Below are 72089 nucleotides of genomic sequence, written 5' to 3'. Positions count from 1 at the left end.
TGAGCCTTTTCCCTGGTAGCGCTGTCTGCTTCTAGAACCTCTCCTCCTCTGGGTCGTAAAGCCATAAGACTCACTCTTTAATGAGTACTATTATATTTCCGCTGATTACTACTTAATGTGTGCCATAAGCAAAAGTCCTCTGCCCTCACCACTCTTGTTTTTAATTTCGAGTCTTTCTCTAATTTACTTCATTTAGCAAATAATTTTTGAGCCTTTGGGTATAATGAGGCTGTGCTGATAAACAAGACCCTCCTCTTTGAGGATTTACGGGAGGCAGTTTTCTCTGGAAAGGGGAGGCTAGGTCCATCTGCCTCCAAAACATGGAGCCCTATCTTTTCCTGCTTCAAAGATCTCTCTTAGTTCGGAGATGAGTGAGAACTGAAAGCACTCACTTATAGGCCTTCCTTAGTATTTATCTTATCCATACCACTGTCCCCGTAAGAAGTCCCTAACTTCCCCCCCCCGCCCCCCACTGATCCTTTATGCTTCCCATAGGATTTTAAAAAAATGATCCCAAACTGCTTACTGTATCAGAGCTTATGTGATCTGGCCCTGTCTGCCTTTCCAGCCTGGTCTCTTCCCACCCTTTTGCTGCCCAGCCTCTAGCCTCTTGGCTATTCCCTTGGTTTGGTATATCCTGCCTTCAGCTCTTCCGTGGCTGACTCCTCATCCTTTAACATTTAGCTCCAATATCACCTCCTGACCCTTTGTGTCTTTCACATCCTGAACTGTCTGAAATGACCTTTTTTATTTTTTGCCATCTTACTTCCTGCCTGTCTTCTCGCACTAAGCTGAGAGCATCAGATGGGCTGTGGAATCCCCAGCATCTAGCACAGGGCTTGGTGTACAATGGGTGCCCAAATCTTTATTGAATCATGCATTTACCTGCCCTCTGTCCTGAGTGAATCACTTGCCTGTACAAGTTTATTTCAGGGGTCCACCTGCTACCCAGCCTTCAGGTTAAACTCGTTGGTTTGGCATTCAAGGGCTGTCAGCCTCGCACCTGGGCCTTGGGCTAGCCACACTTCTCCTGTGTCAGCACCATAGTGTTTCTTTCTTAGTTTCCTCTTTCTAATGCAGAGCCTGCCCACTCCTGTTCAGTCAACAATTATAGAGCACACGTGATGTGCCAGCCATTGGGCATATAGTGGTGAGCAAGGTGACACATTCTCTGCCCTCCTGGCATGGTGGAAGAGATTGCCATTAAAACATCACCAGACAAATGCATGATTACAGACTGTCATAAGTGACATGAAGGAAAAGCCCAGCATGCTATGATCGTTTAGTGAAAGGCTCTATGGGGTCTGAGAAGGCTTCCTGAGGCTTCAGACATCCTTTTAAATGCCACTTTCTTAAGAAAACCTTTTGCAATCCTAAACACGTGTGAGCGAACACTACTTAAAACCCTCCTTTTGCCCTCCAGGCTTTGCCCAGGATGGTTCCTTCTGGAATGTCTATTCCCCTCCTTCCCTCCCTGAAGCTCTTTGTCAGGGACAAAGGTAGGATCCCTCCCCTTCCGTCTTCTCCACTGGATGCCTGTGTCGTATTCATCTGTGACCACCAGGTACTACCACAGAGCTGGAGCTGAGGAAGGTTTGTTGAGCTAAACTTCTAACACTTGCATTCTTCTTAACACTTTGTCTGAAAGCCATTTGTGTATTCTTCACAGACACTTGATTCTGTATGGGGGAGTTGTATCTTTCAAAGGGGTTAGATTCTAAACATGAAAGTCCTTAGCAGTCAGATTTATCAAACTCTTAGAAACCCCTTACCTCACTCAAAATACACCACAGGCACCACTCCCTCTGGCTTTAGATCTCTTTCTTGGGTTGAGCTTCAGAAAGTAGTGGTTGGAATTGTATCACAGGTGTATTGAATCAACTTAGCCAAAAACGAAAGAAAATAAGTCCTTAGTGCAGGTTGCCGTTCTCAAACATGACCCTGGGGAGTCAGCATCCATGGGAGACAATAAACTGCTTCCTCTGCAGGACACAGGGGCATTCCTTCTGGGGTGGATGAGCTGAGAGATTCTGGTGTATAAAAATCCTCCCCTTTCATGGGGGAAATCAAACTACTCATCCAAGGGATTTTTTGGTCTCACTCACTTAATGGTGATAACCATTCTGTCTTCCTGCTTTCTGCTGGGACTGGGTGACAGAGCAGGAGTAGCGTCATCTCGGACAAACACTGGCACTTTAAGTTCCAGCTCCCTTTCTAGCCTCATGCATTTCAAGGAAGTCACTTCTCTTCTAACTACAAGCAGCCAGAAAGAGCAGACAGTAAAACACAGACAAGACAGCTGGGACACAGAGGGAGGTGGGGGGAAAGTCTCTTGGGTGACTGCCAAACTTCACCCTCATACAATGGGCCCCAGTAAAACTGTGGGCCTTAATAAGCACATTCCTTTCCCTTCAGGTGTACTAAGATAGGGAAGCTAAAAGCAGTCTTGGGGGGATATGCCTGCAGCTGCAGAAAGATGTATGGAAAGAGACACACGAGTCTGCCTCCCAGATAAGCACAACAAAGAGACACAGGAGCAGTCCAAGCCTCTGATAAGCTCTCCCACCCTGAATCCTTAAAAACTCTTAGTCTGTAAGAGAGTGTGGCTCTGACCTAACTCAGCCAGCAGCCCCTCTCAGGTTTGTTTAAAATAAACCTGTCCCTGTTGACTGAAAAGCCACCCTTCGTGTTTCTCTCCTCTTTAATTCTTACACTGGGGTCTTCAAGCCCTAATCCAGAGTTGTTTCTCCATTCATTTTTTTCAACAAATATTGAACACCCACTTTGTCCTTGGCACTATTCTGGGCTCTCAGGATACTGCAATGAACAGAATAGACAAAAATTGCTGCCTCTGAGGAGCTGACATTCCAGTGGGGGCATCAAGTGGTAAACATACATAGTATGTTGGGTGAGGAAAAGCACTTTGGAGAAAGATAAAGCGGGATAAGGGAGATGGGCAGTGGTCAGGGATGGTGGCATCTAAGCAGGAGGTGAAAGCAGGGAGAAATCGCTGTGAGGGTACCTGAGGGAAGGGAAGGTGCTCCTGGAGGACAGAACACCCTGTGCAAAGGCCAGAGGTAGGCATGTGCTCAGCACATTCAAGTAAAAGCAGAGGCCAGCGTGGCTGGAGTGGAGGGAGTGATGGTGGGAGATGGGGTCGAAGAGGTGAGGGATGCAGCTCTTTCTGGATGTATTTGAAGATCGAGCCATTCTAATTTGCTGTTGGAGATGTGAGAGAAAGACGGGTTGGGGTGGCTCTACCGAGAGTAAAACTAAACAGCTGGGGGTGGAAGGTGTCTTGTATCTGACTGCTCACTCAGTTCTGTTCTCAGCCCCACCCTGAAGTCCTGCACGCAGAGTAACCCCTCGGGCCTCCAGTTCCCCACTCTGACCGAGGTTCTGGGGTGGGGACTGAGTTGATTCTGGGTGACCTCCTCCTTGTGCACTTTGAATTCAGCTTTCTTCACTGGTTAAGTCAGAGAGCACTCGACCATCAGCTCTCTCATTTCCAAAACATTATTGACATCTCTGAGCCTGTGATTGTCTCTTTTCCTGGCCATGCTATCCTTGATGCCCTTTAAAAATTGCTGTCAAGTGGGATTCCAGCTGACAGCAGAAACTCATTTCACCTCCCCAACCACGTGAGGTAGGTAGGTGGAGCTGGTGGTAAGGCCTGGTTTCTGAGGCCCAGATGGTACCTGAGCTCATGCAGTGGGAAGTGCTTAAGCCCAGATTTGAACTCCAGTTCTCAGACTCTCTGTGATATTGAAATATTGAAGCCACTGTGCACCAGAGGGTTTAAGGTAGTTTTCCACCTCCTTCAGAACATGCATATTCAACTGCTTTTAAAGCTTATCTTAGAAATAAAAACACAAGCACTTTTAAATTTTATTTCTCTAGAGAAATTGCTGACAAATGTCATGAGAACTACTAGTCTAGCTGATTGTCCCACTAGTTTGCATCTTATGACTAGTCTGACCAGTCCTTTCTTTCACAGTTAGGTCTGTTAGGAATAGGTAAGCCTTGTCCTTGCATCAGTCCTTGAATCGACTTTTAAACGTTCCAGAAAGCAAAGGCCCTCTAGGACAGGCATGCAATGGACAGTTTGTAGGGGACATACTCCGGATCTTTCAGACCAGAGTTCCTGTTCCTGTTCTGCCTTCATTTACTGCATGTCTTTTGGTCTGTTTCTCAGATCCTGTGGTCTCTGTAAAATGGAGATAAAGTAATACCCACCAGTGAACTCACAGATGTAATAAAACACATTGCATGGGACAAAAATGTGTAAAAGATACAGCTGTTACTGTTCTACTTTCGATCCAGTGTGAACTGTGCTACAAGGGAAAATGTCCAGGAAGGCACATGTGAGGACTTGGCCCAGTGGGAGGGACCTGGAATTCTCAGTGGGATTGTGCTAGGCTGGTGTTTCCTAACCTGGCTGTGTATCACAGTCACCTGTGAAGCCCGTGAGCTGCACGGACATGGCAGAGAGCTCGATTCAGCTTTTCTTGGGTGAGGCCTGGTCTCTCTATGTATGGCAAACCCCAGGAGGGCCTCATACTTTACCACGTTTGGACCCTTTGCTTTCTGTGCCTGTGACTGGGTCTCACCGTTGGGCTGCGCTGAGCTGCCATCTCGGTAAACAAAACTGCCAGAGCTGAGTTGCGAAATTTGCATCAGCTCATTCTGCTTAGCGTTCAACATTTTTACAGATTGCTTTTGAGTATTTTGGAAACTGGCCAGAATAGTAGAACCAAGGTTACTAGGTACTTTAACAAGCCCTGGCTGCCTGGTCCAAAAGCTTTCCTAAGTCAGCCACAGGGGAAAAGCAGTCTCCTGTTGGATGACATGCAAGGTATTGAGGCAGAGACCAGCTCTGGGAGCAAAAGCCTCCAGTGGGTTGGGGGTCCTGGCCCCGTGTGCTGAGGGTTTTTTGTTGTTACTCTGTTCTAGTATAAGAGACCCTGTGCAGTGTGGGCATGGTGTAAGGCACCAAAGTGCCCTCCCTCTGTCCCCTGAACTGTCCTTCTCACTGGAGATGTCGCTCGGTTTTTGTTGTCACCGCCCCCTGCCTTCCAGAAGCCTCTTCCTTAATTACTTCAGCCCAAGCATGGGCCCAAACCTTTTTCCTTGCTTTCCCCTCAGCATAGCTGTGACTGAACTTTTCTAAATATAAACAAAAAGTATAAAGTGATCAGAGATGCCCGCAGCTTTCACAGGGCCACGTTTCTGCAGGTCAGGCCTCTGCGCCCACAGTGGCCACTCACTCAGAGCCATGCACTGTGGCTCTCTGCCAGGCACTTTTGGCCATACCTGAAGAAGTCTTCTTAAATGCTTGGCACCTCCTATCCCCTTCCAGATGAGGGTCCCAGTACCCCAGATCTCCTGGGATCAGAATGCATGGTCAGCTGGTCTGTAGAATTTGTCATTCACCTTCACCAGGAAAGCACAAGAAAGATCTTGTTTGTTTACTTGGCAAACATTTCACTTGATTCTAAGCTTTTTGGGGCAGAGGTTGGGTCGGAATTTATTGTATTTATTCATTGCCCAAGGTGCACAAGCTCTCAGGCAGTGCCCAGTCATGCTAAGTGCTCAGTGTCAGCTGTCGATTATTCTTGTGCAAATGTTGGTGCGGGGCAGTATGGGTGTGTAGAAAGGATCTCCAACAGTGTAGACTTCAGAGAATCCTGTCCTGTGTGGCCCAGCAAGTTACTACTCACAGCCTCAGGCTCACCACCATTAAAAGGGGATGCTGCTACCTCCCTCTCAGGGTGGCGATAGGATGGAGGAATGAGCTCACACGGAGGACCAAAAGATGGACTGGCTCTGTCTGTTCTCTGGGGACAGCTGGAGAAACTGATGACCCACCGTGCAGCATGGGGTACTGAGGACAAGGTGCTCCTTGCCCACAATGGGAATATCTGACACATACCTGTGGTGTGGTTAGCTGATGGCCAAAGTTTTTAGGAAGGTGAGGTAAAGTGTTGACAGCTACAAGGTGTAGCAGAGAGGGCTGTAAGGACCTCCCTACTGCTTAACTCAGCCTTGGTTTTCTGTTGTACTCGATGGGGGCTGAGGGTGATAATACTTCATAGGGGGTCACTGTAAGGCAGTGAATGCACCCACCCTGGTTTGGCCAGGACTGATGTGCTTTTCTGTGCTCACCCAGCCTCCAATGAGGAGAAGCTCCTAATATAAAATGCATTTGACTCTCACTGGTCTGTTTTCCTGGAGCCCTCAGACCTTCCGGCAGCCAGGCCCCAGGGTGAGGGCTCTGGTTGTGAACAAGGTGCTCTGCACTTTAGGCCTGCTGGCTTTCCCATGCTGGTCCTCACAGGACCACAGTCCTGACCCTAACCACTGTTGGGTTTGTCCTAAAAAAATAAACTGCAGATGGTCACAGTTAAAAAGATCTGAGAAGTGCTCCTCCCACTGCCCCCCTCCAGTTATTATACTTGTTGGGAAATGGTCCCCCGGCCTCTTGGACTGTGGGGAATGGAATGGCTGCAGTGTTCCTCACCTTATGACCCTTCCTTCTTCCGGCCACGATTAGGAGCCCAGAGGCCTAGTGGGGGGTGCTGGCTGTGGTCACTCTCAGACCACCTGTGTCCTCAGCCTTTCAGAGGCAGGGGCCTGTGGCCGCATCAGCTATGTGGGCTGCAGTGATCTGTAGGCTGAGGACCCACATCACTGCACACTCACTTTGCCAATGTGCTCAGTCTTCCTTCAACTTTTTATGCTTTCTGAACCCTGTGGGTCAACCCCAGGACACTCTTTTTCTTCAGTGCTTTTTTTCCTGCCCTGCCCCTTATCCATCCCCTTTAGTTTCCTACCCCTAGCATATGAGAGCAGTTTGATGGTCACCTCACATAGGGATGGCATATGGGAGAGTCTTCAAACTTGGTTTGTGTGGTGGCTGCTTTGGGTTTAAAGCTGATTCACTGCTCTTGAATGAAATATTTCTTCCTCTGTTCTCCAAACACTAGGGAAGGATCGAATCATATTTGTAACCAAAGAAGATCATGAAACTCCAAGCAGTGCAGAATTGGTGGCTGATGACCCCAACGATCCATACGAGGAGCATGGTGAGTGACATATGGCCTCCCAGGGACCCACATCAGGGCACTGGGGAGAAGCTCAGTGTTCTTAATTCCTTTCCCATGTTTTCCTAGCCAAGGCCGAGTTTTCAGGTATCTATTCTCAGCCATAGACTATCTCTGAGGGCAGTGGTTTATCTTCCTCGGAGGTTTGAGGGACTGTGCTTTCCAGCCGTGTTCTGATGTACTTCCCTGGCACAACAGCTAAGTTTTGGGAGAGGGTATTAGTAGATTCCAGCAGTTATAGGTAGGTTAAGGTGAAAGGGTTTTTGCTCAGACAAGTTGCCAGACTGAATTCTGCCACATCTACCAACTTTATTAGCAAGTAGACAGTCATTCACCTTGTTCTGTAAGGTTGGTGAAGTCCCTGCTGTCTCTAACTGCTCCAGCAAGCACCTTACATGAAAAGGTCACTTGCCACAGACAGCTTTCCAGCAGCAGGATTCAGCTAACCTAGTCAGAGCTGTTGCACACTCCTTGGTTAATGGCTGAATATAACAGTGGTGGCTTAGGCCTAGGACATTGTTCCAAAGGATTTGGGCTGCTAAACTCACTAGATACTTACTACTGCAGACCGTGTGAGGTGGATGTGTGTGTGCAGTGTCCATGAACAATCTACGTATTGTACAGTAGTCACTTCACCAATCAAAAACCACTTCTGATGTCCATGATGACAACTAATCTTCTAGTGCTAACTGGTAATTGAAGAGCTTGAAGCAGCCGCCTCGAGAATATGGGCTCCTGAATGGAATTTCTCAAATGCTAACTGATGTGTGTCTATTCCTTGTAGGACCCTTCACTTGTTGCCCTGACTGCTCCTAGGGGTTAAAGCATAAAATACATATCCAGCACCCAGTGGGAGCAGTGGGAAATGCAGACGTTATACAAAGTGTTAGCATTCTGAGAAAGACAGCTGCAAGGGTAATCTTGATCAGGGCTTACATGTCAATTCTAGTACCTTGCTTATCTTTAGATCCATATTAAGCACATTTCATTAATTGATCAAGACTGTGGAGGCCTGCAGGACAAATCGGGCCTTGTTTTGTTTGCCTCACAGTGTTATTAAAAGCAGTATGTATCTGCCTTTAGACTGGTCTGCCCCCTCCAGATCCCACCATTCTTTACTGTCCCTGTTGTTTTTTTACCTGCTTCTGTCACTTGCAATGTATCTGCTTGGATAGTAGGTATACCATATGATGCATTTGGCTTTACAGCCCCTTATAGTGAATACTTTGTAAAAAGAAGCCTATAAAACGCAAAGAACTCTGGGACCCAAGTTTCAAGCTCTTAAACTGCAAAATTAGTAAGTGGACCAAGTAAGCCACCATTTTATGCCATCTACCTGCCTTCCAGCATCCAGCTCTGCAGCTGAGATGGTGCTTGGAATAGCTAAGAGTACCAAGAAAAAAAGGTGGCAGAATTAATTTTCCTAGAATCAAAACATCAAGAGGGCCTTAAAGATCATCTGATCCAATGAGAAAACTGGGGGCCTGGGCGGGGGCGGAGACTGACTCAGCCAGAGACTGGAACTTCAGGCCTTAGACTGCATGTTTGACAACACGCTGCATCTGAGCTTTATGTAACATGCCAAAGGTACCCTCTGTGTGGATTTATATTGTGTCCCTGAAATGCAAATTGGCACCATGTGCTTTGTGAGGAGGTATCTCATTCCAGCTCACCTGCCCCTAAGAAATAATGAAACAAGGACTCCTGGAGACCTAGGTTATAAATTTTTTGTTATGATTTTTTTTAATCAACCACCCGGTCAATTTGTACTGGGTTGTAATTTTTAAATGTCAGTATCACCTCTTTTGGAAACTGGTTGTGCAGGTTTGTGAGCAGATTTGAAGCTCCAGGGGGCAGCATTTGCAAATGTTTCTCCAGCACTGAGGTCCCTTTCAAGAAGTGGTGAGATGTAGGGGAGGGGGCATGGACTCTGGGAATCCTGTCAGCCCAGTCTGCAGTCCTCACTTGGACCATGAACCCCAGAGACTGCATGAGTAAACTGGGGTTAGTAGCACCCACTGCAGAAGGTTGTCAGAAGGCTTAAGTGAGTTACCAAACGTAGCTTAATGCAGGAGAACTTGATCTGCAACTGCTGATGGTCCTGGGGGTCTGCGCCTGCTAAGGGGGCAGCACTGGTTGGCATCGTCCTTGCTATCCCCATTTTACAAGTAAGGAACAGGAATAGCTACAGCAGATCCATTGATCAGTGGAGCTTCCCAAGCTGGAATTGAGAGGCAGGCGGGGTTTTGCTTAGGACTTTGGACGTTAGTGCAGAGTGCCAGGCTTGGGTACTGCCCTGGAGTGAAGAATCATGTGTAATTTCACAGGACCTTTTAGAGGCTCTCTTAGAAAGTACTTTCAGTCTCTTAATAAGAATCATGTAAGAAACTTCTATATGAATCATGTCTTCACAAAGCTGAAAATGAAGCCATCATTTTGAGAGCATTTTGGAAAACCAAGAAATACTATTTAGATGTGAATAAAGTTCAATGATAAGAAAAGGTATAAAAGTCAAAAGTAAGAAGCCATCAATATAGTGAAAATGAAAACCCATCTATAACCTTGCTTCCTGCCCAACACATATGTGCAGTTTAACAGGTTTGGTTGATTTTTACAAGAATGCACTCGCACTAATGGTATGCCACCAGCTTCTCATTGTGCAGCACGTCTTGGACATCTTTCTTCGTCAGTACATAAGGAGCAACCTCCTCCTTTTCACCAGTCCCCAGGCTATGCTGAGCTTCTGAGAGCAGCTGCAGGGCAAGAGGGGCTCGGGGCAGGGGGCAGGGAGCATGGGGGTGGGGTGGTCCTGATCATCCATATGGGGAGGGGGATTGGAAAGAGGAGATCAATACCTCAGTTCCTTAAAGTGTTTGGGCTTTCAAAAAGCTCCTCACTAACCATCCAAGTGATCTCCTCTTCTTTGGGTTAAATGGGTCCCGGTATTTAATTCTTGGAGCACAGCCTCAGAGCACTGAGAGGTGGCTTAGAATAAATTAGTGTCACACATGGAGAAATATGTCATTGGTGGCTTCTCTCCCAGGTGGGCCAAGGAATGCTGGGTATGTGCTAGGCTTTAAACCTAATCCAAATCGAGGTGTGGGTCCATAGGCAACAATAGTTCCTGTTCTGCACCCCCTCAGTAGCCTGTGAGGACTGGACTAGTTTTGTATTTTCTGAAACTTTAGAGAACATCTCTCTATCTTCCTGTTCTAGGATTGATACTGCCAAATGGAAACATTAACTGGAACTGCCCATGCCTTGGGGGAATGGCCAGCGGTCCCTGTGGAGAACAGTTCAAGTCAGCCTTTTCCTGCTTCCACTATAGCACGGAGGAGATCAAGGGGTCAGACTGTGTAGACCAGTTCCGGGCCATGCAGGAATGCATGCAGAAATACCCAGACCTCTATCCCCAAGAGGATGAGGATGAGGAAGAGGAAAGAGAGAAGAAGCCAGCAGAACAAGCAGAAGAAACAGCTCCCACTGAGGCCACTGCAACCAAAGAAGAGGAGGGATCAAGTTAATGAAGGCCACAAGGCACTGGGCACCAGTCCTTTTGGAGTGGACCTTTTGCAAAAGGCCTTGTCATCACCTTCCAAGAAAGTTTCCCTCTGTTGTCCTGTGCATTATAATATACAAAATAACTTATTTTGATGATCAGGGGTCTTGACCTCTTGACATATACACTGAAAAAAATGGGGGTTGTATGTATGTGTGTCCTACCCAAACCTGTGGCCGCCACTTTTGAATTCTCAGATTGCCCTGAATTTTGCCACTTTTAAATAACGTGCTGAATAAGCTCAGCAACTAAAAACCATTACCCAGGAAGGTTTCTTGTGAGTGAGCTGATTTATTCTGATTCATTATATTCCTTTTAGTAGATATTATGCCCCTTGGGGAAATAATACAAGTAATAGAAACAAAAACATCTTCTCTTAAAAATGCTGGGATGGGGCCATATCTACTAGCAGAGGCCAGATGGTCAGATATGATTTCTGCAAACCCGTCTTGACCTTGAGTATGTGAAGGGGTACTGTACTTCATTCCTGATACATTTTGGTTTCCATGTAGGTGTTGAGCTCCTGGTTTTCTGTGTTTGGACGATGAAGATTTGGACCCTTCCATTCATAATCCCTTTCTAAGTGAAGGGAGAGGCTGGCTTGGCTGTTCCTTGTTATTCCGAAAGCCCTGGTTTGGGGCCCATGTTCACACTGGCTCTCAGTCTAGTCAGGTGCAATGTTCTTGAGAGGTGGGGACCTAATTATTACCAGAGTAGCAGCAAGAGAGGAAACGTTGTGAATTAAGTATTCAATTAAAAGGAAACATGATTTCTACCTGATTTTGAATGTGTCCTTTGTTTTCACTAGTTAAAAATGTTTTCTATATAAAAAAGTATAAATTATGAACAATTCAATTGAAATTCCTCTTGAAAGATATTGGTAAACCAATTTGAGTCCGTTAAAATTTTCTGTGTTGAGTTCAAAGGAAGCTCATTTATTTTATATGTGAGCAGATGCCTTCACACAGACATTGCAGTTAGTCTATGAGGTGGAGAAGGCTCTTCCTGTTTGAAAATAGATTAACATGCCTAAGGTAACTGCTAGACAGTTTTCAGGCTGTGGCATAGTAATGCCTCATTTGTCTCAAATGTGTTAAGTTATTTATGTAAAAAATTGCCTTAAAACTTAATAGCTTGAAACGAGGAATCTGGGCATGGCTTACCTGGGTTCTCTGGCTCAGTGTCTCATGAGGCTATGATACTTGTAGTCATCTCAAGGTGGGACAGGCCTTTCAAGATCGCTCGAAGTGGTTTCTGGGAGGGTTCGGTGGGTTGAATCTTGTGGGTTGTGGATTGAGGGCCTCAGTGCCTTACTGGCTGTTGGCCAGACACCTCCTTCAGTTCCTTGCCACATGGCCTTTGCCTTAAAGGGTCAGCTCACAACATGGGAGGTGGCTTCCATCAGAGCAAGCGAGAGAGCAAGATGGATGCCAGAGCCTTTTCATCACCTAATCTCAAAACGGACATTCCATAACTTTACCATAGTCTATTTGTTTGTTAGAAGTGAGACACAGCCCACACTCAAGGAGAGGGACACAAGAATACGAGTAACAGGAAGCTGCCTGCCACACTGGAGAATGAGGCGCCACCATGTTAAAGCTTGAAGGCATGGTTAAAATGCAAGGATTTGTGGTTGGGAGGTGTATGGAGGTAGAGAACTGCTTTCTATATCCAGAGCTTTTTTAAACCTTGCTTGATTAGGAGCTAAGAACCTGGAGCTGGCCAAGCATGGAAGGCGTGACAGACCCTAACGACTTCTTTTAACAGAGTTTTGCACATTTAAAAACCATATTTCTTTTGTTAAAATTTTGGTCACAATCAAGGTGTTACTGTTTTGTGACCATGTCATGTACCCCATTTATTTGATGCATTCATGGAATCTACAGTTCCAAGCCCTAGGGACATAGAGTGATTCATTCATGGTACTGCCCATGAAGCTACAATCTAGCCAGGAAGTCAACATTTACTAGAAAGCAGAAAGGAATGGATGAGTGTTACACAATGGTGCTGGATTTTCAGGGCTGGGTTCTTCCAGCCATGGTAACTTACAGCAGAGATTCTCAAACTGTCTGCCCAACTCGACTTGGGTTAGGCAAAGGGTTCCATCCTTTTCCACTTATCACTGGAAAAACAAATTGGTGATAAGGAATTGGCACCGTATAAGCAATTGGAAGTGGGTGGAGATTATGCTTTACTACAAGGGGTTTGGATAATTCATATTTAAGTTGCTGTGTATCTTTAAATGTAAGAACACCAATAGATCAAAGAGTTAATGATTCAGATAAATGCAAGTTGATAATTTTTAAAGAACAGCAATAATTGAAACAAAGTCTGCTCAAAATAACACTGATTTGGAAATGCAATTACCAACACAATGTTTTATGTCTGTTTTGTTTTGTTTTGTTGTGTTGTGTTTTAAGAGAGTTTCGCTCTGTTGTCCAGGCTGGAGTGCAGTGGCATAATCATGGCTCACTGCAGGCTCAACCTCCTGGGCTCAAGCGATCCTCCTGCCTTAGCCTACCAAAGCGCTGGAATGCTCAGCCTGTTTTGTATTTTTGTGATATAGGCAAGTGCAGCATATCAGCCAAGCTTCTTAATAGAACACTACATTCTAGTCCTTAGTTCTAGGACTGTACAGATTTTAACATGTATTTATTTTAGAAACAGGGTCTCACTCTGTTGCCTAGGCTGGAGTGCAGTGGCACAATCATAGCTCACTGCAGCCCTGGACTCCTGGGCTCAAACGATTCTCCCACCTCAGCCTCCCAAGTAGCTGAGACTATAGGCGTGCTCCACCATGACTGGCTAAGTTTTTATTTTTGTAGAGATGGGGTCTCACTATGTTGCCCAGGCTAGTCTCAAACTTCCGGCCTCAAGCAATTCTCCTGCCTCAGCCTCCCAAAACACTGGGATTACAGGTGTAAGCCATCATGCCCAGCAGAGACTCATTTTCACATAACGGCTGCTTTCTTGTAGTTTTGAGACATTATGAGTTACTAAAATATTATGAAGTTAAAATCTGAAGTCTGATATAAAATGGCATAGTAATTGCACATGAACAGGCTGGCTACAGCTAAAAGCAGCTCTTAGATTTTCACAGTGGAGCCAGAAAAGCAGAAATTTCATTCCTTGCCTTTTTCATGAAATAACTAGCCCAAGGTTATATTGTTAATGGATATATCTCAGGAAAATGCGAGCATTGAACACTTAATATATCGAATACTGTTAAATTTTCAGTTATGGTAATGCCACTGTGATTATGTTTAAAAAGGAAAATCCCTACATTTGATAGAAATATATTGACTTTTGTTGATGAAGTTATATTACTAATGGGATTTGTTTCAACATAAGATGGAGAAGTCGTAGGTGTAGAAAAAAGAAGATTGGCCATAAGTTCATGACTTTTGAAGCAGGGTAATGAATGCAAAGCTAATATTATACTATCCTTTCTGTTTTTGTGTGTATTTCAAGTTTTTCTATAATAAAAAGTTTAAACCTTGGAAAAAGATACCATAAACAGGGTAAAAAACAGTTGCAAACCCAGAGAAGGTATTTGTAGCACATATGATTGGCAAAAAATTAATATATAGAATATCTAACGGACTCCTAATAATAAAACTACAGATAACCCAATAGGAAAATGGGCAAAAGACATGAACAGACTATTCACAGAAAATGAAACAAGAATGTCTAACGTTCATTTGGAAATATATTTATCCTCATTATTCATCAAGGAAATACAAAATAGAAAATAAAACAAGTTACAATTTCAAACTTACCAAATTAAGGAAAATGAAAAACATTGATCACAGTGTTGGCTAAGAGGAAAACTCTTACACATTACTGGTATGGGAGGTAAATTTATAAAACTATTTGGAAAACAATTTAGCATAAATGAATGTAAATAAACACAGGCATAATTTAGAAACAAGCAAATTCTGTGGTATGGACCATAGAGGAAATATGGCACATATGACCAGGAAATATCTTTTTAAAAAAAAAAAAAAGTCCCCAAAACATTTATTCACCAAACTTCCTAACTCAATTTTAAGCAAAATGTAACAATGAATTAATAATCTGTGCAAGTGCTGACAGGCATGCAGACTGGTGTGACCTCTATGAAAGGGATTTTGAGACTATCTAACAACAACTACAGATGCGCATTTACCTTTTGAGTAGGTAAGCCCACTGCTCGGAATTTACCCTGAATCCACATCTCCACAAATAAAAAACAAGATATGCACAAGGTTATTCATTGCAGCATTAGATGTAATAATACAAGACTGCAAACATCCTAAATGCCTATCTACAGGAGACTGGTTGAATAACCATGGTACATTACACAATTGAGTACTATGTAGCCATAAACAAGAATAAACATCTCCATGAACTAATATAAACCAACTTGCAGGCAATGTTAAGTGAAAAAGTAGATATGGTATGTCCACTCAACAGGCCTACAAGTTACAGCACTCAGTAAAATTAAGTATGCCTATAGTCCAGATCTTGGTTTCCAAAAACCAATCTCTCATTAAAAGGGCTCCTTGGAAAAATGGCTGATTCCAGGTCAAAGGCAGGGGAAATGCAAGATGAGCCTGGAACATCTTTTTGTGCCAGAAAGTAAGAAAATGCTCAAAGATGAATGGGGGCATGTCAGAAGGACACAGCTATAACTGTTAATAGTATAGTACCCAGAATACATAAAGAACTCTTACAACCCAATTATAAAAAGTCAAATAGGCTGGGTGTGGTGGCTCACATCTGTAATCCCAACACTTTGGGAGGCTGAGGCAGGAAGACACTTGGGAGCCTGGGAAGCCGGGGCTGCAATAAGCCATGACCATGCCACTGCACTCCAGCCTGGACAACAAAGTGAGACTCTGTTTCAAAAACAAACACAAAAAACACAAAAGGCAAATAACCTAATTTAAAAATGAGCACAGAATTTGAATAGACATTTCTCCAAAGATACATAAATGGCCAGTAAGCACATCATAAGATGCTCCTTAACATCATTAGTCACTGGGATACCTACCACCTTCATACTCACGATGATAGCTGTAATGTGAAGAAACTCAAAAAAACAAAAAGCCAGGCTGTGTGTGGTCCTCACACCTATAAGTCCAGCACTTCAGGAGGCCAAGGCGGGAGAACTATTTGAGGCCAGGAGTTTAAGACCAGCCTCGGCAACTCCTGTCTCCAAAAAGTAAAATAAAAAATAAATATGGCTTTACAATGTTATTCTTTCCAGAATTTCTGATAATTTCAAGTGAGAGAGGTAAACATTTTTAGTTACATGATCAGATACCCCATACGATTCGCAGACAATTTAATCTATCTCCAGTCAGATGATTTACCATAAAGAAAGCCACCAAAAATTGTAAGCAGTCTGGATTCGTGTTTATTGAAACCAGTAATTAGAGACATCTTTTTTTCCCCAGCACTAGAAAGCAAGGTTCCACATAACTGCATACTGCACCTGCATAGAGCCACATCCCTGGACTAAGGCTGTGGGGGATAATCTGCAGTCATAACTTTAAGTTAGAAGCACCCATAAATTTAGTATATAGACGACGGTGAACTTTCACTTATAGTATCAACATTGTTAAGGTCATGATGTACAGAGCAGTCACTTTCAAATTCATTAAATTGATAAAACATGACAACGTCTTCAGTTTAAATACTGATTTTAAAATGCCCATAAAAAAAGTGCAAAGAACGTAATCTAGCAGCCTATCTGTTGCATTTTTAGGAATGACCAATTCATGGTCTTTATCTTGGCCATGTATTCAAAGTTGGGCTTTTCTTTCATTTTTTTATTTTAAAGACAAATAGCAGATGTAGCCATTATACTGTGTATAAATGTCATAAAATTGTCGTTCACAGTCTACCATACAAGTGTATGCTGCAAATAAAATGAATTTTACTTTAAAATGTAAAGGCTGTTTATTATTTGGCCTTTGGTTTCAATGCTTGAAAACCCCAAAATAACAAAACTCATCTCCCTTCCTCCCACCTCCCAAAAAGAACCCTGCAGCTCCACAGACTAAGTGACCCCACCTTTAGTGTGACCATAAGCTCTTTGGCATCTATTGATGACCAGGAAACATCTAAAACAATATTCAAAGGAGCCTTGTTTACATGTTCCTAAAAGATTGGGTAAAGATATTTTGTTTGATTCATGCAATGTCATTCTATAAGAAGTGCTGATGAACTACAGCTTCACATGTCAACAAGAATTATTCTCAAAACAGAAGGCTTAGTATAGAAAACAACTTTCCAGGAATGAATCCAGAATGATTCCATATATATATATAAGCTGTGAAATTAACAAAAATCTTAAGATATATTTGTATAATATATAGCAAAAACTTTAAAATGAAAAGATAAATAACAACACGTGATTTATTTAGGAGATTTTTGGTTCCATGCATTCAGAAAAAGATACATAGTGGCTTCAAATACATCAATAAACTCCCATTTTGTATAAGCTAAGTGGTGGCTTTGGTAAGGTTAATTCTTTTTAATATAATAATTATTATTCTTTAACATCAATTTCTCAAAAGATAATAAGGAGAAATATAACTTCAGAGATCCCTTGGAATATTTTGGGGGCATTTGCAAAGTAGGAGTCTTTTTTGTTTTTCCATGTGGATAGCCAATTGTCCCACCATATTTGATAATTGACTTAAAGTGCCACCTCTGTCAACACTAAGTTTACACATATGGGTGGATTAGTTTCTCGACATTCTGATTCATTGGTCTAATTGTATAAACCTACATGAACACCACATGGTTTTATTTACTGTAACTTGAAATTATACTTGATATCTAACAAGCCAAGCTTTCTGTCCTTTATTTCTCCTCTTATTTTTATCCTCTCCCTTCCCTACTTCCTTTCTCTTCTCTTTTCTTCTTCTGTCTCCAATGTTTATTGTTATTCTGGCTGCTTGTTCTCTAATATTAATTTTAAGATCGGATTGTAAATTTCTAATGTAATCCTTTTGAATTTTGATTGTTTATTAATTTGGGGGCTAATTGTTATACAGGGGATTCTGTGTCTTCCTATGCATGACTATAGCATAACTCTTATTTGGGCCTTCATTTGTGTTTTTATTAAGTTTTCCATTTAAGTTTTTATATATTTGTCCTAGGTACCATGAAATATGAATGGTATTCTTTTTAAAAATTGCATTTACTATTATGTATTTGCTAGGGAATGAGAATACTGTTGATTGAATATGGATTCTATATATAGCCATCTTGCTGAAGTAACTCCTTATTTCTACAGGTTTCTCATTCTTACTGTTGAATATTACATTTTGAAAATCGTATGATGTGAAAAAGGTGATTTTCCTTTCCAATAGACTTAATTTTTTTCCTTTAGAGCATCCCTTACAATACTGAATAGCAGAATTTCACATCAGCACCATGGACATACTAATGACTCTAAAAGGAATGTTTCTACTTCCTTATCTTTAAAAATGTTTTCCGGCCGGGCACGGTGGCTCACGCCTGTAATCCCAGCACTTTGGGAGGCCGAGGCCAGCGAATCACAAGGTCAGGAGATCGAGACCATCCTGGCTAACACGGTGAAACCCCATCTCTACTAAAAATACAAAAAATTAGCTGGGCGTGGCAGTGTGCGCCTATAGTCCCAGCTACTCGGGAGGCTGAGGCAGGAGAATGGTGTGAACCCGGGAGGTGGAGCTTGCAGTGAGCCGAGATCACACCACTGCACTCCAGCCTGGGCAACACAGCAAGAGTCCATCTCAAAAAAAAAAAAAAAAAAGTTTTCCAAAGATATGCTCGTAGACCATTTAAAGAAGTTGTCTTCTCATTTGGATTGCTAAAATATTTTATTGTGAATGAATACCAAACTTTCTAGATTATATTCTTCTGCATATATAGATATGATCATATTTTTCCTTTAATATAATAATGTGGTCATTTACTTGGACAGATTTTGTGATACTGAACTCACCTTGCATTATTGAGATAATATTTTATTATGTAGTCTTATGGTTAAATCATTGCTGAATTTTATTTTCTGACATTTATTTATGAAAAGTCCATCAGTGTGCACAATACAATTGGTATATAATTTTCTCTTATTTAGCTCTGTTTACTCTGTTTTGGTCTTAAGGTTATTCCAGTCTGATAAAATGAGTTGAGTATCTTTCCATATTTTAAAATTATTTTAATTTTATTTATATTTTTATATTTTATTATTTAAGGATTATACATTTACAACATTAAAAAAATTCCTACAATCCTATTTTTTGGTTCAGAGGGATTTTTACTAATGATTCAGTTGCTTTAATGACTTGATTTATTCAGACTTTTTTCTTTAGTTACTTCAGAAATGAATTATATAATTTAAAAGTTTGAACAAATGAACATATATAACACTGTATCTCATAAAAAGAGATTGCACATTTTTTCTGGCACCCAAAGAATATTTCAATAATGACCATAAATTAGACTAACCAATTAGTAAATTATGTCAAATCGATATATAATAGGCCATGATCTCTATCCTCATTATAATTAAGCAAATTATAATACAAGATATAAAATATAAGGTATTAACAACAAAAGGATAGTCGATAAAAATTGCCTATCTACTTAGAGCATGTTAAACTCCAACCTAAATGACTTTGGGACAGTGAAAGATATCAAAACTGAAGTTTGGGACAGGAACAAATTTTCTGTGAAGGAAGTATTAAGGATACATATCTTGAGTTCAGTTCCTGAACTGTAGGAACTACTAGCTTTATACACCCTGGATATAAATAATTCAATTTATACAAATATCTTTTTTGTTAAAACGGGGACAGCAAGTCCTAATATTATGAAGCACAGAAAGTAAAGTATTCAATTTTTGAATTAGAAACACAGCATAAAACATAAGAAACATTAAAAAAAAAGCATAAAATGCTTATTATAATAACAGAAGGAGCATTGGACATCACAAAATCAGTATTTCTCATGAGACTCTGTGGCCTAACATAAACGTCTTAGACACTTTTCTCTTAAATGTACAGTAGTGGTTTTTCTGCTGACATAACAGACTAGAGACACAGAAGGACCTTCTGTTACAAATATGTAATAAGTCATTAATAGGGTTGCTCCTAAAAAAAAAAGAATATGTTATAAGCCATGTATAAAGTAACTTTTTAAATGTGTAACTGACTTTATAAAATACTATGGGAAATTCTCAGGGGATTAAAATGAAGAAGAATCTGGAACTAGGAAACCAGGTTCCCCTTAGGTTTTTGGGGTTTTTTTGTTTTGTTTTGTTTTGTTTTTAAGTAATTTTAACTTTTAGATTCAGGGGATAGATATGCAGGTCTTTGTTACATGAGTATATTGTGTGATGCTGAGGTTCGGGGATATGAACGATCCTGTCACCCAGGTAGTCAGCATAGTACCCAATAGGTGGTTTTCCATTAAGTCCTTGCCCCCATCTCCCTCTCTCCTCTAGTAGTCCCCAGTGCCTATTGTTCCCATCTTTATGTCCCTAAGTACCCAATGTTTAAGTTTCCACTTATAATGAGAACATGCAGTATTTGGTTTTCTGTTCCTGTGTTAATTCACTTGGGAGAATGTCCTCCAGCTGCAACCATATTGCTGCAAAGGACACGATTTCATTCTCTTTTGTGACTGAATAGTATTCCACGGGCTATACGTACCAAATTTTCTTTATCCCGTCCACCACTGATGGGCACCTAGGTTGATTCCATGTCTTTGCTATTGTGAACAGTGCTGCAATGAACATAGAAGTGGTTGTGTCCTTTTTGTAGACTAATTTCTTTTCCTTTGGGCATACCCCCAGTAATGGGATTGCTGAGTCACATGGTAGTTTTGTTTTTAGTTCTCTGAGGAATCTCCAAACAGCTTTCCACAGTGGCTGAACTAATTTACATTGCCACCAATAGTATGTAAGTTTTCCGTTTTCTCTGCAGCCTCACTGGCATTGTTATTTTTTGTCTTTTTAATAACAGCCATTCTGACTGGTGGGAGATGATACCTAATTGTGGTTCTGACTTGCATTTCTCTAATGATTAGTGATATTGACCATTTTTTCATATTTGGCCATTTGTATGCCATCCTTTGAGAACTGTCTATGTCCTTTGCCCACTTTTTAATGGGGTTGCTTTTTTTTCTTATAAATTTGTTGAAATTCCTTAGAGATGCTGGACATTAGACTTTGTCAATTGCATAGTTTGCAAATTTTTCTTCCATTCTCTGGGTGTCCATTTACTCTGTTGATAGTTTCTTTTGCTGTGCAAGAGCGCTTTAGTTTAATTAGGTCCTACTTGTCAATTTTTGTTTTTGTTGTAGTTGCTTTTGGGAACTTAGCCACAAATTATTTGCCAAGGCTGATATCCAGAATGGTATTTCCTAGGTTTTCTTCTAGGAATTTTATAGTTAGAGGTCTTACATTTAAATCTTAATTCATCTTAATTTTTGTATATGGTGATAGGTAGGGGTCCAGTTTCATTCTTCTGCATCTGGCTAGCCAGTTATCCCAGTACCATTTATTGAATATGAAGTCCTTTCCCCATTGCTTATTTTTGTTGACTCTGTCAAAGATCAGATGGTTGTAGGTGTGCAGCTTTATTTCTGGGTTCTCTATTCTGTTCCAATGATCTATGTGTCTGTTTTTGCAACAGTACCATCCTGTTTTGGTTACTATAGCCTTATAGTATGGTTTGAAGTTGGATAATGGGATGCCTCTGGCTTTGTTCTTCTTGCTTAGGATTGCTTTGGCTATTTGGGCTCTTTTTCGTTTTCATATGAATTTTAGAATAGTTTTTTCTACTTCTGTGCAAAATGAAGTTAGTAGTTTCATAGGAATAATGTTAAATCTGTAGATTGCTTTGGGCAATTTAAATGATATTAATTCTTCCAATCCAGGAGCATGGAATGTTTTTAAATTTGTGTCATCTGTGAATTCTTTCAGCAGGGTTTTGTAGTTCTCCTTACAGAGATCTTTCACATCCTTGATTAGATGAATTCTTAGGTATTTTATTTGTTTTGTGGCTATTGTAAATGGGATTGCCTTCCCAATTTGGAAACCCAACTGGTTTCCCAGTTCCAGATTCTTCTTCATTTTAATCCCCTGAGAATTTCCCATACTATTTTATAAACTCAGTTACACATTTAAAAGGTTACTTTATACATGGCTTATAACACATTCTTTTTTTTTTAGGAGCAACCCTATTAACCGAATGACTTATTACGTATTTGTAACAGCTTGAATGTTACTAATGTATAGAAATGCTACTGATTTTTTTCCTTTCCTATTTCGATGCATTTTATTTCTTTCTCTTGCCTGGTTGCTATGGCTAGGACTTCTAGTACTATGTTGAATAGGAGTGGTGAGAGTGGGCATCATTGTCTTGTTCCAAGTCTTTTTTTTTTTTTTTTTTTTGAGACAGAGTCTCGGTCTGTCGCCCAGGCTGGAGTGCAGTGGCGCAATCTCGGCTCACTGCAAGCTCCACCTCCCGGGTCCACGCCATTCTCCTGCCTCAGCCTCCCAAGTAGCTGGGACTACAGGCGCCTGCCACCACGCCCGGCTAATTTTTTGTATTTTTAGTAGAGACGGGGTTTTACCGTGTTAGCCAGGATGGTCTTGATCTCCTGACCTCATGATCCGCCCACCTTGGCCTCCCAAAGTGCTGAGATTACAGGCGTTGAGCCACCGTGCCTGGCCTTGTTCCAAGTCTTAAGAGGAATGCCATTTGGTATCATGTTGGCTGTGGGGTTGTCACAGACAGCTCTTATTTTGAGGTATGTTCCTTTGATGCTTAGTTTGTGGATGGTTTTTTACTATGAAGGGATGTTGGATTTTATCCAAACCTTTTTCTGTGCCTATTGAGATGATCATATGGTTTTTGGTTTTAATTTCATTTCTGTGGTGAATCACATTTATTGATTTGTATATGTTGAACCAACCTTGCATCCCAGGAATAAAGCCTACTTCATCATAGCGAATCAACTTCTTAATGTGCTGTTAGATGTGGTTTGCTCATATTTTCTTGAAGATTTCTGCTTCTATGTTCATCAGGGAAATTGGCCTGAAGTTTTCTTTTTTCTTTCTGTCTCTGCCAGATTTTGATATCAGGATGATGCTGGCTTTGTAGAATGAGTGAAGGAGTCCCTTCTCCTTGATTTTTTGGAGTAGTTTCAGTAGGATCTGTGCCAGTTCTTCTGGGAGATACTTTAAAAGCCCTAAGTAAATAGATGTCCTCTGTTCAGTATAGGAAGTCACAAAGTTTCTGAGATTTCAATTCTCAGAAACATATCAGTTTAAACATTCATTGCAAACTCAATCATAATCTCAGCCGCATTTTCTATAGAACTTGATAAACTTAATGTAAACTGTATTGGAAAGGCAAATATTTCATTATCCAAAACAATCCTGAAAAAGAATGAAGCTGGAGGACTTATACCATTTCACTTCCAGTCTTATTACACAGAGACTCTAATTAGAACAGTGTGGTATTGTCAGAAGGACAGATACATATATTAATGGAATCAAATAGATACCAAAGAGATATACCTTCTGTGTATATGGCCAACTGTTTTCTGACAAAGGTACAAACCAATCCCACGAAAAGGAAAGTTTTTCAACAAATGATGTTGAAATAACTGGATATCCACATGAGAAAAATGAACCTTGATTAGCACCTCACAGTATACACAAAGTTTAACTCAAGACAGATAATACATTTACCTACAGAAGCTAAGAATATAAAGATTTTAGCAGAAAAAATACGATACTATCTTTACAATTTAAATTCTTTATTTTTATTGTGATGTATCAAATTAATTGATTTTCATATGTTGAACTACTCTTGCGTCTCAGGAATAAACCCCACGTGGTCATGGTGTATGATTCTTTTAATTTGATATTAAATTCTGTTTGCTACTATAAAAAAATTTTTAAAAATAAGCAGAGATTTCTAAAGACACAAAAAGCAATAGCCATAACAAAAAACAATAAATTAGGTTTCATAAAAATCACATTCATCAAGTCACACTTTAAAATATTAATAAGAGCCATATGCTGAGAAAATATTCAGAAAGCACTTACCTGCTTTATTTAGATTTGTATCTACATTATACAAAGAACCCCTTAAACTCTAGTATAAAAAGACATAAACAGAGACTTTACAAAACAAGACAAATAGGTAGCCAATAAATGAAAAATTGCTCACTACCAAAAGTCCTTAGAGAAATGCAATAAATATGCCAATGAGATTTCATTAGACATTCACTAGAATATCTAAGATGAAAAAGGCTGAAACAACAAAAATATTGGCAAGAATGTGAGTCAACCATCATCTCACATATTGCTGGTGGGAATGTAAAATGATACAATGACTTTGGGAAAAGTTTTAGCAGTTTAATTGAGTCAAATATACACTTGCCTTCTTGTTTTTTGTTTTTTGTTTTTTTTTAATTTAGACAGGGTCTCCCTCTGTCACCCAGGCTGGAGTGCAGTGGCCCAATCTCGGCTCATTGCAACCTCTGCCTCTTGGGTTCAAGCAATTCTCGTGCCCCAGCCTCCCAAGTAGCTGAGACTCCAGGTGTGTGCCACCACACCCAGCTACTTTTTGTATTTTTAAAAAACATTTTCTAATTTTATTTTTATTTTATTTATTTATTTTTGAAACAGAGTTTTGCTCTTGTCCAGGCTGGAGTGCAATGGCACGATCTTGGCTCACTGCAACCTCCGCCTCGTGAGTAGCTGGGATTACGGCCGCCCACCACCATGCCCAGCTAATTTTTGTATTTTTAGTAGAGACAGGGTTTCGCCATGTTGGACAGGCTGGTCTCGAACTCCTGGCCTCAAGTGATCCACCCTCTTTGGTCTCCCAAAGTGCTAGGATTACAGGTGTGAGCCACCACACCCAGACTTACACTTACCTTTTTATTCAACAATTGCACACTAATATATTTACCCAAGTGAACTGAAAACATCACCGTAAAAAAGACTTGTACATGAATTTTCAAAGTAGCATTCATGATAGCCAAAAATTGGAAAGAACCCAAATGTTCTTCATGTTAAGAAGCAAGTGAATGAGCAAATTGTGGTATTTTAATTCAATCGAACACTACTCTAAAATAAAAGCAAAAATAACACTCAAACACATGGTAACATGGATTAATTTCTCAGACATTATTAGACACAAAAGAGTAAATAGTGCCATATTTCAGTTCTATGTCCTAGAAAACTAAAAAATAATCTAAGGAGAAAAGGATCAGAATGGTGGTACCTCTAGAGTGGGAGGACTTGACTGGCAAGGGATATGAGTGAACTTTCTGAGTCAATGGAAATGTTTTATATTGTAATAGGCATGTGAATTGCACAAGTGCTTCAATTATCAAAATTGTATGGCTAAGGTTTGTATATTTAAATAAAGTAGATTTTGATTCTACACTGAATTATAAAATGATAATGATGAGGAGGAGAATGAAGATGATTAACAAAGGGATTATAGCCAGTGGGTGGAGATATAGATGATAAAAGAATGGAGAATTAATACATAAGGAACTCATATAGCCCAATTGAAAAAAAAAAAAACAAACAACCTGACTTAAAAATGGGCAAAGGACCTGAACAGACATTTTTCCAGAGAAGGCACACAAATGGCCAACAGGAATATGAAAAGGTGCTCAACATCACTAATATTGGGGAAATGCGAATCAAAACCACATGAGACATCAAAAAGACAAAAGCTAACAAGTGCTGGTGAAGACATGGAGAAAAGGAAAACCTTGTAGCCTGTTGGTGAGAATGTAAATTAGTACAGCCGTTCTGGAAAACAGTATGGAGCTTCCTCAAAAAGTTAAACCTAGAACTACCATATGAGCCAGCGATCCCAGTTTTGGATACATATCTAAAGAAAATAGTATCTTCAGGATATATCTGCACCCCCATATTTACTGCAGCATTATTCACAATAGCCAATATATGGAATCATCCTAGGTGTCCATCAGCAGATGAATGGATAAAGAAACTGTGGTATACTGTATATATACAACAGAATGCTATTCAGCCATAAAAAATGAAGGAAATTCTGCCATTTGCAGCAACATGGATGAACCTGGAGGGCATTATGCTAAGTGAAATAAGCCAGACACAGAAAGACAAATATTGTATGATCTCACTTATATGTGGAATCTACAAAAGTTAGACTCGTAGAAGCAGAGAGTAGAATGGTGGTTCCCAGGAACTGAGGGATGGAGAAATTGGGGAGATGTTAGTCAAAGGGTACAAACGTTCAGCTATAAGATGAGCAGGTTCTGGGGCCCTTGTGTAGAGCATGGTGACAATAGTTAATAGTGTATTGCGTGCTTGAAATTTGCTAGAAGAGTAGATCTTAAGGGTTCTGTCTACAACAAGGAAAAGATAACTACCTGAGGTGAGGGATGTTTTAAGTGGCTCAATTGTGGTCATCATTTCACAAAGTATATGTATATCAAATCATGTTATATACCTTAAATATATACAATTTTTGTCAATTATACCTCAATAAAGCTAAAAAAAGTGGCAGAAAGTTTATAATTGCTGAAGCTTGCAAATGAATACATATTCACTAAGTTATTCTGTATATTTTCTATGTTTAAAAAAATTCTACATTGCAAGAAGAAAAAAGAAAAACCAATAATGATTTTTTTTCATGTCCAATGCACACCTTTAGAATGGTGTTGCTTAATTGTAGAAAGTGATAAAGAAAATTTCTTTTCAAACCTGGGAACGTAGGCGTAACTAGCAGCTCTGATGACTTTCTTACTTGCTTACAGATTGCTGCTTGAAGAAGAGCTGAACTTAGCTGGCTGCTGTGTCTGCTAGATGGGGCCTCTCTGCTGCCCACTGTAGGAGACAAACTTTGTTGCTTGGCATGTGTGGTTACCACCCTTTATGCCCATCCACCTACTGCTCAGCCTGTCTGGTTGGCAGCCACAGATCAAGTGCTCCAGATTTCTGATGAGGGGCAGCAAGGGCTGACCTGGGCAGTAGACCCCACATGCCATGGACTGGGTCAGCTCATATTACCTACAGACAAGTGATGGCTTATGGCACTTTTTATTAAGCCAATAACCTCGGTGGTCTGTATTTTGCCTAGCAAGGTACATATTAAAGTATTTGCCTCAGCATTTTACTTTCTCCTCTTTCAACCTCCTTGAATGGGGAGAATTTTTGGCCCCTTTCTTGCTTTCTTCCTAACTAATTTTTTAAAAATTGAGAGTTATTCAAGATCAAGTCGTATAACATTTTCCCTTCCACAGAATGATCACATTTGAAGCCTGGGGGTTCCTCTACTGCCAGAGAACCTTTTGTTCACACCACACTGGTCCGTCATAATGTACTTCTCCTTTGCTGCCCTGGAAGTCGCAGGGATTGGGTTTCTCAGTACCTCAACCTCTCAGTGCAAAGCTTCCCACCCCTCAGTGTGTGTTCTCCATCTCCTGAAGGGTCTGGGCCACCAATAAGCAGGGCCGGGCTGCACATTTATGTCACTTTTAGGGCCACTTTAGGGATTCCTGGAAAGTGGGAAAAAATAGACTCCAAAGGGATTTCCTCCCTTCCCCCATGGCCATAAGAGGTATTCTACATTTTATTTAATCTGAGAGAAATCTGGGAACCTGAACTGAGAGAATGGAAGTCATGGGATACATGACCAGTACCACCTGGAAGCCACGTGCTCCCTGTGAGAGCAGCCCCAGGGATGAGGGTGCCTCACACACTGCGGGGAGAGGACACGCAGAGCCCCTTTTGAACTCGCGGGAGGTGGCAGGAACCTCTCATTCCAGAGTAGAGGCATTACAAAGTGCGAGGTGGCATTGGACTAATTTGATTTTGGGATTGAAATTAGAGAATTTGTATTGTCTACATGACTTCAACACTTCCAGTCCCTCCATGCGATGTGACAAGGGAGCTTAGAGCAAGTTTTGAGCACAGCTCTTCCCAGATTTTATTTTTTTTGAGACAGAGTCTCGCTCTGTCGCCCAGCCTGGAGTGCAGTGTCGCAATCTCAGCTCACTGCAAGCTCCGCCTCCTGGGTTCAAGCGATTCTTCTGCCTTGGCCTCCCAAGCAGCTGGGACTATAGGCACACACCACCACACCCAGCTAATTTTTCTATTTTTAGTAGAGACGGGGTTTCACCATGCTGGCCAGGCTGGTCTCAAATTCCTGACCTCAGGTGATCTGCCCACCTTGGCCTCCCAAAGTGCTGGGATTACAGGATTAAGCCACTGCATCTGGCCACCCAGATTGTTATTATCTTGGAGAGAATCCAGTAAAATTAAGAGGCAGGTACATTTTCTTGTTACTAAAATACAAAGAATGTGATGTGATGATAAATCGAAGTGGAAGCTGTTTAACAAGAAAATCACACTTTTATTTCATAATTGGGTTGATCAGGGAAACTGATTCTCACACAGGACTGTTTGGGTTAGTATTTGTTGTGTCTTTGGTTCAGTATTTGTGATGAAGCACCTCTGCATTTCCCTGTTTCCTTACCTCGGAATAATAATTTCCCTGCCCTTCTTTTTTCTCAAAATACACATAAAATATTGATCCTACAAATAGCCAAGTGTAAGTGAAGTATACAATCTTTTCAATTTGCAAAAGCAATATGTAATTCTCACCCACAGTTATTCAGGGAAACAGCTCCCATTCATACAACCAAATATTTTTCAAGTTTTTCTTCTTCTATCCTGGAATTCATGTTTTCACAGCATCTCTGTACTGGCATCTAGTTGGTGATTTTGCCTTCCCTGACTGTGTCAGCCATTTCTCTACAGTTCTCTATAATTCTCAGCTCAAATTGTGCCACAAGGTAGAGCATTTTGCTCTGTATACACATGGTTCCAAATGTACTTGCATGGTGCATTGTAAATACCACCTCTCAGAGCCCTTTTGTGTTGACAGTAAAGGCGAATTTGGCATGTATGATAATGACAAACCAAAGTATGCTCTTTCATGTATCTAAGGTACCTTCCTAAGTGCTGGATGTGAATCGTAGTATTTGCACATCATCTCAACCCTGAGAGATGTGCATGATTACACTGATGCTGCAGATAGAGAACACAGATGTGCCCTCCCTTCCTTGCTTTCCCCTGTGACCTGTATACCACAAGGGCATTAGTACCGAGCTTGGACTGAGGTCTACTGGGGGGTTTCCTCCTTCCCTTACTGTCTCCGCTGCTCTCCTGACCACTGGCTCAAGAGCAGTGATCTGAGGCTTCTTCATGCGTGTGTGGCGTGTTTGATGACATCATGTATCACAGGACTGCCCATGAGTTCAATAAATGACAGGATGATACAGTGTCTAGAGTGGTGCTTCTTTGATCGGGGTAGTAAAGGGGGTCCTACCTGTGTTACCTTTCTCCTGAAGGAACCTCACACTTCACTATCCACTTTGGGAGATTCTGGTGGTGACTTTTCAAAGCAATGCTCAGATTTCTACTGACACCTCTTACTCCATTTATGTTTTTTTTTTCCTATTCTGTCCACTTAGCTTTTCCTTCTTCTAGTAAGCCTTCTCAAATATGACCTCTTTCAGAATTTGTTCCATGTTATATTTCCTGAGATCTATGTCATTACATCCAGAGCTTCAGGAGTGGCTTGTTTCCTTCAGTGTGTAAAATGTGATTTCTGTGCTTGGCACATCACTCAAGCCAGGTGCTGTCTCAGCATCTATGACTCCTAAGGGCTGAATTTGAGGTGGGCCTTCTAGCTCAGCTTCCTGATGGACAGGGCTTCATTCTGTTTCCTGTTATCCTAAACCATGCTGTCAGGTGTGAGTCAGGTGTGAGTGTCATGAGGCCCAGCTGAGAGAGGACACACTAAGAGGATTTCTTTCAGCTTGTTTAATGAAGGGTTCATCATAGTCACCAGAATGCTTTCTCATAAAAACAATCTAGTAGCACAGAAATAGCTACATACCTTTATATTATTCACATATTGTATAATATTGATATAAATTTAAGCTCTTTATATTCGATGTGTATGTTTCACTGATACAGTTGCATGTGATCTCACAAGCTGGAGACAGTTGAGTGATTAGAGTTTTATTTTCTGTTGTCTTTCCTGGCACTCCATGGGAGCAAATAAAAGTAAATGCTTGGAAATGCATCAAATTATGTCACTTTCTTTAGTTGATATTCTGGGAAAGGGAGATCAAGTTTTCTAGCTCTACCTGGGGAATTTCTGCTACAGAAAAAAAATAAGACTTTCCAGTATTTTTGAAGCAATAATCTACCTAAAACATGGTTTCCTGAATATTATTGAAAATTCATGGCATCTGCATTTTCCTGCCTTTCCTTAAACATTTATGTTGGCAGGACTGTAGTCCCTTAAGAAATACTGAAAATATTAGTCCTATACTCAAAACTTACAAATATGAAAACATGCTACTTATTGGTTTACAACGTTATGTTATTTGTAAGGCTCAATTTAAAAAAAAATAAGAATTAGCAAAAAACTTGTATTTCACCAAAATAAAAAGAGACAAGTTTAGAATTTTTAATTTTCTTATCTCATTATTTTAAAGTGTTATCTGTAAATGCTATTATGTGTCTTTTCAATCATATATATGGTTTTTGGTTTTTTTTTGAGACGGAGTCTCACTGTGTTGCCCAGGCTGGAGTGCAGTGGTGCAATCCTGGCTCACTACAAGCTCCGCCTCCCAGGTTCACGCCATTCTCCTGCCTCAGCCTGCCGAGTAGCTGGGACTACAGGCACCCGCCACCACGCCAGGCTAATTTTTTGTATTTTTAGTAGAGACGGGGTTTCACCGTGTTAGCCAGGATGGTCTCGATCTCCTGATCTCGTGATCCACCTGCCTTGACCCCCCAAAGTACTGGGATTACAGGCGTGAGCCACAGTGCCAGGCCTCAATCCTATATTTTTTAAAACATCCTCAGGATAGATTTTGTAACTTACATGAGATAGAATTGTAGAAAATAGGACTTCTTTCAATTTAATATATGTTATAAGTGCATGAAAGACACAGAAGACCATTAAGCACTGTGTGCTTAAAGAGCGTGGGACACGTAAATCTCAGAGACAGCTGGATAATTAATGTTTTTTGTTGTTTCTCCTGAGCATATCACAGGAGTAACCTTACTTTGCTAAATGTTTGAATAAAGAAAGTGGTGTCATTTTAATTGATTAATACTTAATACTTTAATACTAATAATTACTAATTACTTAATACTTTAATACTTTAATTGATTAATACAAGATTTTTAAAATCCTACTATAAATTTTCTATTTTAGAAAACAGAAAATGTCCAAGTGTTTTAGATCAAGTACCCACCTAGGCTCTGACTTCATAAATGCTATCCTATGTTCATAGCTCCTAAATAGTTCAGCCTCTCTTCAGTAACATACACTAAAGAACTATATGCCCTAAAGTAGGTGAGAAAACTATTGATTTTCAGATGACAAATCTGAAAATATGTGACTTGACCAATTATGCAATGTCATGTATGTATAAGGTTTGAGATAAAGTAGATACCTATATTACTCAAGTGAAATATTCCACAACTAGCTCTTACCAAATTTCCTAGTAGAATTTTAACACTTGGGCCCCATGACTGAGAAAATATCCTTTCTGACTTCAGGAAGACATGAAAGCTTGAACTCCTAGGGAGAACCATCTCTTATGGTAGAAGTGGAGCGATGTCTTCTAATTATGTCTGTGGAAAAAATTATTCCAATCTAATTAAATTATGATGCTAGTTACCACTGTTTCCATGTGCTTAAGAATGGAGAGAAAAGAAATTTTGGAATGTGGTCCTGCTAATAATTGATAAGTTGACTCTACTCATTTAGACTAGGGTTTTCTGGCATGAGTTTTAACTACATAACTATCTTCAGGGATTCAGAGAAAAGACTTTAAATCCCATCAATGTCCTAATAACAGAGATTGTTGAAAGTCTGCTATTTTGGTGTGCATTTCTCCATGCCCTTTTAAGCATGAATGAAGCTGGAAATTTATTAAAATAACTGCATTCTCTCAATCACATGTACGAGGAATTATATAAGCATAATAGTTGAAATTTCAGTGGAGATCATTATTTGCCAAATACTATCCACATTTGAGACATTTAGTTATTTTTTTCACACAAATAACATCTCTAGAAGTAAGTAATATGATTCTCTGTATTTACAGCTGAGATAATCAGGGTTCAGGTGTATAGATGACCACTGTAGACCACACATTTAGTAAATGCCAGATCGGGGTTTAAATTCAAGTCATTTGGCTTCAGAGTCCACACTTACCAACATTTGGTCTCTTATGATTAAGAGTATTTCCCTGTGGTCCCAGATGCTCAGGAGGCTGAGGTGGGAAGATTGCTTAAGCCCAGAAGGAGGAGGTTGCAGTAAGCTGTGATCGCACCACTGCACTCTAGCCTGGGTGACAGAGTGAGACACTGTCTCAAAAAAAAAAAAAAAAGAGTATTTGCCTGGCAATAAACAACCAAAATAAAGATAGCGCTGAGATAATATAAATGTATACATGGCTATACCATTGATACTCATTGTATGAGGGGGGTCTCATTTCCACATCTGTGAAATTCTCCTTAATCAAATAGTAGAGCTCATCCTATGTTCTGTACCTGGAACTTTACCAGGTTTCTGCAAATACAAATGGAAACAACTCATTGCTCCTGCCTATGAAGAAGTAGAACTATGGTAAAAATAAGAAAATGCCTTCCAATAATAGGGAGTTGTACTATGGAAGTAATATGGAGGCCCAGCAATGGGAATCATAGTCCAGCCATGACGGCATAGTCATGGGAGAAGAGAGAGGGTGGGGATGGCTTCCAGGAGGGTGTGAAGAGGCGGTCCAGTACTGAAGGGGGAAAAGATGCATCAGAATTAATTCACGTATTTTGATGACGGCAATAGTGTTGGTTGAGATTGGTGAAGGTAGTAATATTTGTGATATTTTTGTTGCTTTTCTCCCTAGACATTAACTATGTGCTTATTTTCCCCATAAGATGAATAAAAACAACAAACTTTCCAGTTTCATAGCCATAAGAAATGCTGCTTTCTCTGAAGTCGGCATTGGGATCTCGGCCAATGCCATCCTCCTTCTCTTCCATGTCCTCACGTGCCTTCTCAAGTACAGGACCAAACCCAGTGACCTGATCATTGGTCACGTGGCCCTAATCCATATCGTGTTGCTGCGTGATATGTTGTTGCCCAAGGGGTTCATAGCTACAGATATTTCTGCGTCTCAGGATTCGGGGGATGATATCAAACATAAGTCAGTTATCTACAGGTACAGGTTGATGAGAGGCCTCTCCATTTCCACCACCTGCCTGTTGAGTGTCCTCCAGGCCATCAACCTCACCCCCAGGAGCTCCTGTTTGGCAATGTTCAGAGATCCTCACATCACAAACCGCATTGCTTTCTCTTCCTGTGGGTCTTCCACATATCCATTAGTGGAAGCTTCTTAGTCTCCACTCTTCCCTCCAAAAATGTTGCCTCAAATAGTGTTACATTTGTCACTCCATCCTGCTCTGCTGGGCCCCTGAGTTGCTTCCTTGGGCAGACAATTTTCACACTGATGACATTTCAGGATGTCTCCCTTGCAGGGCTCATGGCCCCCTTCAGTGGATACATGGTGATTCTCTTGTGCAGGCATAACAGGCAGTCTCAGCATCTTCATAGTATCAACCTTTCTCCAAAAGCACCCCCAGATAAAAGGGCCATCCACAGCATTCTTTTGCTCGTGAGTTTCTTTGTGGTCATGTGCCTTTTCCCATTTACTGCCTTAACACTTCTGTCAAAAATTAGTTGACCATAAATATGTGGGCCGACTTCTAGACTCCCTCCTGCTCCATCAAACTATATATCTATTATTTCACCAATAAAACACTGTCCTATACTAAGGTAGTGCAAATTCTCCAGCTTTGTTCTTTTTCAAAGTTGTTTTGGGTTTACTAAGTCCTTTCCATTTCCATATAAAATTTATAGTCAATTTGTCCATTTCTACCAAAAAAGCCTGCTGGGATTTTGATCGAGATTACAGTGAACCACTAGATCAAGTTAGGAAAAACTGACACCTTAGCAATGTCAAGTCTTCTGATTCCTGAAAATTGTACACCTCTCCCTCTATTTTGATATTCTTATATTTCTCTCATCAGTGTTCTGTGGTTTTCTGTGTGTAAGTCTTGCACATATTTTACCTAGTTTATTCCTAAGTATTTCATAACATTTTAATGTTATTCTAAATGGTTTGCTTTTTCAATTTCAACTTCTGACAAGTATACAGAAATACAACTGGTTTTTGTATACTGAACTAGCACACTTATTAGTTCTAATAGCTTGTTGTGGATTTCTTAGAATTTCTTTTACATGGAATGATCATGTCATTTGTGAGTAAAGACAGTTTACTTTTTCTTTTTCAGTCTGAATACCTTTTATTTCTTTTTCTTGCTTTATTGCACTGGCTAGAACTTCCAATACAGTTTTAATAGGAGTAGGGGTAGGGGAGGTAAATCTTATCCGTGTAACTCCATCATGGCCCACAGCAGAAGCCTCTCTTCATGTTTTTAAGTTTGTACTGCACATTTAGGTCTTTAAACTACCTGGAAATTCAGTAACCAATATGAAATAGGCATCCAAAATGACCTATTTCTATATGAATAGCTAATTGCCCCAGCAGTATTTACTCAATTGTGAATAGCTAATAGCGCCTGAGTAGCTAGGACTACAGGTGCATGCCGCCATGCCTAGCTAACTTAATTTTTTTGTAGAGATGGGGTCTTGCTATATTGCCCAGGCTGGTCTTGAATTCCTGACCTCAAGCGATCTTGCTGCCTCAGCTTCCCAAAGTGCTAAGATTACATGCCAGAGCCACTGTGCCCAGTGGTTCTACATAAATTTAGAATCAACTAGCCAAGTTTCCTGGAAACCTTGAGGATTCTGGTTGGGACTGCTGTGAATTTATAAATTAATCCGGAGAGAATGGTTAGCTTTTCAATGTTGAGTTTTCCCCAACAAAGGTGATGTGGTTTGGCTGTGTCCCCACCCAAATCTCATCTTGAATCGTAGCTTCCATTATCCCCAGGTGTCATGGAGGTAATTGAATCATGGCGGTGGGTTTTTTCCCGTGCTGTTCTCGTGATAGTGAGTAAGTCTCACGAGATCTGATGGTTTTGTAAGGGGCAGTTCCCTGCACATGCTCTGTTGCCTGCTGCCATATAAGACATGCCTTTGCTCCTCCTTCACCTTCTGCCATGATTGTGAGGCCTCCCCAGCCATGTGGAACTGTGAGTCCATTAAACCTCTTTTTCTGTATAAATTACCCAGTCTCGGGTATTTCTTCATAACAGTATGAAAATGGACTAATACAAAAGGCATGGTAGATCTCCATTTCTTTAGGTCCCCTTTTATGTCTTTCAGTTGTGTTTGTAATTCCCCCATAAAAAATTAAGCATCTTTTTTCAAGTATGTTCCTACTTACTGGTTTTGCTATTACCATAAATATTACCTTTTTTAAAAAATTATATTTTCTAACTGCCACAATTAAACCATACAGCTCTTTTTTTATTACCTTCTTCCTGGTCATCTTTAAACATGCTTAGATTTCCCTTTGCCTAAAAAAACCCTCCAGTTGGCCATGGAGCTGTGTCTTCTGTTCTTAAATAGTGTAACCTCAGCTTCTTCGTTTCCTACTTAATCCCTACCCTCACCTTGCTTTCGCTTAGCTACTCAGGCGGAAAGTGCTCTGTCAGAGATGACCATGGGCATTCGGTTATGGAATTCCACAGCCTTTTTTCAGTGTTTCTCCTATCTGAGTTACACATGACACGAATGACATCCTACCCCTTTACTCCTCATGTTCTCTCTTCTTCTGGCTTCCACAGACTGGTATTTCTCTCACATCTCCCAAGTGCTTCCCCTTCTCCACCCCTCAGTTTCTCTTCTAACTTTCATTTCAGGAAGAACCTATACCTGTCTCAGGGATAGAGGCAAAGCCTCTCCAGGGAGGCAGAGTTTGAGCTAGCTCTTGTGGCAAGACTAAGGTTTACCAGATGCACAAGCAGGAGAATGGCACTTCTGGCAGAGAGAATAGCATATGCAAGGTGAGGACAGCACAGTTAACCAGGAGCCTCCTGGACAGCTTGTTATGTGTAGAGCTTCACTGTCCAATGTGGTGGACACTAATCACACGTGGCCATTCAGTACTTGAAATGTGGCTAGGTCACATCGAGATGTGCTGTAAGTGCACAATACACACCAGATTTCAAAGACTTGGTACCAAAAAAGGAATGTAAGATCTCATTGATTTTTTTTCCTGATTATATGTTTAAATGGTATTTTGGATATATGGCTTTAAATAAAATACATTTTAAAAATTAATTTCACCTATTGCCTTTTCCTTTTTTAATGTGGCTGTTAGAAACTTAAAATTATGTACATGACTCCCATTATATTTCTGTTAGATGGTGAGTGTCTAGAGTATAAGAGCCAGTCAAAAAGGAGAAGCAGGGGATTCTTTATCGATTGACTTTCTTCTTTCTACTCCTATTGATGACAATAAAGCTCAGGTCCTAGCCGGGCACGGTGGTGTGCACCTGTGGTCCCAGCTGCTCAGGAGGCTGAAGTGGGAGGAAGGCTTGAGCTCAGGAGTTCAAGGCTGCAGTGAGCTATGATTGTGCCACTGCACTCCAGCCTGGGCAGCAGGGAGAGACCCTGTCTGAAAACATTAAAAGAAGGGAAAAGAGCCAGGCATGGCGATTCATGCCTGTAATCCCAGCACTTTAGGAGGCCTAGGTGGGAGGATCACCTTAGGTCAGGAGTTCGAGACCAGCATGGCAAACATGATGAAACCCCGTCTCTACTAAAAATACAAAAATTAGCCAGACATGGTGGCAGGTGCCTGTAATCCCAGCTACTCAGGAGGCTGAGGCAGGAGAATTGTTTGAACCTAGGAGGTGGAAGTTGCAGTGAGCCAAGATTGCACCACTGCACTCCAGCCTGGGTGACAAAGTGAGACATCATCTCAAAAAAAAAAAAAACAAAAAACCACTATGTCCTGCTAGCCTTACGTAATACAAATCAAGTCACTAAGTTGTCCATGGATAAAACATTCCAGTTAACTTTAATTTTAGATAAAATATGTATTAATTAAATATATAAATTAAACATATGTATATTGGCCTGCCTTGTGATGAAAGCTAATGATTTATGACTATGGCATATAGTTGATATTCACCTCTGTTCCCAATGTGTTTATACTTCAAAACTCAAACTCACCAAGGAAACCATCTTCTAAATCTTACTGCAGTCAGCTCATTTTCCTAAACTGTTACTACGTATAAGACACCTGATTTGACAGTTCCTATAACAACACATTATACATTTTAAATTGGATATGGTTTTTACCTTAAACTCTGGTGATGGCAAAACCATTTTCCTCAAAGATGATTGGTTATGCAGGTCTATAATAGTGCTTAAATGTAACCTTGCTATGCCAAGCTTTCTGACAAAGAGGAATCTTTTTATTTTGAGCCTTTTTGGTATTGAACATGATCTCTGCAAGAAGAATTTTTGCTTTATTATATTATTAAGAAATAACTGCATCTTGCTCCTTGAAAAAAACAGTTCAGGTCCTAATCGCTTCTCACCTAAGGTCATTTCCTTTTTTCTTTCTTTCTTTCTTCTTTTTGGGGAGACAAGGTCTCACTCTGTCACCCAGGCTGCAGTGCAGTGGCGCCATCTCAGCTCACTACAACCTCCACCTGCTGGGCTCAAGTGATCCTCTTGCCCCAGCCTCCCAAGAAGGTAGGACCACAGAGGCGCACCACCATGCCTGGCTAATTTTTGTATTTTCTATGGAAATGGGCTTTCGCCACATTACCCAGGCTGGCCTCAAACTCCTGGGCTCAAGTGATCTACCTGCCTTGGCCTCCCAAAGTTCTGGGATCACAGGCATAATCCCAGAGCTACCACGCCCGGCCTCACCTAAGACCATTTCAGTGGTTCTACTGGTCCCTCCCTACATGGTGGGCTTTTCATAACCTACCCTATTAACCATATTAACCTTTCTAAAGCACCTCATCCCTCTGCTGTTCACTTAGGTTTCCTTAAGGGTTCCTGCAACCTTTCAAATTGAGGAGTAAAGCTGCCTGGCATTCCGTGGCTTTCCGCTGCATGAGTCTAACCTGCATTTGGGTACGACTTAGGATTGCCCCCCTTTATGTACCCTTGGATGTGCCAAACTGGGGGTTTCACCTCCATGGGACCTGCATCTCTCACCTGAATCCCTTCTTTGATCATCTTCCCTCTGCTTAGAATGCCCTTTCCCAAACTCCTACTCACCAAAATCTTACTACATAATAATGGTATTGTGTTTATATAAAAAAGAAAAAAAGCATATGGAGGTATAAACTAAAAATTTAGAGATATAAAGTGAAAAATTTAGAGATAAAAACATTTTAAAAATCATACTAGGACTTTAGGCTCTATATCAAATACCTATTCCTTTATGAAATGAATACTAATGACTCCAAACCTTCGACAAAATCCCTGGTGCTATGTGCTACGCATTACCGTAGGTGCTGGGTAAACTACACAGTTAAGTCTGAACCCTGCTGTTAGGAATTTAGTCTCACTAGAGACAGCACCTTAAACCAACAAATACCACGAAGTGTGATTCAGGCTCTGACGGAGGTGGGACCCCTGACAAGTCCTAATCCAGGCTTGTGGTAGGCAGCAGGAAGCATCCTAAAAAGTGATGTAGAAGGCCCTAATCCTCCTCTTATAATGCCCAAGACACCATTTACAGCTTTTCTGGTTTCTGGTTGTCTTTCATATTATCATGAAATGCATGTAAATAATGATCTTCATTATTTACTTATTCCATATTTGCAAATATGCCTATTGCTAAAATTTATTTGTAACCCCAAAATTAATATTCATTGCCATTTCTCAGTCATTCATGAACGTGCCAAGTGGTGAAAAATGTGAGTTTCCCAGTGCTCACTTTCCCAGCTGAGGTAGAATGAGGTGATGCCTGGCCTTCTTGTTCCACTCTAGAAGCAATCATACTGTCAACAAGTGTCACAGTCTAGCTAGAGTCACATTTTCCATATTTTGTGCTTTTTGTTGGTGATTCTGCTGTTTAAAATGGCCCCAATCATAGTACAGAAGTGCTGTCTAGTGTACCTAAGTGCAAGAAGGCTGTGATGTACCTTATGGAGAAAATACATGTGAGAGAAACTTCACTCAGGCATGAGCTATGATGCTGTTGGCTATGAGTTCAATGTTAATGAATCAACAATATATATTAAATAAGGTATTTCTAAATAGAAACATCAACAAAACAAGGTTGCATAATGATCGATTAATGAAAATGTTGTGACCCGAGGCTCACAGGAACCTAACCCTGTCTTTACCCTAGGAGCAGTGGCTCTGTGTTCCCTAACTCAGGGTTGGTGGCAACTTTATAGAACATAGCTACTTCAAATAAGAATTAACTGCACTTACCGTTCCGCTGAGGGTAGGATCTAACTTGCTCATCAGTTTATCTTTTGTGTGAATGCCTTTGCTACAAAATTAAATAACCATACAGTTTAACAAAGGCTAGATCCTAAAACAAAATAATTTTATACGGCATTAACTTCACTTTATAGCTTCAAAATGACCAACAATGGCTTTCACCAGCATGTTCTTCAGATTAGGGTCTGCTCCACTTTTTAGAAATTCTAAGGCACATTGTTTATGGGCTGGTAAGCTGCACAAAGCAAGGATGTGTTTCCCAACTGATCCAAACCGTTAACATCAGGAGGATTGAGCCTGTTGAGCTAACAGTTAAAGAAATGTGGACAGGCGTGGTGGCCCACGCCTGTAATCCCAGCACTTTGGAAGGCGGAGGTGGAAGTGTTGCTTGAGGAGTTTGAGACCAGCCTGGCCAACATGGAGAAACCCCATCTACACTAAAAATACAAAAATTAGCTGGGCGTGGTGGCACGTACCTGTAGTCCCAGTTACTTGAGAGGCTAAGGCATGAGAATCACTTGAACCCGGGAGGCGAATGTTGCAGTGGCAGAGATCACACCACTGCATTCCAGCCTAGGTAGCAGAGAGAGACTTTGTCTCAAAAAAGAAAAAAAAAAAGAAAGAAAGAAATGCAATGCAGAATTATATATCAAAGATAGACTTTCTCCCGTAATCCATGGGAAGGTGCATCTATCAGTAGAGCCTGAAGAACAGCCAGGCTCCTAGGCATCGTGGCTGTTAGTGCTTTCTTGCTCACTAAACCAGCCAATCCTGCCACTCTCATTGCTTGTTCTCAGATGATCTGAGATACATCTCAGGCCTGTGTCCAGGTCCCACACTCCCTTGACAGCATGCACCATGCACTGTGCCACTGCCATCCTACTCACCCCAGACATTACGATTTCACAACAATTTACCCAAAGAGGCCTTTTCGAATGAGCTGAAATAACTTCAAAGCAAATGGTAGTGCTTTAGTCATGAATTCAGAACAAATTTAGAGTTTCATGTTTAATGAGACCGTGCAGGAGTAGAAACTGAAAGGTAGGTCTTCTAAAGGGAAAAATAGTGGGTAAAGCTTTGAGTCTGATGTGGTATAAATGTTCCAAAATTCTGTCCCTTCTTTGCATGTTATCTTCTAAAAGTATAGCATTCCTCTCAGAAATTCCTGCTGATCAAAGCTAGAAAAACTTAATTCCTTTACAGGGTCCTATATATTATGTCTCAATTTTCAATTGGCTTAATCTCAAAAAAAATTAAGTTATCCTTATGTTAACTATTTAACATGAAAATTCGGATTCTTATCCATCAGGTTTTTAGGGGACTGGGGCAGGTGTAAATCAGCAATTCAGAAAAAAATCACCATTTAAAACATGTCCTGCTTCAACTATTACCATACTAAGTCTGTGTGTGTGTGTGTGTGTGTGTGTGTGTGTGTGTATGTGTGTTTAGATATTTAAGAACTTTTGTTCTATTATATGATTTCTGGAGTTTTTTGGTCCCACAATTCAACTAAATTATAAATTTAACATGAAGTAAAACTCCCTGAAATATAAAGAAATAATGCTTTTTGTTTTTGGGGTTTTTTTTGTTTGTTTTACCAGAGCTGTGAGTTCTGTTGTTTTGTCTTCTATTGTTGCTGCTAAAAGTCATTCTTCAAGATTTCTTTGTTGAGTTCTTTCTATAGCTGCAAAAGAAAAGGACATGTTACTCCACTGCTAGTTAGGTTCTGATTACAAAATTCATTAAAAACATGTATAAAAAATACAGTGATCATGATGAGAAAAATAAAAATGTTTTGGATTATAATTCAAATACAGTTATATTTTATTATTATTTTCATTTCCTTACATTTCAGATTATAGAGTTCAATTTATTACAGATTTGGATGAATTTTTTAATTCAGGGGTCTTTAAGTATTTTATTCACCACAACACTCATCACAACCAATTATGGATTACTTTTATATACTGAAATACTATTACATATCTGCCTTGGAAAAGTAAGTGGGGTTCATACCTTCCAGAACCTTAGAATGTAAAAGTAACAATAAAAAATAGCATTGATAAGAAGATGTACATGCCATATAAATACATGCAGATTTATGTCAATTTACTTATAAATTGCCACATAAGAATCAATTGATTGATACGGTCTTGCTCTGTTGCCCAGGCTGGAGTGCCATGGTGTGATCATACCTCACTGCAGCCTGGATCACCTGGGTTCAAGCAATCCTCCCGCCTCAGCCTCCCAAGTAGCTGAGACTTCAGGCATGCACCACCATGCCTGGTTAATATTTTTATTTCTTGTAGAGTTGAGGTCTATGTTGCCCAGGCTGCTCTCGAACTCCTAGGCTCATGTGATCCTCCCACCTTGACCTTCCAAATTGTTGGGATTACAGGCGTGAGCCACCTTGCCCAGCCTATGTTTATTTCTTTAACAAATACTTTAGCACGTACTATGTGCCACGTGCTATTCAAAGGTCTTTAAAAATATTAATTCCTTAAAGCCTTGTAACTACCTGAAGTAGGGTTTGTTATTATAGTGACTTTTACAGATTGTTAAAGCAAACTAAATATGGCCTGAGAAGGACTCCGTACTTCTACATTTGAGTCCTTATGGATGAACAGTAACCTAGCTTAATAGTCAGACAAAATTGAAAACCTAACTTAATAGTATGCACTTGTAACAATAGCAGAGTGCTGGCCAATCCCAACAGCCGTACTTCAACATAAACTGCTAAATGTTCAAACTGTGTTCAAATAAGGCAAACTCTGAGCTGTAACCAATCTAGTTGTTTCTGTACTTCACTTCGCATTCCTGTCTTCTTTGTCTATAAATTTGTTCTGACCACAAGGCATCCCTGGAGTCTCTCTGAATCTGCTGTGATTCTGGGGGCTGCCCGATTCATGAACGATTCATGAACTGTTCATTGCTCAACTAAACTCCTTTAAATTTAATTCGGCTGAAGATTTTCTTCTATCAGGTGGTGTCAGAAGTGGGATCTGAAGCGGAGGTTCCAGCAACTCCCCGGAGCACTGAATGAACACGCAAGGTAGCTGCAGGACCCACTTGCGTCCACTGATCTCTCAGAGCAGCTGGGGATTGTGGGTAAGCTCCCTCTCAGATTTCAGAGCTCCATGGATTTGTGTTTTGAGCCGAGTTTCTTTGAGCAAATTTCTGATCCAAACTGGGTTTGGAGTTGCGACAGAAACTGGACTGGGTTCAGAAACAGATTTGACCTGGGAATTAACTGGCTTGGATCCAGTTAGAGGCCTCTTACCTCTGACTGAGTCAAAAAGGAACTGGTAGTAACCAGATATATTGCAGGGGTTATAAAATTTGGCTTTTGAAAATTCACTGGGATTTTTGTGTTCTACCCGTTTGTTTCATTTTTCTGGTGGGCTTAGGTAGGAAAAAAATCATTGGCTAAGTTAATCAGGAGAACCTGACAGTAAAGCCAATATTTTTGGTAAAAATGGTATCCTTAATTTCTGGTAAACTGTGTTCCTTCTGGCTTATACATTAGGCCTGGGAAGCAATGAAGTTTTACAGAAATGGCAAAATCTTAAGATAACTTACAGTGGAACGTTCGGAATGAACAACAATACATTGAAGTACATTTAAAAATGAGGGCTCTTAGTAAAGTACCTTTTGGCTAAGTATGGATTTGGCACTATGGGATGCCAACTGCTCTTCTCTTTGGAATAATCTGCCTTGCACTCTTTGCTGATGACTATGGGTGACAAAATTAGGCACATACAGAGGGGTTGGACATGGGAAGCTTTTTCCTCCTTCAAAAGGGGAAACAAGAGCTGATGGGACTGCTGGAAAAGATCCCTTTGCTACCAAGAAGCAGCCACCTGAACTTTTCAGTGTTGCTGCAATAGGTGGGTCTTTCTCTGGTCTCTCTGATCATTTTGCCTTCCCCACCCTGCCACAGGCAATGCTGTTCTCTCTCTCCTTTGCCTTTCTTATCTTTTCTATTATTCAGGGTGACCATCTTGCCCAGAGACCACATGTTGAAATTCCTGGTCAGAGGTTGGATTAACCATGATGGGGCCCAACCAGGGGCAAGTTTGAGCCTTGCCAGTTTGATATTGGGTGCTCAGCAGAGTGGCTAATGTCTATGTTTTGTCACACATATTTTGTTCTAGCCAGACGAAAAAAGGTAAATTTCCTTTATGATGCTGCTTGGCCCCCAGCACGATGGTGCAAGCTGGATCACTGGGGCTGCTCAGGGAAAAGGAACCCAGAAGCCTGGCATGCTGGCAAAAGGGTAAGAATTTCTTACCAGTCAGACTTCTGGCTTCTCTCTCTCTCTCTGGCAAACGGTTGTGAAGTCTTGCAGAAATGGCAAAATCTTACAGAAACGGTAAAAATCACTATATTTCTCTTCTGTATAGTTTTGATTAATGCAAAAAATAATTCTGAGGCCAGTCTTAAACTGATGTATTTGTGCTATGAATTTGTTTTTCTGTGTCAAGGGGTACCTTAGGATAAAATATGGGCTTAGGACTCCATAAGCTTTACTGCTCAAGACAGCTCAACAAGCTGGTCAATAACAAACTTTCCTGCAGGTCCCTGAAACAAACAAAAAAAATGGATGGGGTCTCATCTTGTTTTATGTCCTTGGGAGCTTGACCTTGTAACCAGGTTGAGGTACTTTCTCTTGGTCTCCGCCTTCCAGGGAACGGGGATTTTAGGGTTTATGTCATAGTTAGCTCTAAAAATTATCTTGAGTAGTTAAAAGCCTTTGCAAGCTCAAAATTAACTACTCTAGACTCCTTCTAAGAAGTACAGTGAAGACCGCCCTGTGCTGTAGCTCAGTAACTTAGGCTTTGCCCTTTCATGCTGGCAGTCCACGTTCAATTTCCTACTTAGAAGCAAGTCCTTTCTGGTTTAATATCCGCATGACCTTGTACAGCCTCTTCTCCATGGACTAATTTACATTTTTCTTTCTCTGAGCACCACCTGGGAGGTTACCTTTGGTAAAGTTCAAAAGCCAGAAATATCAGCCATTTGGCCTGGCTGAAATTGGGTAATAAGAAATTTTAAAAAGACTTTATTAAAGAATGCTACAGTTAAAAGAAAGCTTAACTAAAAGTAGATATTCAAGCTCTAACAGCCTGGACTCCTTGGGAAAAACAGGAGGCACCAGAGACCCATTTCCTGGCCCTGTTCTTCCAAGGACTCCACCATAAAGCCATTAACCAATTAAGAAACTTAAAAACTGGTAAATGAAAAATCTTATAACTTCTGTAGTACTCTTCTTCTGTCTGTGTAATTATATATGTGTTATGTGTAATGTTTATATAAAAGAGCTCTAATTAATTGGCTTAAACAAAAATAAGTGCTTAAATCAAATATTTTGAAAGCAAAATAAAAACTATAATGCCTTTTAGTTCATGTAACTTTAGTAATCTTTGGGAAATAAAAACAGCTCTAAAGATTATTGATAAAATAAAGACATTTTACCTAAATTATGCAGGTCAGATATTAGGTTTGCTAAATGCTTTAAGGTCATAAACTGCTTTGACTTTTAAAAAATTGTTCAATTTATTTTTGAGACATTACATTTTAAATAAAGCCTGGGGATATATGGAATTAGCCATGCCCCCTAACTATGCAAAGAAGGTTATAAAGAAAAGAGATTTTACCTAAGAAAGGATGTTGCATGGTAAATTCTTGTCCTAAGGTAAAATGACAGGTTATTTAAAAAGAGGGATGTTTAGGGCAAGTCAGAAAGTCTAAACATGACATACATGGTCTGTGTAAGTCATGAAAGAATTTGTGAACAGGAATTTATGCCAGAAATGCTGTACAATTCACAGGTGATTAAGCCTCCTAAATGATTCATAAAAGGCCACTATGACTCAAATGTACAGCCTGCCTGCTTTATAGCTAGGTAAGGCCAGGGACGAGGGGAGTTAGAGGCTGGAAAGAGTCAGACCTTATCTGCATTTCTGTCTGGGTCCTAGGCTCCACACCTAGCACATAATTAAAATCCCTTACTTACCAAGGTTTTCACCAAAAGTAAAAGTCGTAAGAGTTAACATTGTAATATGTAATTGAGACTACTGAAAAAATAGGTTTACATGCAAGGTGTGTAAGGAGAATGAAATGTTTTTTTGTAAGAGATCATAAGAAAGTATGGTAATGTAAATTTTTGCCTAGGTTAGAGGGTTAAAGGATTGTTTTAAATTAAATAAGTTTGAATAAGTTATGGAAGGTTTGAATAAGTTGTGGAAGGTTTATAAAAATTAATTGTAAGAGGCCAGGCATGGTGGCTCACACCTGTAATCCCAGCACTTTGGGAGGCCAAGGCGGGCAGATCAGGAGGTCAGGAGATTGAGACCATCCGGGCCAACATGGTAAAATCCTGTCTCTACTAAAAATACAAAAAAATTAGCCGGATGTGGTGGCGTGTGCCTGTAGTCCCAGCTACTCGGGAGGCTGAGGCAGGAGAATTGCTTGAACCGGGGAGGCAGAGGTTGCAGTGAGCCGAGATCACGCCACTGCACTCCAGCCTGGTGACAGAGCAAGACTCCATCTCAAAAAAAAAAAAAAAAAAGAAAAAAAAAGAAAAAATTAATTGTAAGAGATTCTATGTGTAAACATATTGGCTAAAGTTAAAATGGCATTACTCAGTTTTTTCCATAAATTGGACATTGGAATAAAATCACAACAGAGTTTTCTTAGAACATTGTTCTGCTCTGAGAAAAACTTTGTAAAGGGTTACAAAATGTTTATAAAAATCTTACCTTATGGTCAAACTAATTAAAACAATAGATTTATAAAATATTAAAAGCTAGCTTTAACATCAAAAATATGCAAATGGAAACATAAAATTTGGTTTTCTCTTTTAAAAAAGATTTTTATGTAATATTAAAAGATAATGAAAGGTTTTTGTTTACCTTTTAAATAAACTACAAAAGAAATAGCGGGGGAAAGGAAAGGAAAGAGACAGAGTCAGCTGCCCTCATGCTATCTTCACTGGGTCTTGTTTGGAAAGCTGAGTCTCTTCTCTACCAGACTAATGTTTTTTCCTTTAAAAAATTTTTGAGTTATTTTGGCTAAATGAATGAACTATGATAACCTAAGATTCTATTTTGTAATATCCATTTTTTTACCATTTTTTATTATATTTTAAGTTTTAGGGTACATGTGCACAACATGCAGGTTTGTTACATATGTATATATGTGCCATGTTGGTGTGCTGCACCCATTAACTCATCATTTAACATTAGGTATATCTCCTAATGCTATCCCTCCCCCCTCCCCCCACCTCACAACAGGCCCCGGTGTGTGATGTTCCCCTTCCTGTGTCCATGTGTTCTCATTGTTCAATTCCCACCTATGAGTGAGAACATGTGGTGTTTGGTTTTTTGTCCTTGCGATAGTTTGCTGAGAATGATGGTTTCCAGCTTCATCCATGTCCCTACAAAGGACATGAACTCATCATTTTTTATGGCTGCATAGTATTCCATGGTGTATATGTGCCACATTTTCTTAATCCAGTCTATCATTGTTGGACATTTGGGTTGGTTCCAAGTCTTTACTATTGTGAATAGTGCTGCAATAAACATACGTGTGCATGTGTCTTTATAGCAGCATGATTTATAATCCTTTGGGTATATACCCAGTAATGGGATGGCTGGGTCAAATGGTATTTCTAGTTCTAGATCCCTGAGGAATCGCCACACTACCTTCCACAATGGTTGAACTAGTTTACAGTCCCACCAACAGTGTAAAATGTTCCTATTTCTCCACATCCTCTCCAGCACCTGTTGTTTCCTGACTTTTTAATGATCACCATTCTAACTGGTGTGACATAGTATCTCATTGTGGTTTTGATTTGCATTTCTCTGATGGTCAGTGATGATGAGCATTTTTTCATGTGTCTGTTGGCTGCATAAATGTCTTCTTTCGAGAAGTGTCTGTTCATATCCTTTGCCCACTTTTTGATAGAGTTGTTTGTTTTTTTCTTGTAAATTTGTTTGAGTTCATTGTAGATTCTGGATATTAGCCCTTTGTCAGATGAGTAGAACACAAAAATTTTCTCCCATTCTGTAGGTTGCCTATTCACTCTCATGGTAGTTTCTTTTGCTGTGTAGAAGCTCTTTAGTTTAATTAGATCCCACTTGTCAACTTTGGCTTTTGTTGCCGTTGCTTTTGGTGTTTTAGACATGAAGTCCTTGCCCATGCCTATGTCCTGAATGGTATTGCCTAGGTTTTCCTCTAGGGTTTTTATGGTTTTAGGTCTAACATTTAAGTCTTTAATCCATCTTGAATTAATTTTTGTATAAGGTGTAAGGAAGGGATCCAGTTTCAGCTTTCTACATATGGCTAGTCAGTTTTCCCAGCACCATTTACTAAATAGGGAATTGTTTCCCCATTTCTTGTTTTTGTCAGGTTTGTCAAAGATCAGATGGTCGTAGATATGCGGCATTATTTCTGAGGGCTCTGTTCTGTTCCATTGGTCTATATCTCTGTTTTGGTACCAGTACCATGCTGTTTTGGTTACTGTAGCCTTGTAATATAGTTTGAAGTCAGGTAGCGTGACGCCTCCCACTTTCTTCTTTTGGCTTAGGATTGACTTGGCAATGTGGGCTCTTTTTTCATTCCACATGAACTTTAAAGTAGTTTTTTCCGACTCTGTGAAGAAAGTCATTGGTAGCTTAATGGGGATGGCATTGAATCTATAAATTACCTTGGGCAGTATGGCCATTTTCACAATATTGATTCTTCCTATCCATGAGCATGGAATGTTCTTCCATTTGTTTGTGTCCTCTTTTATTTCATTGAGCAGTGGTTTGTAGTTCTCCTTGAAGAGGTCCTTCATGTCCCTTGTAAGTTGGATTCCTAGGTATTTTATTCCCTTTGAAGCAATTGTGAATGGGAGTTCACTCATGATTTGGCTCTCTGTTTGTCTGTTATTGGTGTATAAGAATGCTTGTGATTTTTGCACATTGATTTTGTATCCTGAGACTTTGCTGAAGTTGCCTATCAGCTTAAGGAGATTTTGGGCTGAGGCCATGGGATTTTCTAGATATACAGTCATGTCATCTGCAAACAGGGACAATTTGACTTCCTCTTTTCCTAACTGAATACCCTTTATTTCCTTCTCCTGCCTGATTGCCCTGACCAGAACTTCCAACACTATGTTGAATAGGAGTGGTGAGAGACGGCATCCCTGTCTTGTGCCAGTTTTCAAAGGGAATGCTTCCAGTTTTTGCCCATTCAGTATGATATTGGCTGTGGGTTTGTCATAGATAGCTCTTATTATTTTGAGATACGTCCCATCAATACCTAATTTATTGAGTCTTTAGCATGAAGGGTTGTTGAATTTTGTCAAAGGCCTTTTCTGCATCTGTTGAGATAATCATGTGATTTTTGTCGTTGGTTCTGTTTATATGCTGGATTACGTTTATTGATTTGCATATGTTGAACCAGCCTTGCATCCCAGGGATGAAGCCCACTTGATCATGGTGGATAGGCTTTTTGATGTGCTGCTGGATTCGGTTTGCCAGTATTTTATTGAGGATTTTTGCATCGATGTTCATCAGGGATATTGGTCTAAAATTCTCTTTTTTTGTTGTCTCTGCCAGGCTTTGGTATCAGGATGATGCTAGCCTCATAAAATGAGTTAGGGAGGATTCCCTCTTTTTCTATTGATTGGAATAGTTTCAGAAGGAATGGTACCGGCTCCTCCTTGTACCTCTGGTAGAATTTGGCTGTGAATCCATCTGGTCCTGGACTTTTTTTGGTTGGTAAGCTATTAATTATTGCCTCAATTTCAGAGCCTGTTATTGGTCTATTCAGTTTCAACTTCTTCCTGGTTTAGTCTTGGGAGGGTGTATGTGTTGAGGAATTTATCCATTTCTTCTAGATTTTCTAGTTTATTTGCGTAGAGGTGTTTATAGTATTCTCTGATGGTAGTTTGTATTTCTGTGGGATTGGTGGTGATATCCCCTTTATCATTTTTTATTGCATCTATTTGATTCTTCTCTCTTTTCTTATTAGTCTTGCTAGTGGTCTATCAATTTTGTTGATCTTTTCAAAAAACCAGCTCCTGGATTCATTGATTTTTTGAAGGGTTTCTTGTGTCTCTATTTCCTTCAGTTCTGCTCTGATCTTAGTTATTTCTTGCCGTCTGCTAGCTTTTGAATGTGTTTGCTCTTGCTTCTCTAGTTCTTTTAATTGTGAAGTCAAGGTGTCAATTTTAGATCTTTCCTGCTTTCTCTTGTGGGCATTTAGCGCTATAAATTTCCCTCTACACACTGCTTTGAATGTATCCCAGAGATTCTGGTATGTTGTGTCTTTGTTCTCATTGGTTTCAAAGAACATCTTTATTTCTGCCTTCATTTCCTTATGTACCCAGTAGTCATTCAGGAGCAGGTTGTTCAGTTTCCATGTAGTTGAGTGGTTTTGAGTGAGTTTCTTAATCCTGAGTTCTAGTTTGATTGCACTGTGGTCTGAGAGACAGTTTGTTATAATTTCTTTCTTTTACATTTGCTGAGGAGTGCTTTACTTCCAACTATGTGGTCAATTTTGGAATAGGTGTGGTGTGGTGCTGAAAAGAATGTATATTCTGTTGATTTGGGGTGGAGAGTTCTGTAGATGTCTATTAGGTCTGCTCGGTGCAGAGCTGAGTTCAATTCCTGGATATCCTTGTTAACTTTCTGTCTCTTTGATCTGTCTAATGTTGACAGTGGGGTGCTAAAGTCTCCCATTATTATTGTGTGGGAGTCTAAGTGTCTTTGTAGGTCTCTAAGGACTTGCTTTATGAATCTGGGTGCTCCTGTATTGGGTGCATATATATTTAGGATAGTTAGCTCTTCTTGTTGAATTGATCCCTTTACCATTATGTAATGGCCTTCTTTGTTTGATCTTTGTTGGTTTAAAGTCTGTTTTATCAGAGACTAGGATTGCAACCCCTGCCTTTTTTTGTTTTCCATTTGCTTGATAGATCTTCCTCCATCCCTTTATTTTGAGCCTATGTGTGTCTCTGCTCATGAGATGGGTTTCCTGAATACAGCACACTGCTGGATCTTGACTCTTTCTCCAATTTGCCAGTCTGTGTCTTTTAATTGGAGCATTTAGTCCATTTACATTTAAGGTTAATATTGTTATGTGTGAATTTGATCCTGTCATTATGATGATAGCTGGTTATTTTGCTCGTTAGTTGATGCAGTTTCTTCCTAGCCTCGATGGTCTTTACAATTTGGCATGTTTTTGCAGTGGCTGGTACTGGTTGTTCCTTTCCATGTTTAGTGCTTCCTTCAGGAGTTCTTTTAGGGCAGGCCTGGTGGTGACAAAATCTCTCAGCATTTGCTTGTCTGTAAAGGATTTTATTTCTCCTTCACTTACGAAGCTTAGTTTGGCTGGATATGAAATTCTGGGTTGAAAATTATTTTCTTTAAGAATGTTGAATATTGGCCCCCACTCTCTTCTGGCTTGTAGAGTTTCTGCTGAGAGATCAGCTGTTAGTCTGATGGGCTTCCCTTTGTGGGTAACCCGACCTTTCTCTCTGGCTGCCCTTAACATTTTTTCCTTCATTTCAACTTTGGTGAATCTGACAATTATGTGTCTTGGAGTTGCTCTTCTCAAGGAGTATCTTTGTGGCATTCTCTGTATTTCCTGAATTTGAATGTTGGCCTGCCTTACTAGATTGGGGAAGTTCTCCTAGATAACATCCTGCAGAGTGTTTTCCAACTTGGTTCCATTCTCCCCGTCACTTTCAGGTACACCAATCAGACGTAGATTTGGTCTTTTCACATAGTCCCATATTTCTCGGAGGCTTTGTTCATTTCTTTTTATTCTTTTTTCTCTAAAATTCTCTTCTCACTCCATTTCATTCATTTGATCTTCAATCACTGATATCCTTTCTTCCAGTTGATCAAATTGGCTACTGAGACTTGTGCATTCGTCACGTAGTTCTCGTGCCTTGGTTTTCAGCTCCATCAGGTCCTTTAAGAACTTCTCTGCATTGGTTATTCTAGTTAGCCATTCGTCTAATTTTTTTCAAAGTTTTTAACTTCTTTGCCATGGGTTCGAACTTCCTCCTTTAGCTCAGAGTAGTTTGATTGTCTGAAGCCTTCTTCTCTCAACTCATCAAAGTCATTCTCCATCCAGCTTTGTCCCATTGCTGGTGAGGAGCTGCATTCCTTTGGAGGAGGAGAGGTGCTCTGATTTTTAGAGTTTCCAGTTTTTCTGCTCCGTTTTTTTCCCCATCCTTGTGGTTTTATCTACCTTTGGTCTTTGATGATGGTGACGTACAGATGGGGTTTTGGTGTGGATGTCCTTTCTGTTTGTTAGTTTTCCTTCTAACAGTCAGGACCCTCAGCTGCAGGTCTGTTGGAGTTTGCTGGAGGTCCACTCCAGACCCTGTTTGCCTGGGTATCAGCAGCAGAGGCTGCAGAATAGCGAATACTGGTGAACAACAAATGTTGCTGCCTGATCGTTCCTCTGGATGTTTTGTCTCAGAGGAGTATCCTGCCATGTGAGATGTCCATCTGCCCCTACTGGGGGGGTGCCTCCCAGTTAGGCTACTTGGGGGTCAGGGACCCACTTGAGGAGGCAGTCTGTCTGTTCTCAGATCTGCAGCTGCATGCTGGGAGAACCACTACTCTCTTCAAAGCTGTCAGACAGGGACATTTAAGTCTGCAGAGGATTCTGCTGCATTTTGTTTGGCTATGCCCTGACCCCAGAGGTGGAGTCTACAGAGGCAGGCAGGCCTCCTTGAGCTGTGGTGGGCTCCACCCAGTTCGAGCTTTCTGGCTGCTTTGTTTACCTACTCAAGCCTCAGCAATGGCGGGCGCCCCTCCCCCAGCCTTGCTGCCACCTTGCAGTTTGATCTCAGACTGCTGTGCTAGCAATGAGTGAGGCTCCGTGGGCATAGGACCCTCCGAGCCAGGCATGGGATATAATCTCCTGGTGTGCTATTTGCTAAGACTGTTGGAAAAGCGCAGTATTAGGGTGAAAGTGACCCGATTTTCCAGGTGCCATCTGTCACCCCTTTCTTTGACTAGGAAAGGGAATTCCCTGACCCCTTGCACTTCCTGGGTGAGGCGATGCCTCTCCCTGCTTCGGCTCACGCTCGGTGCACTGCACCCACTGTCCTGCACCCACTGTCCAACACTCCCCAGTGAGACGAACCCAGTACCTCAGTTGGAAATGCAGAAATCACCCATCTTCTGTGTCGCTCATGCTGGGAGCTGTAGACTGGAGCTGTTCCTATTCGGCCATCTTGGCTCCACTCTCTGTAATATCCAATGTTTTAAACCTTTGGTATTTAACAAGCCTTTCAAAATCAAGCTCTAGATTATCATGCTAAATCAGCCAATACTAAGGTTGTTTAAATATAAAATTTGAATGAACTCCATGGTCTAAGTCAAATTACCTATGATAATCCATTAGTTATCAATGCTATGCACCGAAATTGGAGAAACAACTGGTATTCAAGAGGACTTAAGTCCAATATTAAGCATGGATTCATAAAGAAGCAGGACTTAAGAACCTTAATATTTTGTTGTTGGGGGTTCTTCATTCCATGACTTGTCATGGAAAAGATAAAATGGTCCAAGTTGAATATATTGATGTGGTGACTTATAAACGATGGAAACAGTTTAAAACCAATGTTTGGTTCCATATTCCTGAAAAGACAATCAAAGGTTCAGGTACATCTGGTTACCTGATGGGCCATTTAAATGTTTATAAAGGTATTTCATTCAATTGCCATTTTTCAATGCATGCTATCTGGTTGTGTAGGGGCTTTCCCATGCAAGAGGGCTGATGTAACAGTGGATTGTTATGCTACAGTGTGTTTTCACCTGGTGGAGAAAGCTTCTTATGGTTCGCTGAGGACAATCCCTTCACAATCTAGAACCCAAGGGTTGGATCTTCTGGCAACATCAGAGAGGGACTGTCCTTGCCATCCACACCACAGCAAAACTTTGGAGCCTTGAATCTTGGGTTAATAATCTCATGACTGAGAAGGGTCCCTCCACACTCCTGGAACTGTACACCCATTGGAACCTTTAGGGTTGAGCTAACCAGGAAAGTGTCTCCCCAGAAGATGGCATCCTTGATGTGAACGGCTTTTCCCAAGATTACAGATCAAAACTTCTTCTATCAGGAGACTCTATCTTTAAATATTTTTTCCTTGTTTATGCCTCTATTAACAATATGAATGAAAATGGGGTCTATTATGTGCACTTATAGGGTATACTTTTATCTGTGAAGGATTTTCCAGCCAGCCTTATATATGAATAACCTTATACTTTAATAGATAAAAAATGAAGGCCCAATGTAGGTGAGAAACTTTAGTGGTATATATGTTGCCTTATAATCAGTCAAAACTCCCCTTAACCCACAACATGGATTAAAAAGAACATTGCCAGGAGGCCTTCACTCTGTAGGAAGGACATCATTTGTTAGGTCCTTTTTCCATGGTTTAGAATAAAAGAGGCAATAATTAGAAATGTCTCCCTCATAATAGGCTCTACAGCAAATTCTACTTTAAAGGCTATCATTACACAACAGACTCTAAATTCTCTTGTGAAAGTTATGTTAAATAATAGAATTGGCTAAACAGAGAAGTACCTGTGCAGCTGCTGACACTTGTGGCCTATGGAGAAATACATCAAGGTAAATTATAAAAATTCAGTTGTAGGAGATTAATGAAAAGACCACTTAGTCAAGCGACTAGACTATCTAGCACATTCTTTAATCTATTTAATTTTAGGTTTTTGGTTTATGGGGACTCTGGGTAAGGAGCATACTCCAAACTCTTGGTATTATCATCCTAATAGTCATAATAGTCTCCCCGGTGTGCTGTATTCTCTCAAAGGTTGTAAATGCTTGCCAGACATCTCTGGGACATCAAATGGTCTCTCTTCAACTGGAATGACAAAAGCTGAAAGAAATGGGTGACCATGAGGACGCTGCAACTTATGAATGACGTGCTGAGACCGGAAACCCAAAATAATGGTAACTGAGGGACCCTAAGTTTTGTTCACACTCTCACCTAAGTGAGAACCTGGCCAAAAAGGGGGAATTTTTTAAAACGAAATTATGGGAAACCATTATTTTCGACTGAGTTCATGTGCTAGGCCCCAACAAACCAAACCAAACTAACATGGAGTGACTCATGCTAAATATGACATAATCAAGCTAAGGCTTTAAGAAAACACAGATCCTAGAACAGACCAGGTTTTGTTTTTCTCCTGTAAACAGGACAGTCCAGCATAAGGTACTCTCTACTCAGTCCTTATTCTCTCCTTGCAAAACACACTATTCTGTTTCCCAGTAGGTTTCAAAATCATATAAGTACATTTACAACACTAACAGTAACATCAATAACTAAGGTTTTGGTCAACCTCTCAAAATTGAGAAAATGACCAAAAGGGGGGAATTGTTAAAGCAAATTAAATACAGCCCCAGAAGGACTCTGTACTTCTATATTTGAGTCCTTGTGGATGAACTGTAACCTAGCTTAATAGTCAGACAAAATTGAAAACCTAATAGTATGCACCTGTAACAAGAGCAGAGTGTTGGCCAATCCCAGGGGCCATACTTCAACCACTCATAGACTACTGGATGTTCAAACTGTGTTCAAATAAGGTAAATGCTGAGCTGTATGTAACCAATCCCACTGTGTCTGTATCTCACTTCCAATTCCTGTCCTTTTTTGTCTATAAATTTGTTCTGACCACGAGGCATCCCTGGAGTCTCTCTGAATCTGCTGTGATTCTGAGGGCTGCTCAACTGGTGAACTGTTCATTGCTCAGTTAAACCCCTTTAAATTTAATTCGGCTGAAGATTTTCTTCAAGAAACTAAGGAAGTGAGACACCACCAGGTTATGGAACTTAACCAATGTCACACAGCCAGAAGTGGAGCAGCTAGGATTTGAACTTGAGCAGGCTAGTTCCAGAGCCCATGCTCTTATCACTATGCTGCCTCTGAAATCAGACTAGCAAGAAAAGAGCAACTGGTAATCGGATTTGTGTAAGAGACTGGAATATGTAAGTAAGGTCTCATTTCTGCTAGATTTGAATTCTGCTTTGGCTTATCGAAAGGCTTAGTGATCCCACTTAACATGCATGTACAATGTGCTGTGCAAGGTTGCAAAGGAGGAACTATGAAGGTTTTTCAGGTGGTCCTGGCCAAAGTAAAGTTGTGGACAGAGAAGCAGATTGAGGAGCCAGGTGACTGGGGAAACAGAGGAGCATTTATTAATAGTAATTACTATGCATTTAATGTTGAGACTATGTACACCATTGCATTTAACCTAAAGGGAACACATTTATTGAATACAGAAATTGCTGAAACTAGTTCAGCTTTGTCTTAAGAAATGACTAACATTACTATTACTATAGACCATCATCATCTTTTCTCCCATTTTTTTTCCACACCCAGCCACTCTACCTCAGAAGGCAGCCAAGCCTCTATGGAGGCTGTCAGTGGCATCTTCTGTTGCTAGGATTCACTATCTTCAATCTTTCCTCTCACTGGTTCTATAGCCACTCAACTGTGAGCTCTTTGAGAATGGTGACATTGCCTATCCTGCTCGTACATCCCTCCACTACTGCATGTATCCCCCTGAGCTGTGATTTATCCCCTCAGTCATTCTTGAAGTCAGGTACCTGTTCCTGTCTGTGTAATCTAGGCATTTATGACAGTGTCTGGCACAATGTGTAGTTGGTCAAAATACTGAATAATCAAATACTTAATAAGGTTTGTTCAGATTTTAGGGAAGCAAACTAAAAGATATCCAAATGTTTCTAAGTTTTCTAGGCTCATTGATGAAGGAAAATAGACAGGAATTTGAAGTTGAAAATACTAAATTGTTCTTAGATTATGTTCCTGGACATCTCCTGTCCTGTATTTATTCAGAACACTGAAAGAAGACTGTTGATTATGCCAAATGAAAAGCAAATAGTCCATTTGGGGTGGTGAGGCTGCTGGAAAGCTGGTGATGTTCTGCTTGTTGATGTGAATGCTGTTTACAGAGATGTGTCCTGTGTTTACAGAGACTGTAAAAACAGTGAACTATACATGAATGAGGTAGACTTTTCTGCATATATATCTCAAGGTTCTTAAAGCAAATATTACAAATCCAAAATTTATTTTTCCTATAAAATTTAAATTTAATATTACTTTAAACTGTCTTTCTCTTCAATGAGAATCAAGTTAGTAAGGATCTCAGAAGTCATAAAGTCTACCTCTGTCCTGACAGATGCTTACATACATGCACAGAGTAGGTTGAATAGTAGTACCCTTGAAATGCAAGAGAGAAGCTGGAAGGCACAGTTCATTAGTGATAGAAAATCATACTTTGCAATCACCATAGTAATAAATGATTAGGGCAAGTATTTTTGGGGGGTGTTTGCAGCACTTTAATTATCAAGAGAATATAAAAATACATTCAAATAAATGAAGAAAAATGGGCAAACAAATGGACACATTATGAGGATTTCTAAGGTTCAATTAACATGTGAGAACTTCTCAACCTCTCAGTCATCAGGGAAGCCATAAGCCATTGGATCCACAAACATTAAAAAGTCTCACAATCCTAAGTGTCAGGGAGAATGCTGACTATCAGAAGTGCTGGGTAAAGCTCTTTACAAAGCTCTCAAGTAGCATCCACTAATGCCAAACATCCTCATGAGCAGCGACTCCAATCCCAGCTGTGAAATGCTCAGGCTCAACTCAGATGAGGGCAGGTGCATTCATAGCAGAGCTAGTCGTGATGGCCACACAGTGAAGACAGCAAATGCCCACCAGCGGCAGGGTGGTTAAATGGTGGTGGTGCATTCACCAGCAGTGTAGACCAACCAGCCACTCCAGGTCCACTGGTATCCGCAGGACTTTGCAGACACAGGCCCCCTATAAATCCATTAATCACTTGGGGCCCGAGTCTTTTTGTCCGTAGAGCCATCCCCCTCTTGGTACTGAGATGTCGTGGTGGAGACCAAGGATTCCTCGAACTGGTCTAGGGGTGGGAGGAGGTCTGTGAAGTCAGGGAATGACTGTCTGGCAAGAAATTGGAGGCATAAGTGCTCTGAGGTCACAAGGGGACTAGGGCTGGGGCTGGGAGGGATCCTAACTTTGGGATTGGGCCAGGACCTGGGATTGGGGCTAGGACTAAGCCTGGGCCTGGGAGTAAGCCTGGCTTGGAATCAGGCCAGGGCCTAGGATTGAGCCTGGACCTGGGATTAGGCCTTGGCTTTTGAGTGGGCCTGGAATGGGGCTGGGATTGGGCCAGGGGCTAGACCCAGGACAGCCAAATGCCCTCCTGGCTCTGCACCCAAAGCTACTCAAGGCCTGGTGAAGGCTGCAGATTGTGGGAGAATACCCACGGGGCCTCTCCCTGTGGGAGAATTCCCAAGAGGCCAGGCTGATGGGGGGCAGAGGCCGCAGCTTCAGGGAAAGGGGGCACAGTGCGAGCTCTGTGGGCTCTGTGGCCTCCTGCCCAGGGCTGCACTGGGGCGGCTGCTGCTGGGGCTGCTGCTGCTGGGGCTGCTGCTACTGGGGCTGGGGCTGCTGCTGCTGCTACTGGGGCTGCTGCTGCTACTGGGGCTGCTGCCGCTGCTACTGGGGCTGCTGCTGCTGGGACTGCTGCTGCTGGAGCTGCTGCTGCTAGAGCTGCTACTGGGGCTGCTGGAGCTGCTGCTGGAGCTGCTACTGCTGGGGCTGCTACTGCTGGGGCTGCTGCTGCTGGAGCTGCTGCTGCTGGAACTGCTACTGGAGTTGCTGCTTCTGGGGCTGCTGCTGCTGCTAGAGCTGCTACTGGGGCTGCTGCTGGAGCTGCTGCTGCTGGGGCTGCTGCTGCTGGGGCTGCTGCTGCTGGAGCTGCTGCTGGGGCTGCTGCTGCTGGAGCTGCTGCTGGGAATGCTGCTGCTGAGGATGCTGCTGCTGAGGATGCTGCTGCTGAGGATGCTTCTGGAGCTGCTGGAGCTGCTTCTGGAACCACCGCTCCCGAGAGCGTTTGGCCCGGCGATTCTTGAACCACACCTGCACTTGGTACTCCCCGAGATTGAGCATCTCCGCCAGCTCTTGTCGTGTGTCATAGTCTGGGTACTGTTCCTCCTTAAAGTGATTTTCTAGCACTTCCTGCTGTTTCCAGTTGTAGATTGTGCGGTCCTGCCGCTGTCTCTTTGGAAGGCCTGGGGACAGTGGAAGGCCTTGTGGATGCCTAGGGTCTTGCATCCTGGGTCCTGCTCTGTTCTTGAACATAATTAGGGCAAATATTATCAAGCTGAAACTACTGACTAGAAGTTTATTGGTAAACAGGATATTGACATTGTCTCAACTTTTCTTCCCACACATTTATTCATTACAAAGGGAAAAGATGCCTTACAGTATACACAAAGTGATCAGAGTTAACATCACCAATAAAACAGACATTATGTGCTCCCTAATGTGATACACTAGTATGGGATACCACTTCATCTACCTAATATTCCCGCCAGACATACATATCCTGAACCTAATCATATGAAAAGAGAAAAACCAAAATCAAGGGACATTCTACAAACAATTCCACAACTGCTTTCCTCTTAAAAAATGTCAGTATTGGCTGGGTGTGGTGGTTCATGCCTGTAATCTCCACACTTTGAGAGGCCAAGGTGTGCGAATCAGTTGAGGCCAGGAGTTCGAGACTAGTCTGGGGAACATAGTGAAACTCTGTCTCTCCAAAAAAATAAAATAACATTAGCGAGGTGTGGTGCCACATACCTGTAGTCCCAGCTACTTGGGAGGCAGAGGAAGAAGGATTGTTTGAGCACAGGTGGTCGAAGTTACAGTGAGCTATGATCACACCACTGCACTACTATACTCCAGCCTGGGCAACAAGGCAAGACTCTGTCTGCAAAATAAATAAATTAATTAATTAAAATTAAAATAAATGGCAGTATCAAGAAAAACAAAAACAAAGGCTGAGGAATTGTTTCAGATAAAAAGAGACTAAAGAGATGATTAAATACAATGTGGGGTTCTGAATTAGATCCTAGATTGAAGGAAAAAATTTACAAGGAACATTATTTGGACAACTGGCTAAATTTGTATATAAAATGTATATCATGTAATATTAATGTTAATATCCTGAAATTGATAATTATATTGTGATTATGTAACAAAATAATCCTTGTTTTGTTCTTAAAAGATCGAAAGCTTTTTTTTCTTTTTCTTGAGTCAGTTTCACTCCATCACCCAGGCTGGAGTGCAGTGGTATGATCTCGGCTCACTGCAACCTCCACCTCCTGGGTTCAAGCGATTCTCATGCCTTAGCCTCCTGAGTAGTTGGGACTACAGGTGCATGCCACCATGCCTGGCCTGGCTAAATTTGTATTTTTAGTAGAGATGGGGTTTGCCATGTTGGCCGGGCTGGTCTCGAACTCCTGACCTCAAGTGATCCACCTGCTTCGGCCTCCCAAAGTGCTGAGATTACATGCGTGAGCCACCGCACCCAGCCAGATCTGAAGTATTTAGGGGTAAAGCATCACTGTATCTGCAAATTATTCTCAAATAGCTCAACAAAAAATTAAAAGTAAATAAATAACATCAAATAATATGTAGAAGTCTAAACCAGATGTGGCAAAATGTCAATACTTGGCAAATGTAAGTGAAGGACATACAAGTATGTATTATTCTTGAAACTTTCCCATAGGTTAGAAATTTTTCAAAATAAAAAGACAAATGAGATATAGAAGAAGAAAATATCTTACAAGTAACAGTCTATCCTTTCCCCAAATACCTCCGATCTTAAGAAACTTACTGTATCTTTCAAGGCAACCCAAGCCATTATTACGATACACTGGACCCAAAGACAAACGCCCTGCTACTCCGTCACCTGGGCCATCAAGTGGCCCTGGTTCTGCCACAAATAAAATCATCCCTCCTCCCAAATAACAGCTCCTTAGGTACTTGAGTATGATTTCATTGTGCCTGGCTATTTCTTTGTTTTTGGGGTCAAACATTTCCTGTCTCTTTGTACATTACCCTGTGACATGGTTTCTGGTCTACCTATGGTCTTGGTGAGTTGCTCAACGCACTTCCTGTAGTCTGCCAATAACCCATTTAACACTATCCACAAATGATATTATATGTGGATAAGGTGATCTCATTAGAGCAGAATCACACAATTAAGTCTCTACTTCTATTTCCCAGGCTAGGACCACATCAACTGACAAATCATATTACTTCTAAAGTCAATTAGACCTTCGTCCTTGTGCAGTTTGGATTTTGGAAGTGCCTTAGAGCATGTCTTGATGATTGTCCTTATTAAATGTCAACTTGTCAGGTTAACCTTTCATTCCAGTCTGTCAAGAAAACTTCAGTTCTGAGTTCTCATCGTGTTACAATTAAAATGATGGGACATGGTCAAAGACAGTACCTCATCCTCCCAATTAAATCACAAATTATTAAAGGGCAGAAACCACAGCTAATATGTTCTACATGTCCTCACATTCCATAAAGCAGTGCCTAATGGAAGATGTTATATGTTGATTTGCTTGTTCACTGATAAGGAGGGTTCACTTTAAATGCAGAAGCAAGTTGAGACACTGACCTAAAAGATGCCTGACAAGTAGACATTGTTTTGTAACTACAGAATAAGTGAGAATATTTTAGTTCTCAAGGCCAATTGGAAAGTAATAAAGAACAGGATCTTGGTTTTCATTTAGATAAAAATACTAAAAATTAAAATTAAGAAATCAAAATCCTTTAAATACAAAATTATATTGCCTTTCTCTGAATTTCAAAGGAAAGAAACAAAGGGTATGTATGAAATTGCAACTCTAATTCAATATCTTTACTCATAGTATAGAAATTAAAAATCTTTTTTCAACATTAGGAATACTACTGAAAAATAATTATAGCAAAGCCCTGGCCATAAAAGAAAGATTCTATTGCATGAGAGTTTCTAAATGTAAGCATCCAAACATTTTTCTTTTAAACAACTTTAGAGAAATTCCTGAGTTATTGCAGACTCATGGCTTCTTAAATCCAATTTAGTCTTTGACATCTGTAACAATGAAGCTGATCCATCAAGAAATTACTGCTTCCTGTTATACTACAATGAAGTCCTCGAGAGAATGGAGCCAGCCAGGGCTGTCCTACCCAACACCAAATAACTCCCATAACTGCCCCTCTTATAGTTTCTCTGTCCTGCCCTTCCATATTCCTTATCATGCCTCATCAGCCTATCAGCCATTTTCCTTCATGTCTCTAATTTTCTACTTTTAATTTTGTTGAGTATTTGGAAAACTTTTTTTTTTTTTGGAGACTGGGTCTTGCTCTGTTGCCTGGGCTGGAGTACAGTAGCATGACCATGGCTCACTGCAGCCTCAAACTTCTAGGCTCAAATGATCCTCCTGCCTCAGTCTCCTGAGTAGCTGGGACTACAGACACATCACCACACCCAGCTAATTTAAAAATATTTAAAAATTTTGTTTGTAGAGGTGAGTGTTTTGCCATGTTGCCTAGGCTAGTCTCAAACTCCTGGCCTCAAGCAAGCTTCGCTCCTTGGCCTCCTAAAATGCTGGGGTTACAGGTGGGAGCCACCATGCCTAGCCTGAAAAATAATTTTTTATTTTTTTGAGACAGAGTCTCACTCTGTCACCTAGGCTGGAGTGCGGTGGCGCGATCTCAGCTCACTGCAACCTCCACCTCCCGGGTTTAAGCAATTCTCCTGCCTCAGCCTCCTGAGTAGCTGGAATTACAGACACCTGCCACCATGCCCGGCTCATTTTTGTATTTTTGGTAGAGACAGGGTTTCACCACGTTGACCAGGTTGGTCTTGAACTCCTGACCTCAAGTGATCTCCCACCTCGGCCTCCCAAAGTGCTGCGATTACAGGTGTGAGCCACTGTGCCCAGCCTGAAAAACAGATTTTTAAAACTTGCCATAATCTTGTATAAATTAAGAGCTCAAAAGCTTTAAGTAAAAAAACTGTCATATAGAGAGCTGTCTCACTAATCAGTGATCCCAAATGACATTATCATTAGTGCATTGGCTGGCTGTCCTCTATTTTGGTATCTCAGATGGCATTTTTAGTCATATTTTGAATGTTGGTTATAATGAAAGTAAATGCTATTTATATTAAGATCCATATTTATCTTAAAGCATGCTTTGATTTCTTCAGTGTGAGTAATTTATTTTGCTGTCTACTCCCATTAACAGTAGTATGAGTATTATATTCTAAGAGAAGCATTCCCAACTTCTAAAACACAGAGAAACTATTTTTAGCTATTGTTAAGCTAAGACATTGCATTTAAGCCTTTTTGCAAATTATTAATTTTTTATTTTATTTTATTATTATACTTTAAGTTTTAGGGTACACGTGCACAACGTGCAGGTTTGTTACATATGTATACACGTTGGTGTGCGGCACCCATTAACTCATCATTTAGCATTAGGTATATCTCCTAATGCTATCCCTCAAATTATTACTACCATCTCCACAACAGGAAAAAATACCATGTAAGAATCTTTATATCACATCTCTTGACTTGTATCCAGAATATATAAAGAACTTTTACAACTCAACAATAAAAAGACAACCCAATCAGAAATATGCAAAGATGGCTGGGCACGATGGCTCATGCCTGTAATCCCAGCACTTTGGGAGGCCGCGGAGGGTAGATCACTTGAGGTTGGGAGTTCAAGATCAGACTGACCAACATGGTGAAACTCCATCTCTACTAAAAGTACAAAATTAGCTGGGTGTAGTGGTATATGACTGTAATCCCAGCTACTTGGGAGGCTGAGGCATGAGGATCATTTGAACCCAGGAGGCAGAGGTTGCAGTGAGCTGATATAGTGCCACTGCACTCCCGCCTGGGTGACAGAGTGAGACTCTGTCTCAAAAAAGTAAATTAAATTTAAAAAATTAAAAATGGGCAAAGACAACAATAAACAATCCCAAAAGGAAACAAAAACAATTATCTTTACAATTGCATCAAAAAGAATGAAATGCTTAGGAATAAACTTAACCACAAAGGCAAAAGACTTGTGCACAAAATACTTTCTACACAAAACACTGCTGAAAGAAAACATAAATAAATGAGAAAACATCCTGTGATCGTAAATAGACTTAATATTGTTAAGAACAGAACACTACTTAAAGCAATTTACAGATTTGATGCAATCCCTATCAAATCCCAATGACTTTTTTAATATATTTCTTTTTTTTTCTTTTTTTAAAAAAATAGGTGATGGATTCATTTCATTCATTCATTCATTCATTCATTTTTTTGAGATGGTGTCTCACTCTGTCACCCAGGCTGGAGTGCAATGGCATGATCTTGGCTCACTGCAACCTCCGGCTCCTGGGTTCAAGTGATTCTCCTGCCCCAGCATCCCAAGTAGCTAGGATTACAGGCATGCACCACCACGCCCAGCTAATTTTTTGTATCTTTAGTAGAGAGGGGGTTTCACCATGTTGGCCAGGCTGGTCTGGAACTCCTGACCTCGTGATCCGACCACCTCAGCCTCCCAAAGTGCTGGGATTACAGGCGTGAGTCAACGAGCCCAGCCCCAGTGACATTTTTTTTTTTTTTTTTTAACAGAAACATAAAATCTGAGTGGATCATCATGGTGGACGGCAGGCAGGACTAGATTGCAGCTCTGACTCAGACAAAGCAGTGTGCGGAGGCTCACACTGTGAATTTTAGATCCAGAACAACTGCAAAAACAACCAGGAATCCTGAGAGGACCCACAGACCCTCTGGAGGAAGTGGATTGCTCTTGCAGGACCCAGGAGACACTCCAAACACTATGAGTGCCCAAACTGAAGAAGTGGGAAAGGGAGATCCTCTGCTCCCAAACACACACCCCCACTGGGGAAACTGAAGGTCTAGTTTGTGGGAGAAGTTTCCGACATTACCTAGAGCTGAGTCAATTTAGAGAGCTGAGTGAAATACAGGGGTAGAGGAAGCAGTGGGAAAGGCTCTGGGAGCTTGTAGGGTCCCCAAGCAGGGCATTCCTGCCTGGCACCACAGGGATCGTTCAGGAGGGCGGCCAGAGGTGTGGGGAAAATGCCACAGGGAGAAGAAAAATCTCCAACTGAACTTTGTTACAATTTGAACTGGGCGAGAAGCCTCCTGGCCAGAACTTGGGGGAGAGTGTGAACTCAGCATGCAGACTCCATAGGTGGGGAGAAAAACCAAAGCCCTTTTCTTTCCCAGCTGGGAGGTGGGTAGCCTGAGGCACGTGCTCAAGCCCTGTTCAGCCACTGCCTGGAAACAGACTTGGTGCTGTTAGGAGGGGACACGGTGGGAGTGAGACTGGCCCTTCAGACTGCGTGGGAGCTGTGTGAGGCCTGTGACTGCTGGCTTTCCCCCCACTTCCCTGACAACCTACATGACTCAGCAGAGGCCGCCATAATTCTCCTAGGTACACAACTCCAGTGACCTGAGAACCTCACTCCCATCCCGCACAGCAGCCACAGCAAGACCCACCCAAAGAGAGTCTGAGCTCAGACACGCCTAGCCCTGCCCCCACCTGACGGGCCTTCCCTACCCACCCTGGTAGCTGAAGACAAAGGGCATATTCTCATGGGAGGTCTAGGGCCGCACCCATTGCTGGTTTTCTCCATACTACCACAGCTGATGGTCTCTGGAAAGCACCACCTCCTGGCAGGAGGCCAACCAGCACAAAAATAGGACATTAACCACCAAAGCTAAGAACTCTCACAGAGTCCATTTCATCCCCTGCCACCTCCACCAGAACAGGTGCTGGTATCCATGGCTGACAGACCCACAGACGGTTCACATCACAGGACTCTGTGCAGACAACCCCCAGTATGAGACCGGAGCCTCGTAGACTTGCTGGGTGGCTAGACCCAGAAGAGCTTGGCTCTCAGGAAGCCACATCCCTAGGAAAAGGGGGAAGAGTACTACATCAAGAGAACACCCCATGGGACAAAAGAATCTGAACAACAGCCTTCAGCCCTAGACCTTCCCTCTGACAGAGCCTACCCAAATGAGAAGGAACAAGAAAACTAACTCTGGCAATATGACAAAACAAAGCTCTTTAACACCTCCCAAAAAATCATACCTGCTCACCAGCAATGGATCCAAACCAAGAAGAAATCCCTGACTTACCTGAAAAAGAATTGGGAGGTTAGTTATTAAGCTAATTAGGGAGGCACCAGAGAAAGGTGAAGCCCAATGCAAGGAAATTCAAAAAAAAAGATACAAGAAGTGGGGGGGACAAATATTCAAGGAAATAGATAGCATAAAGAAAAAACAATCAAAACTTCAGGAAACATTGGACCAGGAAACATAGAAACACTTACAGAAACACAAAATTCTCTGGAAAGTTTCAGCAATACAATTGAACAAGTAGAAGAAAGAAATTCAGAGCTCAAAGACAAGGTCTTTGAGTTAACCCAATCCAACAAAGACAAATAAAAAAGAATAAGAAAATACGAACAAAGTCTCCAAGAAGTTTGGGATTATGTTAAGTGACCAAACCTAAGAATAATCAGTGTTCTGGAGGAAGAGGAGGAATCTGAAAGTTTGTTAAAATAGTTGGGGCAATAATGGAGGAAAACTTCCCCAGCCTTGCTAGAGACCTAGACATCCAAATACAAGAAGCACAAAGAACACCTGGGAAATTCATCGCAAAAAGATGATTGCCTAGGCATACTGTCATCAGGTTATCTAAAGTTAAGATGAAGGAGTCAGGTAGCATGATGCCTCCGGCTTTGTTCTTTTGGCTTAGGATTGACTTGGCGATGCGGGCTCTTTTTTGGTTCCATATGAACTTTAAAGTAGTTTTTTCCAATTCTGTGAAGAAAGTCATTGGTAGCTTGATGGGGATGGCACTGAACCTATAAATTACCTTGGACAGTATGGCCATTTTCACGATATTGATTCTTCCTACCCATGAGCATGGAATATTCTTCCATTTGTTTGTATCCTCTTTTATTTCATTGAGCAGTGGTTCGTAGTTCTCCTTGAAGAGGTCCTTCACATGCCTTGTAAGTTGGATTCCTAGGTATTTTATTCTCTTTGAAGTGATTGTGAATGGGAGTTCACTCATGATTTGGCTCTTTGTCTGTTATTGGTGTATAAGAATGCTTGTGATTTTCGTACATTGATTTTGTATCCTGAGACTTTGCTGAAGTTGCTTATCAGCTTAAGGAGATTTTGGGCTGAGACAATGGGGTTTTCTAGATATACAATCATGTCATCACAGACACTTCTCCAAAGAAGACATTTATGCAGCCAAAAAACACATGAAAAAATGCTCATCATCACTGGCCATCAGAGAAATGCAAATCAAAACCACAATGAGATACTATCTCACAACAGTTAGAATGGTGATCATTAAAAAGTCAGGAAACAACAGGTGCTGGAGAGGATGTGGAGAAATAGGAACACTTTTACACTGTTGGTGGGACTGTAAACTAATTCAACCATTGTGGAAGTCAGTGTGGCGATTCCTCAGGGATCTAGAACTAGAAATACCATTTGACCCAGCCATCCCATTACTGGGTATATACCCAAAGGATTATAAATCATGCTGCTATAAAGACACATGCAAACGTATGTTTATTGCGGCACTATTCACAATAGCAAAGACTTGGAACCAACCCAAATGTCCAACAACGATAGACTGGATTAAGAAAATGTGGCACATATACACCATGGAATACTATGCAGCCATAAAAAATGATGAGTTCATGTCCTTTGTAGGGACATGGATGAAACTGGAAACCATCATTCTCAGCAAACTATCGCAAGGACAAAAAACCAAACACTGCATGTTCTCACTCATTGGTAGGAATTGAACAATGAGAACACATGGACACAGGAAGGGAAACATCACACTCTGGGGACTGTTGTGGGGTGGCGGGAGCAGGGAGGGATAGCATTAGCAGATATACCTTATGCTAAATGACGAGTTAATGCGTGCAGCATACCAACATGGCACATGCATACATATGTAACAAACCTGCACATTGTGCACATGTACCCTAAAACTTAGAGTATAATAATAAAATTTTTAAAAAAATCAAAAAAAGAAAGAAAAAGATGAAGGAAAGAATCTTAAGAATTGTGAGACAAAAGCACCAGGTAACCTATAAAGGAAAACCTACCAGATTAACAGCAGATTTATCAGCAGAAACCCTTCTACAAGCTAGAAGGGACTGGGGCCCTATCTTCAGCTTCCTCAAACAAAACAATTACTAGCCAAGAATTTTGTATTCAGCAAAACTAAGCATCATATATGAAGGAAAGATACAGTCTTTTTCAGACAAATGCTGAATTTGCCACTACCAAGCCACCACTACAAGAACTGCTGAAAGGAGCTCTAAATCTTGAGACAAATCCTGGAAACACATCGAAACAGAATCTCTTTAAACCATAAATAACATAGCATCTATAAAACGAAAATACAATTTAAAAAGCAAAAACATCAAACAAAAAAATTAAGGTACACAGGCAACAAATAGCACAATGAATGAAATGGCACCTCACATCTCACTACTAACATTGAATGTAAATTGCCAAAATGCTCCACTTAACAGATACAGAACTGCAGAATGGATAAGAACTCACCAATCAACTATCTGCTGCCTTCAGGAGAATCACCTAACACGTTAGGATTCACATAAAGTAAAGGGATGGAAAAAGGCATTTCATGCAAACGGACACCAAAAGTGAGCAGGAATAGCTATTCTTATATCAGACAAAACAAACTTTAAAGCAACAACAGTTAAAAAAGACAAAGAGGAACATTATATAAGAGGCCTTGTCCAACAGGAAAATATCACAATCCTAAACATATATGCACCTAACACTGGAGCTCCCAAATTTATAAAATAATTACTAATAGACCTAAGAAACGAGATAAACAGCAACACAGTAATAATGGGGGACTTCAATACTCCACTGATAGCACTAGACAGGTCATCAACACAGAAAGTCAACAAAGAAACAATGGATTTAAACCGTATCTTAGAACACGTAGACTTAACAGATATATACAGGACATTTTATCCAACAACCACAGAATATACATTCTATTCATCAGCGCATGGAACTTTCTCCAACATGGAAACTTTTCTGATACATAATGATCTTAATAGAAATGTTAGCTATTGTTTTTATTATATGGTTCCTCATATACATGGCTTGGGAAGCTAACGCAAGTCTCTGAAAGATTTCCTCAAGTATCCCTGTCTAAATGAGAGAGGAAAAATTACCATTGAAATAGCAGACTCTGTTTAACAAACTCTGGTTGTAGGTCTCTGATGAAATTTTAGTTCTCTGAATCCTCTAAAATTCATTTTACATATGTTTTATTATCATGCCACAAAAATCTAGCCTAAGTGAGTAGAGTTATCAAGTATTAGCTGGACCACATTCCAAAATTTCTTTTCTTTCCAATGTTAGGCATGTAAAAATCAAGGTGGAAAATAAAAGCACAATTCAAATAGATTTGGGGTCACTCTTTTTTAGTATTTTAATTAGAAAACAGGTATCCACCCTTAACCTGAGAGAGATTCTCCATAGAAATCCAGGCTTTCATGTCTTCTTTGAGTAAGCAATGATATTTTTCCAAAGTAGGGGTCCTAACTGTAAAAATTACACTAGAGAATTTAGTAGAGACCTATTCATGGAGTATTTCCCTATGGTATGCAGGTACTTACTTTCAATCAGTTTTAATTCAAGGTGTATAGATACGGAGTACATAACATGCAAAATGGGACCAGTAACATATTGCTACAATTTTATCATCTGAAAACCTAGTGTGTAAGGCTAAATTATTTTCATAACTACTTAGAGCAGTGGGTTTTATAACTTATTAAGGAAGGGCAGAAATGCTAAGAAGCCATGAAAATTTATGTATTCTGAGCCTAGATATTTGGTCTGAAACCTATGGAAAAGTTTCATTATCTAAAATATAAATTCCATAGAGTAGCATTAGCAAAGGTTAATCTTTTCTGAATTTTTCATCAATTTAGTAAAAAAGTTCTCTCCATTCACAGATTTAGAAAATTTGGATTTGCTCCCTTGATGTGCCCAGAAGAAACAACAAAAAATATTAATCTAATGTCCCAGTAGTCCCCAAGCTTCATGGGACCCACCAATTAAGCACACAGCACTAAATGGTTTCTTGTCTTCTGTGTGCTTATAAATGGCATATACCCATTTCTGTAGCTCTATTTCATGTAAGTTATAAGATATATACAGATATCTTGATACTGGAAATGCTTTAAAGGAACAATATTAAATATATAACATTTAAAAGTTGTTTCAAAAATATAAAACAAAATAATTATGAATTTCCCTTCTATCATATCATTTCTGGGAAACACAAGCTTTATTTCAATCCAGTTTATTTCAGTTTTAAAAATAAAATACATACCATTGTAAAACTGGCTAAGTAGTAGGTTTTAATCATTTGTAAACTGAGGACACAGAACTCAGTTTGTGTCCTGCCAATACAAATGTGTACAATCCTGTCAATATAAATGTATACAGAAAAGGCAGAAGTGTTCAGGTGCCTTGAATTGCAGTAACATTTAAGAAATCCTGTTTTATGTGGATCATTGCTTTAAAACCAATGGGAAATTATATTTCTCTATAAGAGAATTTCCCCAGTTAGAGCCGGAAAACTTTTTCTAGAGTATTGGAAAGTGACACATGGGATACATTCATGATCATCCACTTATGGAGTGGTGCCCATGGAATACCAGGACAACAGAAAACTCAGCTCTAATCGTCCAGCTGTCTCCACGTTGTGCGGATCATACACAACTGAATCTGTGAAGCACACATCCCACCTCTATATGCTTTATACTTGTATGTATTATAAGAAAAGGTACATAGCTACTTCTGTGCTAATAGATCATTTTTATTAGAAAACATCCTTAAGCATGTGAATATTGCATAAACACGAGCTAAAAGAAATCCTCCCAGTGTGAATCCTCCCACTGTGCCACATCATGCTCACCACCTGACTTGCACAGCATGGTTCAGGAGATAAGGGGACAGAAAAGGAACTCCTTCCATCAGCAGGATGAGCTAAGAGACTTTCTTCAAATATGGCTCTTAGGAGTGTCAGATGCTGAAACCTGGCTTGCCTGATGAGCCAAACCCCCAAAATTGCATTTGACACATGGGAGAAGGCAAGCTATTCTGAGAGACTTGAGATTCAGAAGATAATGACATAAATCACAGGAAAAATAACATGGAAGAAAATTCTGAGATAGGTCACATTTGGAGAGGCCACACTGAAGAAGACAAGAGAAAAGCTAAGTGCGCAGGTTAAGAAACAAAATATACACAGAGCAAGAAATGTCAAAGAACAATCTGAGCATTTCTTTGAAAAGTCACCATCAAAATCTCTCAAAGCAGACAGTGAAGCTCAATTTCCTTCAGAAGAAAGGTAACATAGGTAAGATTCCCTTTACTACCTTGATCAAGGAAGCAATCACTATAGATATTTTGCAACCTGTAGTTATCAAATCATGGACAATCTGTGATATATGGAATAATCAAATGGGCCACCAACTAGTGAAGAATGCTCAGGTCAATGCACCTGATCCAGTGGTCAGCAGAGCAGTGGAGAAAATAAGGAAAGGAAGCAACCTCACAAGTTTGGCACTTATGCCCACGGGGGTGGACAGGTTACAGGGTGATGGAAGGGAGGGGAGGCATGTCTATCTTCACATCTGCAGCACCAGTGTAATTGTGCATATCTCTCAGGGTAGAGATGATGTGCAAATACTATGATTTACATCCAGCACTTAGCAAGGTACCTTAGATACATGAAAGAGCATACTTTGGCTTTGCATTATCATAATTGTCAACTTCATCACTGTCATCACTATCATCTTCTCAATAAATTTGAGAGATTACACCTTTGGGAGCCACAAAGGGATTATCACCATTATCATCACTTTGTTTTATTTTTTAAAGCAACTGCAACCTCATAGTCACTGTCTCTAATTTGAAATATTCTAGCCACTAGAGTACATGCTTATGTGCTGACACCATTAATTTAAATTTGAGAAGTTAGGCCCAGCACAGTGGCTTATGCCTGTAATCCCAGCACTCTGGGATTGCTTGAGCTCAGAAGTTCCAGACCAGCCCAAGCAACATGGCAAAATCCCATGTCTACTAGCAATACAAAAAACTAGCCAGGTGTGGTGGAGCATGCCTGTGGTACCAGCTACTCAGGAGGCTGAGGTGGGAGGATCGCTTGAGCCCAGGAGGTTGAGGCTGCAGTAAACTGTGATGGACCACTGCACTCCAGCCTGGGCAACAAATGAGACCCTGTCTCAAATTAATTAATTAATTAATTAATTTGTGAAATTAAAACTGGGGTAAGATGTGTCTTCATGAGAAATTATTGTTAGATAGTTTGTGGGAATGTAAGGTTATACTCTCTTGATAAGCCAGTGTTTTGAATAAATAATCTAATTTCCTTCTAAATGATTTAAAATTATTTATTCCTCTATATATATATTTTTAAATTACTCAAACTACAGAAGACACTTCTTAGATAATACTTTGAATTGATTTATAAAGATGAGAGAAGTAGAAGCAAGTACGTTTAGTAAAATTCTGGAGTTAAAACCTATCCCTTCCTTGATAAATAGGAATATGAAATTAGTAATATCTGGATCTAAAATAACTAGATAACATAAGAGTATGGACCTTGAGAACTGAAAAAGAAAGTAAATAAAAGTCATTTAGTTTGAGAAGTGAATGGAAACCTAAAATTGAGTATCTCTCAAGGAAAAAAATCCACCAATTTTATGAGTCACTAAAGGATTAAACATACCAAAGAAAACAGAAAAGATCCCCTTGCACTACCGAGGAAACAATCCTCTGAGCTGTGGGTGATGG

General features: G+C 40.6%; 2 protein-coding genes and 1 pseudogene across 5 annotated transcripts in view; 2 read left to right on the top strand and 1 right to left on the bottom strand.

The window, feature by feature from the left end:
• CHCHD4 (coiled-coil-helix-coiled-coil-helix domain containing 4) overlaps positions 1-11442 on the top strand; it is a 12720-nt gene extending 1278 nt beyond the window's left edge. The window contains exons 2-4 of one of the 2 annotated variants that reach the window (XM_526138.8): positions 1424-1593; positions 6987-7085; positions 10320-11442. In XM_526138.8, coding sequence (XP_526138.1) covers positions 1533-1593; positions 6987-7085; positions 10320-10627 — 468 coding nt within the window. In that variant the 5' untranslated portion in view covers positions 1424-1532 and the 3' untranslated portion in view covers positions 10628-11442. The remainder of the gene's footprint in view (positions 1-1423; positions 1594-6986; positions 7086-10319) is intronic. The other variant, XM_001157417.7, reaches the window with a different exon arrangement.
• On the top strand, positions 32699-33504 carry PANTROV1R-PS209 (vomeronasal 1 receptor panTroV1R-ps209 pseudogene; annotated as a pseudogene).
• On the bottom strand, positions 40813-59085 carry LOC104005458 (uncharacterized protein DDB_G0271670-like). 3 transcript variants are annotated; one of them, XR_010155500.1, is made up of 2 exons: positions 58954-59044; positions 40813-40896 (listed from the first exon to the last, which is right to left on the bottom strand). XR_010155500.1 is itself a non-coding variant. In XM_054680385.2 (2 exons), exon 2 carries the CDS (start codon positions 58284-58286, stop codon positions 57639-57641), a length of 648 nt encoding a protein of 215 aa, XP_054536360.1. In that variant the 5' UTR covers positions 58287-58443; positions 58954-59085; the 3' UTR covers positions 55502-57638. The 3 variants fall into 3 exon arrangements, 2 of the variants coding, with proteins under 2 accessions (XP_054536360.1, XP_024211113.2); XM_054680385.2 differs by lacking the exon at positions 40813-40896 and adding an exon at positions 55502-58443 and having other exon boundaries at positions 58954-59085; XM_024355345.3 differs by lacking the exon at positions 40813-40896 and adding an exon at positions 55502-58438 and having other exon boundaries at positions 58954-59083.
• Between the last annotated feature and the right edge of the window lie 13004 nt (positions 59086-72089).

The sequence above is a fragment of the Pan troglodytes genome, chromosome 2 (genome assembly GCF_028858775.2).
Source record: "Pan troglodytes isolate AG18354 chromosome 2, NHGRI_mPanTro3-v2.0_pri, whole genome shotgun sequence".
In the NCBI taxonomy this organism is placed as follows: domain Eukaryota; kingdom Metazoa; phylum Chordata; class Mammalia; order Primates; family Hominidae; genus Pan; species Pan troglodytes.
Note: the sequence above shows the minus strand (reverse complement) of the source record. Positions and strands in the feature narration are given on the sequence as shown.

Coding starts and splice junctions, on each gene's coding strand:
- LOC104005458 (XM_054680385.2), bottom strand. CDS start 58,286: ATGACACACGACAAGAGCTGGCGGAGATGCTCAATCTCGGGGAGTACC.